Genomic DNA, 72,089 nt, shown 5'->3' on the forward strand with positions numbered 1-72,089 from the left:
CCAGGAAGGACCCTGAGTCACCCAACATGGGCCAAGCAAGAGGACTGGCCAGAGACAACCCAGACACTAATCATATTGCCATAAAACCTGAGATTGTAAGCGATGTGTCAGAGCAGTTCTCCCAGGTCCCCTCACCCTGCTGCTGTCTGCCCAGGCACCCCTTCCCAAAAGAGTCTTTTGATTTGTCAGTACTTGTGTCTTCTGACAATTCATTTCCAAGTGTTAAGACAAAACCCACTCTTGGGCCTTGCAAGGGGATCCCCTTCCTGCAACATATTTGTATTGGTTTCAAACACAACAGTATTACAGTTTCCCTCCAGTTGAGTAATAATGTGAGGTATAAAGAATTCATTATCCAATAAAAGTGCTGACTCTTCTGTATGGTACTGAAACTTTCTTGTTACCTCTTTAATTATAATTTTAATAACATCCAGTAGTTAGCCAAGATCCTCTGTTCAGGCAGGCCCAGAAATGCACTGGGGGAGGGAGTGGTTGGGGGAAGAGAACTTTCCCCACAAATGAATGATGCTCCATGGTTCTGCCCCCTCATCACACGACAACATGCTCTACTGTCACAAGCAAGTTAACGCAACATTTAAGCAACTTTCTGGGCATCCGTGAGACTGAGGGAAGGGCAGGGTCCCTTTCAGGCCACAGGGAAGTGAGAGCAGATTGCTGCCACAGCCTGTGGGCTTGTCCTAACTCACCAGGTTCATTTCACCAGAAAATCAGTCTGGAAGTTGTAAGAGTCAGTTACAGTCCTGGCTCTGCCACTAACCAGCTGAGACAAAGGGCAATTTCCTTTACATCTTGGTGCTTCCACTTCTAATCTGAAAAATGAGAGGCTTGGACCAGATGATCTCGGGACTCCTTTGGCTCCACTTCAAGCCACTAGATGATGCCTCTGTGCAAAAAGGAACCACATCTTCCTTGTTCATCACTTTAACTCCAGCACTGAGTATTTTCCTAAAATACAACAGGTGCTGAACGGGTATTTTTTCCTGAATGACTGAACACAAAATGCTAAGTTCAATGCAAAATATGCTTCTGGTTCATCTAATTCAGGGCAAACACCCCTCTTTTCCCTTGATTAAAATCCCTTTTGTTTTTATCTCAATTTTCTAGATGAGACCCTGAATTACCCTCTTACCAGACTTACTGAGCTGGTACACTGGATATCATTGCCACCTACCAGAGGTAACATAAATCTCTGAACAAAAACTTTTAGAAAAAAAAATCTGTGAACAATCCAATGTGTTAGACTTATCCACTGATGACAATGTAAATGTGTGGAAAAGACTGTTGAGCTAGGCAGTGATGACTTGTGATTAGGTTCAAAAACTAAAGAACCCTTTTGTTTTTAAAAAAAAAAAAAAAAACTGTTACACAGAGGTTCTTACCAAGATAAAAATAGACAGGGCTGGCCCAAGAAAATTGTGAAGGTCCGGCATTTTTTCTGTATTTCCAAAGTCCCTTTTCTAACCCCTTCCCTGAATTCAACAAAAGACTCATCATTTATCATAATTGCAAGTTTAAGCCTTGAATCTCTTATTGTTCAATCAAAGACATCTGTTAAAGGAATTTAAAACAATAGAAAACAGATGAGAGGATATTTGGCAGGAGGGTTCAGTGAAAGGCAGGGCGGTCTTCATACCTCTCACACTACTACCCCTAAAACTGATCTTAAAACCTAAACTTCCTTATGAACTTTTCAGTGGCCAGTTGATTTGGGAGTTGAGGTGGAGTGAAAGGTGGTAGAACACTTAACAAAAGGAGCGGGGAAGTGTCTGGCCTATTCCCATCTTCCTATAACACTTGCCCAGGGTCAGGGTCCAGGAATCTCCCTGAGTCCTCTCCCCTTCCTGAGGCCAGTACAATATAGGATAATATCACTTCCTTCAGAAAGAGTCATGGCTTATTTTTCTCCCAACCTTGCCCCCCAGGAAACTTCAGGTTCTAGGGTTCCTGATCACCCAGGTCTTTGGGACGAATGCATTCAGTCATGTCCAACTTGTTGCAACCCCACGGACTATACAGTCTGCCAGGCTCCTCTGTCTGTGGGATTTTCCAGGCAAGAATACTGGAGTGGGTTTCCATGCCCTCCTCTAGGGGATCTTCCATCCCAGGGACTGAATCTTTGTCTCCTAAGTCTTCTGCTTTGGGAGACAGGTTCTTTACCAGCTGAGCCACCAGGGAACCTTCTGAGACTAACTCTGATCAGTAACTCTGTTTTTCTGAACAAGATCCATGGACTGACCCATAATCTAGGGAAAAAAAGAACAAGTATTTGAAATTAACACTGGAGATGATCCAACAGGACCGAAGCACAGGTACCTTGAAGCATTAGGTTGGGGTATAGAAAAGCCCAGTACTGCCCGGGACTTGAGAAACTTACCAGAGAGTAACATCCAAGATATGAGTGTGAATATATGCATGGCGATGATGGTAACAATGAAAAAGACCATAGCACGAGGGAAAACGATTCATGATGAGACCAATTTTTAGTACTGGTGAACTAAGCAATGAGAGAAGAAACGTTATAATACTCCTGTAAATGCAATCACTGGGATACTAAATGTAAACATACACCCATGAACGTATGGCCAGTTACAGAGCAAATACAGTAGAAATTATATATATCTTAATGTGGTCAAATTTATTGTAGCCTTAATTAAGTAGCAATGTTAAGCTGAACTGTTTATTCTTAGCTTGTCACTCATGACTGTCAGATTGTCTCTAAAGTAATAAAAAAAAAAACAACAGTAGCTAAAAACCTTGATATTATTTGATTTGTCTAATATACCCATATCCCCATGCATGTGCGCTAAGTTACTTCAGTCTTGTCCAACTCTTTGCAGCCCTATGGACTGCAGGCTGCCAGGCTCCTCTGTCCATGGACTTTCCCAGGAAAGAGTACTGGAGTGGGTTGCCATGCCCTCCTCCAGGGGATCTTCCCAGCCCAGTAATCAAACTCAGGTCTCCCCCATTGCAGGTCTTTAGAAGCCTTCAGAATTCACTAAGCTAAGTTGCCTGCTCTGGTCCAATAATGTGGAGATTAATCCTATGTCTGGAGACCTTATCTACTTAGGAGCTCTTTGAATTCATGTACATTTAAGAAGTGTAAGTAATATGTGTATACTGTACATTTTTCTAGTTCTATTTATTATCATAGCTAATGATTCCAGATCATAATTACTGAACCTCAGATTGTGCCAGGCATAGGGCTAGGAGGTACGCATATACCATGTCAGCCAATTTTAAGGACAATACCTGACATGCTTACTATTATTTTCCCCATTTTACATATGACAAAAATAAGGTTCAAAGAGGCTAAGTAACCTGCCCAAGTTCACAAAACATGTAGAAGCTTTACTGTATGAGCCACCAGGGAATCGTAAGAGATTTCAGAGAATAACTAACAAATGCAATGTAATTTTTGCCAAACAGTGGAGAAATGTAGTATCAGTTCTGTATGACCATATGGACTATTACTCCTATAGATAAAATTTAAATCAAGGATTCAAATTTTGAATTCTTGAAACAAAACTAGCAATCCATTAACTTACCCAATGGCAGAATATCTTCAGTGATATATGTGGAAGAAAAATAACTGAAGGTCACTATGCTGCTGCTGCTAAGTCGCTTCAGTCGTGTCCAACTCTGTGCGACCCCATAGACGGCAGCCCACCAGGCTCCCCCATCCCTGGGATTCTCCAGGCAAGAACACTGGAGTGGGTTGCCATTTCCTTCTCCAATGCATGAAAGTGAGAAGTGAAAGTGAAGTCGCTCAGTCATGTCCGACTGTTCACGACCCCATGGACTTCAGCCTACCAGGCTCCTCTGTCCACGGGATTTTCCAGGCAAGAGTACTGGAGTGGGGTGCCATTGCCTTCTCTGGAAGGTCACTATAAACAATTAAAAAATCAAAAAAGCAGTAGTAGTGGTGATAATAATGATGATGAGAGTGTAATTATAGCATGAGGAATTAAGGACAATAAAGAAGAGCTAGTATAAATAAAGTAGGCTTCCCTGGTGGCTCAGATGGTAAAGAATCTGCCTGCAATGCAGGAGATCTGAGTTAGATCCCTAGGTTGGGAAGATCCCCTGAAGAAGGGAATGGCAACCCACTCCAGTATTCTTGCCTGGAAAATTCCATGGATGGAGGAGCCTGGCAGGCTACAATCCATGGGGTCGCAGAGTTGGACACAACTGAGTGACTAACACTTCACTTTTTTCATTATTTTCTTAGATTTTTTTCCAAGTGATTTTGTGGAATGCCCTTCACTTGAGATCTTCCAAGAGAGATTGATAAATGTAAAATACACAGTCATTTCCCAAGAAAAGTAGCTAGAATATTTCACAAGACAGTGAGATCTTACAGGCTATACAAGCACAGGAGTAAACCATGTTCTCTAATGTGTTTCTCAATTTTGGCAAGGATAAAAATGTTCCATGAATGTGATCATCAAAAAGTCATTGTTGATATGAGATCAGAATCCTCTGACTACTGCAACTCTGGTAACAAATCCTCTTCAGGACAAAATCTCAGTTTATAGTAAATGTTTGGTTTATGACTGCTGAGTCCATCCTGACATGAGTTTAGAAGATATTTTTCATATTGGCCTTCAAGCAATGTCATATTCTAATAAGCAAAAGCCAGATCCTGAAGCTCCCCAAAGATTCTCCCCACTTCCCCAGATTCCTGAGTCTATGATGCAATTACTACAACACATTCATTCAATAAACACTGAATTCGTGCTGATGATCTGTCTAGTACTGTGCATTGAGAGGTGCCAGTAAATGAAGATATGGCCCCCTGCTCTAAGAGGAAATTACACATCATGGACTTGGAGACATATGTTACCTATTGTCAACCTTCTCTGGAGTCTGTGGGGCTAGTGGGCCCTCTGAAGCCTCACAGGGTCTTAGCACTAATATTCACAGATGGTAACCACAAATCTCAAATGTCTTTCAGTCACCAGTTCTTCACCCCCAATCCATTTGCAGTGATTCCCACTCTAGTAGGTACAAAGCTACATCATTCATAATTTCCTCCATTAATTTTTCATTTCAAATTGGTTGCTCTACCTAGAAGAACCACTTAACTTTTTCCAGTGGGCTATAGGGCAACTGGTGTTTTTGTGCATTTTTGAGGAGGGAGTAGAAAAAGCAAAATGACACAACTATATCACTGGGCCCCTTTGCTTGTATCCCAGCATCTCAGGATATTGCTCAACCTGTTCACAGCCACTGAGCCCCAAGCAAAGGCCTCCTGTGCTCTTTGCATCTCCGCCTGGGTGCTCTTCCCCCATGACTGTGGCATTCCTTCTTTACTGCCTTCAGGTCACTGCTCAACTGATACCTTATCAGAAATGCCTCTTCTGGGACTTCCCTGGTGGTCCAGGGGCTAAGACTCTGAGCCTAGGTTCCATCCCTAGTCAGAGAGCTAGATCCCACATGCTACAACTAAAACAGCCACATGACGCGATGAAGATCAAAGTGCAGCCCAATTAATTTTAAAAAAATGCCTCCTCTGACTACCCTTTCTAAAAGATTAAGCCTTCTCATCATCCTTGCTCCTCTACCGTAATTTATTTTTTATCAGCTATCGCCACCAAAAAACCCCACAGATATTTATTATCTGTCTCCTCCCACTAGAAGTATCTTCCATGACAATAGAAATTTCACGTGCTTTCTTTCTTCTGCAGATTGCTCAGTTGTTGGCACTTAGGAAACACATAAACATTATATGTTGAGTTAACCACCCTCCCCAAGTGAGTGAAGTCACTCAGTCATGTCCAACTCTTTGCGACCCCATGGACTGTAGCCTACCACGCTCCTCCATACATGAGATTTTCCAGGCAAGAGTACCAGAGAGTACTCCAGAGCATCTTCCCGACCCAGGGATTGAACCCAGGTCTCCCTCATTGTAGGCAGACGCTTTACCATCTGAGCCATCAGGGAAGTCCTCCCAAAGTGTAAGACAAAGCAAGCTGCTTTTAAATTCTAGAAGTTGACTCTGTCCTCCAGATTGTTCAGTATTTTCTTTTTTTCTGCCATCATGCACCTTGTTCCCCAATAGCAGAGCCTCAGAAAAGACTTGGAGAAATCTCATGAAAGGCTAAGATTTGGGCCTTCATGTCCAGGTTCAAGATCAGACTTGTGGTCAAGTCACAGATAGGCATGACGTGACTGTTGATTCCATCACAATCCAAAGTTTGATCATGACTTAGAAATGGGAGAACTACTAAGGGAGTGTCAAGTAGCCAGAATACTCAGTCTCTTTGACCACAACCAATTTTAAAAGTTAAATATTTCATGGAATCTTGGTTCCTCATTCTCAATGACCTAAAGCAAGGGCACAGAGAGGTTAAATGTTTTGCCCAATATGCAGTGTATCAGCAGAAATACTGGGCTTGGAAACCACCAGGTTTCCGTATTTCCTGCTTACCACCCCTCTGAGACAGAGAACTCTTCAGGGGCAAACAGAGTCAGTTTAAGCCCTAATTGTATAAGGCTGGAGGAAGAAATTGTGCAAACACACACAGAGACACCATATACCATAGAATGGATGGAGAGTTTCACTTCCTGAGTTTTCTATAAAGATGGCTGAAATTACAGTTTGAGGGATAGGCACATCTTTTCAGGTCTTGCCAGCATAAAATTACCACCAGGGAGCCCAGAAGGGACTAAACCACTTGCTTTTCAATTTCCTAGTATCCCAAGACAAGCCAGATGATTATACAGTTTTCTGTCCTTCACTTTCCCAAGGAAGAAGTGCCCCCATGACCCTATATGCAAGACAGCAAAAGAGACACAGATGTAAAAAAGAGACTTTTGGACTATGTGAGAGAAGGAGAGGGTGGGATGATTTGAGAGAATAGCATTGAAACATGTATGTTACCATATGTAAAATAGATGGCCGGTGCAAGTTTGATGCATGAGCGGGGCACGCAAAGCCAGTGCTCTGGGACAACGCAGAGGGATGGGGTGGGAAGGGCAGTGGGATGTGGAGTCAGGATGAGGGGACGCATGTGTACCATGGCTGATTCATGTCGATGTATGGCAAAAACCACCACAATATTGTAAAGTAATTAGCCTCCAATTAAAAGAAATAATTTTAAACAACAACAGCAAAAAGAAAGAAAGCTGCTCCACCTAAAATAAAGAAATGATTCCAGGTTACCTTTACAACACTGTGTAGTATTTCTCCTCAAAAAGCAAATTTTAACATTCAACAATCAGAAGAATAAACAACAGATGCAAAATACTTGGACACATGGAGGAACAGTGGACAAGTAACATAATTTGTACCATCTTCTTTTTTTTCTTTCTTTCTTTCATGACTTTGTGAATCCCTTCCTACCAGCTCTTCTCAATAACCTCCCCATCACCCTTTCAGTGTCTCCTAATTTCAATCTGATATACAAATCCAACAACTCAATTCTTTAGTTGGTATTTTTAGGCCTTTTATAGCCAATTAAAATTAGTCCTTCTTACTGTGGTAATTAAGGGCCCTCCCAACCTGATCCCAGTCTATTCTGGTGATCCGCAAGCTTGGGGGCAGGGGGTGGCAGTGGAATATATCTGTAGACATTTAACTACTGTGAGAAGGCTATTTACTGGCATCTGCTGCTAAACATTCTACGATGCCCAAGACAGCCCCCTACAACAAAAAATTATCCAGCCCATGTCAATAGAGCAGAGGTAGGGAGACTCTGCACTATGCTTTCTCTCCACTCCTTTGTTTGTTTGTTTGTTTGTTTGTTTTACAGTCAGCTCTTCAATAGATGACTTACAGTGACCTAGATGGTGGCTCATGGGTTCAAACCCTCCAGCTTTCTGTGATATATAACTACATATAACTATATATATATATATATATTTGGCTTTTTATCTTGCTCCTGGAACCAGGCTCCAAAAACTCTAGGAGTTTTCCAAGTGAAAAGAACGATCAAGCTGTCTCTTGCTGCGTTAGCAAGGTGACTTGGAAAACACTGGAGGATGGGATCTGATTGCCTGGGGATCCAACCTTGCAGTGAGAAGATTAGAAGTTTCAGTTTTTTCCCAGTGACCTGCAGAGACATCAGGGATTGATTGGCTGGAGTTGGAATCAATAGCCAATGGCCAATGACTAAATCAGTCCTGACTGGGTAATGAAGCTTTCATAAAAGCCCAAAATAGGATGGGGTTCAGAGAGCTTCCAAGATGGAGAAAGAGAACACCTCCATGTGCTACCATGCTGGGCCTAAATCCCATAGGACAAAAGATCCTCTGCTTTGGACCTTACTCTATGTATCCCTTCATCTGGCTGTTTTTTCATACCCTTTACTATCCTTTGTAATAAATCAGCAATCTAATGAGTCAAGGGCTTTCCTGAGTTCTGTGGGCCTATTTAGCAAAGCAATCAAACCCAAGGAGGAACTCAGAGGAACTCCTGACTTATAGCTGGTTGGTCAGAAGCACAGGTCACAGCCTGGACTTGCTACCGGCATCTGCAGTGGCAGCAGTCCCGTGGTATTGAGCCCTTAACTTGTGGGCCTAATGCTATCTCTGTTGATAATGTCAACATTGAGTTGAATTGTAGGACCCTCAGCTAGCATCAGAGAATTGCATGGTGGAATTGAGAATCAGAATCTTATCCCCTCTGTGGTCTCTCTCCACCTGGAAAGCTCAGGACTTTCAGTCTGCTGGCAGACTCCTATCTTTTCTCTAAGACCCACCTCCTCCTTCAGAGTTTCCTGGATGGATGTGCTCTTTCCTTTCTAAGTTTGGCGAGTGGGCAATCCTTTGGGCAATCCTTTGGGCAATCCTCTTTCGTGGAATTTACCGCATATAGTCTGGTCTTCCTAGGTGGGTGGCGCCAGTGGTGAAGAGCCTGCCTGCTGATGCAGTAGACGGCAAGTTCTATCCCTGAGTAGGGAAGATCCCCCAGAGGAGGAAATGGCAACCCACTCCAGTATTCTTGCCTGGAGAATCACATGGACAGAGGAGCCTGACAGGCTACAGTCCATGGGACCTCAAAGAGCTGGACATGACTGAACAACTGAGCATATATACACACACCCCATATATAATCTAAAATTATATACTGCAAGCTTCAAGAAAAACCATACTTTTTGAAGACTATATCACCAGTCCTAGGAGATGCCTGGAACAGAGCAAATGCTAAACAACACCTAATCAAGGGAGCAATTGTCTGTGCTCTAAATTCTTCACTCTGATCAGAATGAACGTCTCCAATTCTTCCCTGAATCTTTACATCACCCCTTCCACCTAGAAGATACTTAATAAATAGTCACTAAATGTCTGAATAATTAATAAGTACACATATAGTAGGATATAAATATTAAATGTTCCAAATGCAAAAAATAAATACAATGTATATTAAATAAATGCACAACTGAAATACATGGGTAAAAAATGAAATAGGTTCAGGCTGTATAAATCTAAGCCTAGGCAACTGTTCACTCACCTCAACTTTTAATTATATCAGAAAATTCATGTCACAAGCATGTTCCAATGTCTTACATTTCCTCCTCTTTAAAAAAGTACTGAAATGCGCATTGAAATGTTAATTGCTCATCTGGAGAACACATGAAACAGAAAACACGCAAAGATAGAGTGTGCCATTGGTCAACGGTACCAGAATAGAGACCAATTTCAGTTTTTAGTGACACATTATAAACCTCTTGCAACACAGAGACACTAATGTGTAGAGTAACCGTGACCAAATCATCAAGGTGATAGTTAGGAAGCGAGTGGGAGACAGCATTAAACTTGGGTCCCTGACAACCGACATATCTAACGTGTTGCTATTTATTAGAATTTCCTCATATCCCATATTGGGTGAAGATGGAAAACTAGGGCCCATCATAATTTCCTGTGGATTCCTATTTATTCTTGATGCAGTACTTCATAATCCCTCATCTTTCTTTTCCCCAGGTACACTGATTCCATCCTTTTTACCTTTTCTCATAGGTTCTGTTCTCTGCCGCATAACCATCCTTCTAGGTAATCCTTAATTCTCCCAAACTGTACCAATAGAAACAAACCTAACATTTTATTTAGCACTTATTGTATGTCAGACACCTTCCTAAGCACTTTATCTGCATTATCTCATCTAATTCTTACAAGAACTCTAAAACATATGGGCTATTTTTACCTCCAATTTCACATGAGGAGATTGAGGCTCTGAGAATATGAGGAAATTGCTCAGGGTCACACAGCTTAAATGATTCAGTATTCTTATCAGAGGTGAGTGGTCTTGTCACAATTTTAAGATACCTTTGAATTCATTTGGCTCTTAGTAAATATTTACAGGGAATCAACAATGAGCCAGGCTTTGAAGAAAAAAAAATGGAAAGCAATAGGGACATGAATGTTCCTCTCAGGAAGATTTTAGACTACAGAAAAAGACAGGTATTAATGAAATTAATAAATAAAAATTAATAAATAATTGTATTAATAATTAATACAAATTAACAAACCAAGCTAAGCTGTCAAAAAAAAAAAAGAAGCAGAGCATCAAACCTACCACAAAACAGAGAATGGGCACAAGCATTTCAAAAAGAATAGCCTGTAGAGAGGCCATGGAGGGAAGGAACAAAGCATGGTCAACAAACTCAAAGGGGCAGAAGGAAAGCAGGGCTGTGAAGCTAGAGGGGAGATGGAACTGGTCTCGTTTGGGTTCCTGATAAGCTGCTTTTGGAGACAAACATGGGGTTCGGGTATTTTAATTAATGATTCCAGAGCACTCAGTGAAGAAGGAGGAAAGAGAGAGGGAAGGAAGGAAAGCAATAACGTGAGCCCAGTTCAACCAGGACCTCCAAGAGACGACATACAACATACTTCAGATCTGCCCCACTGCCAGGGAAAAGAGGGGAGCTGAACTATTTATTCTTCACCCCCACTGGTTCAGGGCACTCCTGGCAATCCGACAGCACTGCCTGGGAAAGAGCAAGTCAGGCACAGTTGGTGGGGAGAGGAACAGCCCCAGTGTAGTAAGTGTGCCAAGCAGGGTTAGTATCCACTGCAGGCCCCACTGGACTCCACCCTGTGACCCTGGGGAGCTAGTCAAGGGCCCTGACTGGGGGAGGTGGTAACCTAATCAAATTTGGGTTTGAGGCACTGACTCTGATGTGGAGAACAGGTTGGAGGGAGCCCGGGTGGATGTCATAAGACAGCTAGGACGTTACTGCAGAGGTCCAGGCAGGACTGGCTACTTCATTGGTAAGAATCAGTGCAAAACGACACAGTGAAGCCCTTTGTTCACAAAGAAGGATAAAAGTTCTTTTTAAAATATGAGGGTTTTTATAAAGAGTTCTTTTTAAAATGCAGATGTGAGAGTTGGACCATAAAGAAGGCTGAGCACCGAAGAACTGATGCTTTCGAATTGTGGTGCTGGAGAAGATTCTTGAGAATCCCTTGGACAGCACAGAGATCAAACCAGTCAATCCAAAGGGATATCAACCCTGAATACTCATTGGAAGGATTGATGCTAAAGGTGAAGCTCCAATACTTTGGCCACCTGATGAAAAGAGCTGACGCATTGGAAAAGCCCCTGATGCTGGGAAAGATTGAGGAGAAGAGGACAAGAGAGGATGGGATGGTTAGATGGCATCACCAATTCAATGAACATTAACTTGGGAAAACTTCAGGAGACAGTGAGGGACAAGGAGGCCTGGCATGCTGCAGCCTGTGGGTTCACACTCAGACATGACTTAGCTTCTAAGCAACAACAGAAAATGGTTTTAAAGCTGTTTCCTTTCTTCTGCAGTCCCTCTCTCTCTTAACCTGTGCTGGTGGTTTTCATTTGTTGCCATGTTCCCTTGGGCATGGGGAGAACATGTAGTGACCCTCACAGGCACCTGGGAGTCCTGTCCTGCCATCTCCCAGACTAAAGTGCTAAGCTCCAGCTAGGAGTTGGGGAGTGAGCCAGGTATCTCCCCTGTTCATGGGCCTGCCTCCCAACTCATAGCAAAAGGTGACCTTCAAAAATATGGCACCCTCCATGCCAGGACATGCTAGGTCATGGACTGAGGGTGAGTGGACTCACTCTCACTGAGTCACCTGCCAAATGCACCTTGGCACTGCCAGTCCCGCACAGGAATGAGCACCTCCATTTCCTGTCTCAAGATCTCATATTCAGCCCCAAACCTCCCAAAAGGTCCCCAGCAGAGGCAGAAGGGATGAAGAGACTAGGCAGGGTCTGGGGTGCCAGGGACAGGGGAGCGAGTAGCCAATAATTATTTGAGGATGTAGGGGAGGCAGCAGGAGTTGGGCTTATGTGTGAGCCAAGACTCCAAGCCACCAGCACCTGCCCCACTGTACCATTTGACTTCACTTACAAGATACAAATTCAAACGTAAAATTACAGCTAAGAACTTCAAGATGGCTAACGTTGGGCATTAAAACCTAAGTGAAGGGTCCTTTAGAGTGTGGGTCCCTGTGTAACTGGTCACATGCTTATGAAATTGGCCATGAGCTTAAAGGAGAGGATGTTACTTGGCCTATTGGAGGAGACATGGAGAAATAAACCAAACTGAGAGCTACCTTCAAGATAAATGTAATGGCAGTTGGCGATGTTTTGGTCTGAATGGGTAGAACGGGGCAAGATAGAGAAATAAGGGAGAGAAAATGCAGCTGTGGAGGTCTATATGCCTGGACCTCTCTTCAAGGAAGAATTCAGCTATAAGTGCAGGCAGCTAATAGCCTCCAACTATTGGCACTTTTGGGGCTATTCCTCTGCTTTTGTGCTGAAGCAACACTGATCCCGCAGACAGAGCTCAGTCATGACCGCCCACAGCAGGGATCTGAGGGCCTGCTCCTTTCTGCCCAAGGCAGGACTCCTGCAATGGCCACCTCTTTCCCAGGAGCTCCTTTTTGGGTTTTCCAATCACATCTGCATTGTATTGCTCCGTCCTGCCTCCCCAACTTTTCCTTTCATAGGTGTGGGCTCTGCATTGGTCTCAGGATTCCTTCCCTGCTCAATCCTGTTCCTCCCCCCTTGTATCTTTTACAGGCATTATACCTCCACTCCACAGGCCTCCTGCACTTCTAACTCCATCTCAGTGTCTGCTTCGCAGGGAATTCAGCTCACACAGAGGGTCAAAGACATCTCCTAGTCATCTGTTTTGTGTGTCTGCATGGACCCACTGGGACACTAAGAGACAGCAGGTTTATTGTGCATCAATTCAAACATCATAGAGCACCGTTTTTTTGGCAAGAACTGTGCTCGGTACAGTGGGGGATGTAAATTGATATCTGATAAAATCACCGTTCTTCAAGAAGGCTCTTGTCTAGGTGGGAAAACAAGGCCCATACAAAATGAACAGATGGCTTTTTCGAGCACCCAATAAGAATTCCTTGCAAGAAATTAAAAACCTCCAGATGTGCAGGCAGACTACCCCTCAAAGATGAGACAGCAGTTTCTTCTGCCAACCTAGATATAGTTTCCAGATTGTGTGTGTGTATTAAAGTTGCATAACTTCTCATCTCTCTAAAAAGTTACTGTATTATAAACCACCCAGAAACCCACCTTCACTTCCAGAGAGGTCTAAAACAGACCCCAACCTTATGCCTAAGTGGTTGCCAAGACTGACCTTTCCAACAGGTCCCCAGAGATTGGGTATGAGTCGGGCCTGGGTGGGGGCCTGCAAAACAGGCCAGGTTTCCTCCTCAAAGTCCCATTGCCCTGCTCCACCAGGCCTGGCAGGGCCAATTGGAAAATCAGTTATAAGGACTTGGCCATTTGGTAATTGACATCAAAGGACTGATGCTCCATCTGTCAATTCTCACTTTTATCTGCTTGCTCTTTGGTGCAGACATTTATAAATAGAGGCTTATGGAATTAATCAACTCAAAAGAAGATGATCATTCACTACATCCCTGCCAGGTGTCCTAATGGAACAAAGAGAATTATCAAATCTAATGCCAAGTTTTGCAGTACTTAATTCAGAAAGCAGTACCTGGAATGATCCTCACTTTGGATAGCGCCCTCCCTCCCCCATCCAAACACCACTGCACATTCATCCCCTAACTCATAATTCAATGATAATGGCTCATTCTGCCTCTTGGGGAGGCAGAAGGGATGCTAGAGAAGGAGAATGAGCACTCAGCCATTCTGCACACATGGACCTGATCCAGCCTTCCACATGGGTTCTCTGTTGAGCCATTCTGCACTGGCATTGACATACTTCAAATCATGGATGCTTCTTAGCAATGGTCCTTAATAGTCAAAATGGGCAGATTAAAGCCTTGGATTGCAGCCAGTTTCCTTGTAGGCTATGCATGAACTTACTCACAACAAGAATCTTGAAGGGAAGGAATTTTATTTACCCCCATTCCCAGGCAAATAGGATAAGGTCCAGGAAAAAGGAGAGCTTCTAGTCTCTGGGTCTTCACCCTTAACTGCATCTCCATCTGTCAGATGGAGGAAGACACAGATATATGAGGAGAGCAAGGGGTGGACTGACAATCCCCTGGGGAAATACCTCCTGCAGAGGACTCTAATGAACGTATTGAAATAAAACTGCCAGTCACGGTCACACACAGAATTATTAGAGTCTGCATTTGCAAGGTTATATCATTTTACATCCCCCTGGACTTACTTTTCTCAGCCTAACATGAGGAAACACACATGCGGATTCAAAGTTGCTACGTTATTGTTCCTATGAATTGGCATCAGGTACATCAGTCTGACTCAAGCTGGACCACAGGCACCAGTCAGATCCTGTACATCCAGATTCCGAAGGTGCAAGAGTGCATCCCTGAGAATTCTAGAAACTGTTCTGCTTATTAAACTTTTAAAGAAGTTTCCTAGATCACTTGTACCTCCTTCAAAGTTTGAGAACCATGGAGAGGGATTAGTAAGTGGGTTAAGATGATAATTTGGACGTCTATGAAACTGAAGTATTATAAATTTGCTTCTTCATATCAGCTACATTACACAAGATGCTAGAAATACACCAAAGTCAAAACACATTAGTTTGCAAAATTCCACAGTTTTGGTTAATCAGCCAACACCTCTTCCCACAGGAAGAGCACATTATGCTGTATAAGACTCTCTTTCCAACTCCTCAATCCTCTCCCAACCCCCAGCCCCTACATTTGCATACTTGGACCTTTCCCAAGAGACACAAGAAGAAGAGAATCAGGTCATATGCTAGACAATTCTAAAAGTCACCACAGTTTTTACAGGGAGTCATTGTGCCTGGGCTTCCCACGTGGTGCTAGTTATAAAGAACCCACATGTCAATGCAGGCAAACGTAAGATATATGGATTCGATCCCTGGGTTGGGAAGAGACCCTGGAGGAGGGCACAGCAACCCACTCCACTATTCTTGCCTAGAGAATCCCATGGATAGAGGAGACTGATGGGCTATGGTCCATAGTGTCACGAAGAGTGAGACACAACTGAAGTGGCTTAGCACACATGCATTCTGCCCAGAGGGCTTTGGGCAGGCAGACACTCATACAAGAAGGAGACAAAGTATTGGATGGGGGGACGGTAGGGTCCATCCTGAGCTACCAAGTGCCATCATGTCATCAATCCCTGCCTTTCTTAGTTGAGGAAATTGAAACGCAAAGATGTAATGGGACTTGTGTAGTCACAGAGCAGAGTTCCAGCTGGTCCCTGGGTATCCCAGTCCCAGTCCTGCTCTTTCCACTCCTGTAGGCTGACTGGGCCGCCAGAGCCCTGGGTGCAGTCAGAGGAGTGATGGTGAAGAAGCTCTGCTTGAAGGACTGCAACACGGAACCCAGGACCCCCATTCTTGAGCGTAGGACCCCAGCCCCTCTGTCTGTGTTTTTATCCCTCGCCATGGCTAGTGGCAACAATTACTCTCATGAAATTGCCTTCTAATGCCAAGCTTTGGACAACACTGAACAAAAGGCCAGCCCACAGGGAAAAGTGAATTTCAGAAGTGAACCCCAAACACAAGTACGTAAATGGCATGAGCATGGTGATTGCTGGTGTTTTTAAATGTTTTCTTTCTGACTGGACTACACAGAATTTTGCTTCTTTGAGTTGGTTCAGTCCTGGCTGTAAATAGCATCTGTCAACCATATGCCTCTTTGGATAATCAGGGACAGAGCTCTAGCTGTGTGCATGAGGCTGTGGCAGCTTCCTTGAGGCCTTGGATCTCCACATTTCTGCCCTGCCCTCTCTGGTCACTGTCCATGACTGACGTCAAATGATTCTTGTTGCTTGACAACAGGTGTCCTGCAGAGATCTGGCTTTCTGACACTGAGTTTGGGACCACCCTGAATCATCTGGGGAGGGAACGTGAGAGGGAAGGGACCACCCCTTACCCCAGCTCTGCTGTGGTTAACCAAACCCTCAGCTATTTTTAAGCAAATACCAAAGCCTGCCCCATGTGTCATCACGGCTTTCACACATGCCGCCACCTTTCACAAAGGCGATGAATCTGTGGCACGTTTTCTGGGAAATGCTGTCCATGAGTCCTGCTTCACTGACGCTTATCCTCCAAAGAAGACTGTGTCAGCAGGCATTTTGGAAGCTCACGCACAGTTGGTCTTTCCCGTAAGTGAATAGATACACACACACACACAGATCTACATTTTCAGGCTCTAAACCAAGGATTCTGATAAGTTTCTGTATGCTGGATCAGAAGCTGCTTTTCCTTTGCTCTGTGGTCAGCCCAACTCCTGCGGTCCCTGCTCCAAGATCAGCTCTGGAGCTGTGGAGAAGCTGGGCTTCAAGAGAGAACACCAGAACAGAGACCCAAGACCACTATGTCCTTCCCTGGGTCACTCACAGTTTTGAGATGCTCCGTATTTTTGTTTTGCTTTGGTGTAGAGAAAGCAAAAATTTTATGGCACTGTAAAGAGAAGAGTAAAAAGGGGTTATGGTTACAGGTGCCACCGAGTGAAGTGAAGTGAAAGCCACTCAGTCGTATTCAACTCATTGCGACCCTGTGGATTATATAGTCCATGGAATTCTCCAGGCCAGAATACTGGAGTGGGTAGCCTTTCCCTTCTCCAGGGAATCTTCCCAACCCAGCAATCAAACCCAGAATTCCGCATGGCAGGCAGATTCTTTACCCGCTGAGCCACCACGGAAGCCTCACAGGTGCCACCAAAATGTCCTAAAATTCTGGCATTGGTGTGTTGCTTTTTAAATACCAAGTACATTATCTGCCTTTACTCTGCTGGCTTGAAGGGGACATGCTTGCAGGGTCACCAGTCCTGCCTGGAGGTTACTCTTGGCTCTGGCTGGCTGGCCTGGGGCCTCGACAGATAGCTCCTTCTGTGCTTCCCTCTTGCCTTTAGGGCTTCTTGACATCACATTTACTGAAGCCACGAGACCTGTGATGGTTGAGGTTGAGGATCAGAGGCCTAGGCACAATCCTGAACCCAACACCCAGGGAGGTACCCTCTTCCCAGGTGGTTTGATTCTGTGCTTCCCATATTGTTGCTAGGAATAAAGGACTCTCATATTAGGCCACTCTAACAAGGCCAAGATGACATCCTGTAGGGAGAAATAGGGCCAGAAAGGCCATATTTTGAGAGGCTAAAGTTTCTTTTAGTTTTCTAAGTGTTCTCTCTCACTGCTTTAGGAGGAACACATTTATTTGATTAAAACTATTTATTAAACAAGCATTTCTGTATTTCTTTATATCTACCATGTTCCAGGCACTGTTGAAGGCAACAGAGACAACCTAAATGCCTATCTGGAGCTTACGTTCATGTGTGGAAGAAGGGGGCAGCTGATAAATCATAAATCATCAGATAGTAAAACAAGCAAATAACCCTAAAATAAGAGTCTGTCGTGTGGTCTTGTGTGCAGGATGTGGGTACCAATGACATTTGAGCACTAACTCTGATATGTTTTATTGCACTTCACAAATGCTGTTTTTCACAAAGTGAATGTTTGTAGCAACCCTGAATTCAGCAAGTCTATAGATACCATTTCCCAAGCCCATTACTTTTCAACTAAGGTGGCCACTGTTTTTGTTTTTCTTAAAGACATGATGTTATTACACACTTAATAGACTATAGTATAATATAAACACAACTTTTATATGCCCTAGGAACCCCCAAAATTCGTGTGACTCACTCCAAGCGTCCCAGGTGGCCATTACCCACAGTGGAGGAGTTGTCATCACATGCGCACTTACAGGACCTCACTATAGGGGACCACCAGTGTAATAGCAAAGAAGCAAATGTAGCAGTAAAGAAGTCGGGATATTCGCTTTATTGCAGTGACCTGAAACTGTACGCACAGCACCCGTGAGGTATGCTTATGTACTGAAAAGTCTCCAAACATTACACAAAGGTTAGATGTTGCTTTAAAATTTTTTTCTCTCCATCAAATTAAGACCAAAGTATGTCTCTTGGCTACTAATTTAAATCTTGTTTATATCTTCTATTTCTGGGAAGAAAAAAAAAAAACTGCAAGATTACTATTACATTGCATGCCTACATGCTCAGTCATGGCTGACTCTTTGCAATCCCGTGGACTATAGCCCGCCAGGCTCCTCTGTCCATGGAATTTTCCAGGCAAGAATACTGGAGTGGATAGCCTTTCCCTTCTCCAGGGGATCTTCCTGACCCAGGGATGGAAGCCATGTCTCCTGCCTTTCCTGCATTGGCAGGGGGATTCTTTACCACTGCACCACCTGGGAAGCCCACCTTCTTTACTAATATATTTACTTCTTTACTATTACATTGGTGGTCCCCTAAAGTGAGGTCCTGTGAGTGCACATATGAAGACAACTCCTCCACTGTAGGTAATGGCCACCTGGGATGCTTGGAAACATGGGAATTTTCTTCTTTAATATCGAACATTCCATATCATTAATAATCCATTGTTTAACTCCTATCTGTAACAACATAGGCTCGTCTTTCCAACCATCTTATAAATGAGCACTCTGAGATTGAAAGGATTTTTTAAAAAGGCTACCACCAGGAAAGCTGATTGAATAATCTTCAGTCCTATAAATGTCACCTCAACATTTATCCCACGTAAGAGGAATAGTATTTATCCCCCAAAGCTATAGGGTGACTGAAGCGTGGGTGTGGGGGATCATGATTAGTGTGAGAGGCAGGAAAACATTAAAATACAAGTACCAGGGAGGAAATGACATAGCCTTCCTACCTCTTATCCTCAAGTGCTTTCGAGAGCCTGTCTGGGGCCAGCAGCCCCAGGAAGCCCCAAAGCTGTTGTGCGCCTTTGCCTCTGGGCTGTTATTTTACTGCAGTTCACTAGGGAGATCTTTTCCATCAACCTTATCTCTGTCTTGGCTTTGGGTCAGGTTGAGTCAGACCTGGAACACTTACTTTCACAAAGACCAATCTTTTGTCTAGACACACACGTCTCCTACCCAAGCTCGCTGACCAAGGTCAAGGAAGAGGCAGTATTGCATGCAGGCTGTCTTGGATGAGTGGACATTCCAGGCAGAGGGCTGAGTATAGGGGATGAGGAAAAAGCAGAGGCTAGGAATGGGTTGACAGCACATAGAGTGGGCAACTGAAGGCATTTTGAACTCTGTTTGAATGGGATAAGGGGGCCACTCTGGAATGCCCCTGGAAGGGTTTACAAATCCACACTGGTACTAGTTTCAAAGACCCCAAAGCCGTTGTTCATATTGTTCCCTCTGCCTAGACCACTTTCTGTTCTTCATCTCTACTTCCTTTTCCCCTCACCAAATTTCTAAAGATATCTAATATTTAGTTTTGGCTGTGTCAGTCTTGGTTGCAGCACACGAGGTCTTATTGTGGTGAGCTGGCTTCTCTCAAGCCGTGGCATGGATTCTCTAGTTGCAGCTCATGGACTTAGTTGCTCTGTGGCATGTGGAAGCTTAGTTCCCTGACCAGGGACTGAGCTTGCATCCCTTGCATTGGAAAGTGGATTCTTTCCACTGGGCCACCAGAGAAGTCCCTCCCACTGGACAATTTCTATTCACTCTTCAAGTCTTCTACTAAAAGTAACTCTCTCAGGAAAGCTTTTCCCAGCCCCCTCAGGCTAGGACAGTCACCATTTTATCCTCTCATCACACTCTGCACTTGGCCAGTGTAGTTGTCATCTCAGTACTACAATTATGATGTATCTGTAGCTCTTGGAAAATAACCACCCATATTCATTAGCTGTGAATGTAGTAAATGAGCTTATAATTGACTTAATTATAATTTTTAGGCAGTAGTATTGCACAATAAAAATAATGTGTGTAATTATTCTTGAACTAATGGATCGCTTAACTGGTAAAGAATCCACCTGCAATGCAGGAGATCCCAGTTCAATTCCTGGGTTGGGAAGATCTGCTGGAGAAGGGATAGGCTTCCCACTCCAGTATTCTTGGGCTTCCCTGGTGGCTCAGCTGGTAAACAATCTGCCTGCAATGTGGAAGACCTGGGTTCGATCTCTAGGTTGGCAAGATCTGCTGGAGAAGGGAACAGCTACTCACTCCAGTATTCTTGCCTGGAGAATTCCATGGACTGTATAGTCCATAAGGTCGCAAAGAGTTGGACACAGCTGAGCAACTTTCACTTTCACTGTTCACTTTCAATGATATCTCCCTCACTAGATTGTAAGTTCCTTGAGGGCAGAGACTGTCTGAGACTGCATACTCTTGGATACCTAGTACTTTATGGTCTACCTGACACATAGTTGGAGGTCAAAATATGTGCTGAATAAATAAATGTGTAAATTCATGAGACTGACCATAAGAGGCTTTGGTAGCAAGAGGGAAAGTTCAAGAGGAAAAGCACCCAGAGAATAGCTCACAGCTGTTTAGCCCAGGCAATAATGTCTAAGTATCTCCACTTTTGCTGCCCAAGAGTTCAGTGTGGCTTCTGCCGCCCACATCATGTGGCATCTCTGGACACAGGGCCTTCTTCTTTCTTATGCCACCATTGCCTTTATGAACACAGGGGAAAAGGGAACCTAGAAGCCACTCCCTGCTGTACTGTATGTTTCCCTTCTGAAATCAAAACGTGGTCTTTGGTCATTTCAGAGAAACGTGCAATGCAGTTTACATTTGAAAAACAGCTCATTATTAGAGAAAAAGATTGTCAAGCAGTGAATCAGACAATGGTTTTTCCCATGCTGACTCATCTTCAATATAGCATGTTGCAGCACAAACCATCTCTCTGTGAAGTTCCATTACTCAGCAGATAAGATTGTGCCTATCTCTGTGTAGGTCTGGTCTCCTCAGAGACATGAAAGCTCTATGCAGGTAGGTCTAATGCATACCTTTTGCAACCTCGGGATCTATCACGGTGTCTTGGGCACAGTGTAATCACTGATGTGACAGACAGATACAGCAAGTCAAGAAGGCCTTGAAATGTTCTCCATTAAACAGAAAGTATCTCCCATTAGTCCATCTCACAGGGCCTGAAAAAATGGCTTTCAAGGACTCTCCTCACAATAGCCTGGTATCTTCTTGCCTTCCTCACATGATATGTACCAGCTCACTAAGTCTTCTCTGCCCTGCTCCACCCCCTTCAAGCCTCCCTCTCCCTTCTGACTCTTCAGAGGTGTCTTTGAGGACTACCACCTCCTTCTATACAGGGCCCTCTGCCAGAATTTTCTCAGAGTACATTCTTTTCTTGGTTACAAAGAGTCCCACATGTCCAACATCTTCTCGGGCAATCATCTATACACAGAAATCAAGTCACTTCATGTGTATATTTTCATGAATAGGTGGGCAGAATCAGCTCTCTAGGGATCTTTCACAAGCTCAGTTTACTTAATAGGATCCTACATTATAAGATGCTTTTTTGAGTCTGTTAGTCTAATCAACATTCTTAGTCTGCACACCAATATGAGGCAGCCAAGAGCCTTGAGCATTGGTGACCTTCACTAACATGCTGTTGGTGCTGTGGTGACATCCCTCAGTTTTTAATGTCTTCACTTGATTCCAGCTTAATTTTTCTTGAGTATCTCCATTAATTTTAAGGCCAGGTCTGTGGTGTGTTGGACTGTCAATTATGCTTCCATATAAATAAACAAGCTAAGACGATCTAGGCTGGTAGTCACAACCACTGGAGTTATAGTTCAAAGGTCAAGAAGTATGAAGGGGACCTTAGTGAAAAACCATCTAGTTGGGTAAATATGGGCTAGATCCTATGTATAAACTCCTCTCAGAATACTACTCAGTACAGTGGTTGATGGCCTGCTAGCGGGTACCTTCCTACATAGGAAGAGTGAAAAAGAGTATGAAAAGAAAATATACATGGTGTAAATGGTCTTTGGTAGAAGACGATACCAGCATTGGGGGAGAGAGTTCTCTTTTTCTTCATTCAACATAACTCTTTTTAAAGCCCAAAATGTGTTCAGTGTTATTAAAAAAAATAAACACCCAATGCTGCTCAGCCATCAAATCTGCCCTCAAGTATGATCACACCACACTGAATATTTAGTTGCTGTTGTCCAGTCACTAAATCTCTTTAAGACCCCATGGACTGTCACCCACCAGCCTCCTCTTTCAGTCAAGAATTCTGGAGTGGATTGCCATTGTCTACTCCAGGGGATCTTCTGGACCCAGACATCGAACTCATGTCTCCAGTGTCTCTTGCATTGGCAGGCAGATTCTTTACCACTGAGCCACCTGGGAAGCAAATGGTCTAAGGGAATTGCTAAAGCTGCTCTAATCTGACCTCCTGCCTCCAGAAAACATTGTGCTGTCATTTCTCCTATCCCTCAAGTAAGGAATATCCAAAGAGAACAGGGGGGGCTCTCAGATAGGTAACCTGTTATGTACCTTCCATAGTGTTCACCACATCAGCAGTGATGGGCCCTGCCCTTCATCCTTGTTCTGTGTGCCGCAGCCCTGCCCCATCCAGCTAATCAAGCCCGTGTGGTAGTGGGCTTGCATGAGTCAACAGCCTCCTTATTGACCCCTGGCATGGATGAATATACAAAGGAAAGGCCTTAGGGTGTGATGTAACCATGAGCTTGCTTCCCTGTCTTCCGCATGTCCAGGAAGAATTCTGTCCCCTACCTTGGTTGACCATGCAACTTCATATGCCAAGTCTCAACATCTTCTCTTCATTCACATGAGCTACTACAGAGCGATGGACTAGCCAGGTCACAATCCACAGAGCAACAAGTAGAGAAACCAGGAGGGAGGCAAGGAAGAGCAAGCAAAACACCTCTCATGCCCTTAAATGTCAGACACTGGGCTGGCCACTTCATAAATATGACTACATTGAATCTTCAGAAGGATCTCAAGGAGGTTTTTGTTTTTGTTTTGTTTTGTTTTTTTCTGCATTTTGCACATGAGAAAATTGAGATGTAGAGAAATCAAGTAACTTTTCCAAGTTTACAAAAGAGAATGTGAGTGAGAATTTTAGCCTGAGTCCTTCTGATACCAAAGTCTTCGTTTTTCCCCCTGAAACATTCCTGAGAAAATGGGACTTTTAACCTGTGTTCCAAACTCAAGAGGCTTGGGAAAGAACCAAATTGAAGCAGCATGCTGGTTGTTGACCCAAAACTCCCAAACATCCTGACTGGCCACCAATACGTCACAAATTTCTAGGTTCCAGAAACTAATTTTAAAGTTCAAAAGAGAAAATCACCTTAAAAATGCACTAGTGATACAAAAGCAAAATAAAAATTAAATCTCTTTTTCAAAAGCATTTTCTTTAGTATAGAGTGAGCACGTTTGTGTATGCAAGAGAGAGAGAGAATATTGAGAAGGACTTTAAAATGTCAACATTCTCGGTAGTGTTGGGAACCCAAACACAACAGTCTTAGGTCATTGCCTGAGAACTAGAAAAGTAAGCCGACTAGACAATAACCATAAACATGGCCCCTTTTAAAACTGATGTTGCTAGTGTCCCTGGGAGAATACAAAACATAAAATCAAACAAAAACTATGGTTTGGCAATAATTCTGACTTTTAAGAGGATTAAATAAACAAGAGTTTCGGTCAGAGAAAGCAATGGTCATGTTCAGAGTTTCAGGATCAGTCAAAAACAGTTTGAGATATTTTAGCAGGATTCAGGGAGGTCTGAAAGCTTGAAAATTAGGTAAGAAAAGATAGTTTGATTTGCCCCAGTGGACTCCATAGGAGTGTGAACTTTAAAAAATAAGTCAGCATTCCTCTTTACTGGTAGAAAAAAATAAGGCAAATTATCAGATCTAGGTAGCCAGGGCATTGGGATAAGAGTTTTGTGCATGTTTCCATTCCCCAAGTCTCTACTTGGAAGATGCCACTGGTTAGCCTCCTGTGTGGATAGGGCAGGTCCCTGCTGTGTGGGCTGACCCTCCTCGTTCGCATCACAGAGTGTCTCACTAAGGCCTGGGACTCAAGGCCACAGAGGGGCCGTTGAGAAGCCGTCCAAAGGCAACTTCTGTTCCCTCATGGACTTGGCAAGCTCTGAGGGTCACATCTCAGCTTGACCTAAAGGCTACAGCTTCCTCCATGAACTTTCATTCCCCTTTCCCTGACTCCCTCCAACCACAGGCCAAAAACAGCCCAGTTCAGTCTCCTACATCAAAGAATTCCTTTTACTGAAAGCAGCCCAGCTCCTCTACCATATATGGCTTGGGAGAGGAAAGGTGGGAAGGAAAGCACCTCAAATGTGTGCTGTGCTGGCTTTGAAAGGTGCCCTGTTTGTAGAGGGGGTTATCTTGTGTTCACATGCTCTGTTTTCTCTGGTCTGAAGCAGGAGTTTGATGAGGTGATACTGAATCCCTTCGCTAGCAGAGAGCAATGTTCCTCTAAGGGGACCTGTGACAAAATTGAATTTAAAAAAAGAACACACACACACACATGCTCCCAAAACATATCTGAAAGAAGAGGTATGCCCTGCAGAGTTCCAACCAATTGGGATGGATTGAGGGGACATAGGGTTGCATGTTTTCTCATTTCATGTAGAAGTAAAACAACCGGGAAAACACCCATGATGGTTATTCTATATTAGGATCCATGTCTATGCAAACAGTGGGAAATGAGACATCAAGCCAAAACCCATAAGCCCCCTTTTCCCAGGAAACGCCTGGATACATCTCCCATTTTTCCTCCTTTCAACCTATAGGAAATGAACACATAGAAAGTATTCAGTGAAGACTTGTTGAATTTAAAGGAACTGAAATCAAAGTGTGGGCACACATTGCCAAGAGGAAAATAAACATCTCATTCCTCATTCCAAAACCGCAGAGACACTGTACTGCAAAAATACCTCAGAAAGCACGTCCATAAATCCCCCCATATTATGGCATGGGTCTCCGGTTTTGCTAAATTCTCAGTGGGTGTGCCACTTTCCTGTCAGGATTTGCTAAATACAAATGAAAGCAGAAAAATGCCCAACCATCTCTGGTTCTTCCCTTGTGGGGAAAAGGGCCAAAAAAAAAATCCTTGAGTTCTCACTTTGGAAGGCATATGTTAAAAGTGTGACCCTGAATGCAAAGAGAGCGCACAAATCTTCAAACGCTCTCTCAGGCTCCACATCTTCCACAGAGCTGCTGGAAGTAAGATTTAAAACTTTTAAGTGTCATTCTATAAGAAGTAAAGAAACTTATAATTCAGATTTTGTTGTCCTAAGTAAGCCTACTTTCCTCCAAAATATTTCCACAACACCCAGGAGCCAAGACTCTTAGTACAAGCTTCGGCCCTTCCCTTGCTGGTATTAGCAAGTGTCTGTAGCAAAGGGCCTTCATGGGGAGTTTGCCTGTTGGTAGACATTGCTCCTAATTTAACAGCAAAATCATTCAAAGGGAATAGTTTTAAAAGTCTCTAAGTCAAAGGTCAGCAAACTCTGTCCACCAGCCTCATCCAGGCTGCCTCATGTTTTTGTAAATAAAGTTTCTCAGCACAGGGCCCTGGCCATGCCCCTGCATCTGTTTTCACTCTGCAATGGTTTCAGAGTTGAACAGTTTCAACAGAGACCCTACTGGCCCAGCAAAGCCTCAAACATTTACTATCTGGCCATTTCCAGTAATAGTTTGCCAACCTTGGCCCAAACCTGTTTCTCACAACTTACTTTCAAACAATGGTCTCTGATCATTTATCGAAACCTGATATATCTCTTGCCAGAGAAGAATTGCACTTAAAATTACAACTGCTTTTTATAGAAACAGAACACTTGATTTTTATATGCAAGGAAAGAGATTATTACCAATTCTCAAATCAATATACAGTACACAGTTTCAAAAGGCAGCTCAAAATTTGTGCTCAAAATGGAAGGTGACTCTCTCCCGCCTACAGGTGCTCTGTTGGGTGAGCCTTAGAGGAGGCTCAGAAGTAGAGAACGCTGATGGAAAGACTGTCATCATAGAGTGCAAAAAAGGTCCTGGGGCACAGATATGGACAAGTATGTGGGGAGCCCCCTCAGTGCAGCAGTATAAAGACAGACTCCTGCCTTTACTGAGTCCTGCTCACAAAAAAGGTGCTGCCTCGCCAATAAGTCAGCATCAGCCCACGTCCAAGGCCAGTTTCATAAGGATCAGGCTCAACTGCTGGAACAGAGCTCAGAGACTGAGCATAAGCTGGGCTGATACAGAAGCCTCTCAGAGTCTGAGACCCAGGCTCCTTCTCTCTCACTGTCCTGGCATCTCCACTCTGCAGTCCCCCTTTATAAGACCCGAGATGCACCCAGCCCGTCCACATTCAGTTCCATGGGATGGAGGGTGGGGGAGGGAAGGAGACGTCTGAAGCCAGACAAATGCAGCTTGGCTGCATTTTATTCTGGGCAGTCGGGGGCCCAGATACAGCTCGAGGCTTTCTAGTGATTGAAGGATGAGAATCAGGAGACACTAGCATTTTCTACAGTGAAGAAACACTGCCTCCGGATGGGTAAGTCTAACAAATGTCATGAAGGCAGCTGTCAATTTACAGAGGTAATAAATTATCTAAAAGGGAAAAAGAAGCACCATCATATTTGGAGAAAATACCTTACAAAGAAGAGAATGGGGCCTGATAATAAATATCCCCAAACTTCTACCCCGATAAAGTTTGTCTCAAGATTCATATAGTTCTAGGCTGATTTCAGACCAAAGGACATGACCTTACCACTAAAATCCAGGCTATATCTGGTGAGGGGCGCCAGCAATCATGTGTCATCCTGCTCTGAGTCTGTAACACAGAAGTGCCAACGCAAGTCAGAACAACCAGGATTCTCACTTCCAAAGCCATCAAACAGGGCAAGAGCATGGCTACCACCTCCGCCAGAATTCTGAGAGACTGTCCACCCAGTAATTGGAAAACAACAGGAAAGAGGTGGGCAGACATGCTCCCCCCACACCTAGTATACAGCCAGCCTGCCCCAGATGAAAGAGAGAAAGCAAAAAATGAATGTTGACACCTGTGATGAAGAAAAGGGCACAGGCTGATTCCACATTTCATTTACTTCAGGCCTCCTCCAAGCCGCTGCTTGTCATTTTGAAGGTTTACTTGTCAAGATGTACACAGGCAGTGCTTAAGCCATACCAAAAAGGAAGAACATTAAAAACAATCCAAAAAATGAAGATCATCTTTGCCAAAGGGAGTTGCTCTGTCATTTGTGGCAAAAGGCACTGGTGCGGCTGGTGCCATCCAAGTAGAAAAGAGAAAGCAAACAATCTGATTTAAAAATGGGCAGAGGAACTGAATGGACATTTCTCTGAAAAAGACATGCAGATGGCAACAGGTACATGAAAAGTTTTCAACATCACTGATTATCGTGCTGTGCTAAGTTGCTTCGGTCACATCCAGCTCTTTGTGGCCCTATGGACTGTAGCCTGCCAGGCTCCTCTGTCCATGGGAATTCTCTAGGCAAGAATAGTGAAGTGGGTTGCCATTCCCTTCTCCAGGGGATCTTCCCTACCCAAGGATCAAACCTGCATCTCTTATGTCTCCTGCACTGAAACTAAATAGACATTTCTCTGAAGAAGACATACAGATGGCCCACAGGTACAGGAAAATGTGCTCAACATCACTAATCATCAGGAAAATGCAAGTCAAAATCACAAGCAGCTATCACCTTACACCTGTTAGAGTGACTATTATCAAAAAGATAAGAGATAGCAAGTGTTGGTGAGGATGTAGAGAAAAGGGAAGTGTTATGCACTGTTGGTAGGAAAGTAAATTGGTGCAGCCACTATGGAAAACAGAAGGGAGGGTCCTCAAAAATTTTTAAATAGAACTACTATATGATCCAGCAATTCCACTCCTGGGTATTTATCTAAAGGAAACAAAAGCATTAACTTAAAAGATATCTACATAACAATGTTCATTGCAGCATTGTTTATAATAGTTAATACATGAAATTAACCTAGGTAGCATATATATATATGTGTGTGTGTGCATAAATATGATATATATGAATATTATTTAGCTATAAAAAGGAAGAAAGTCTTGCCATTTGTGACCACATAGATGGACTTTGAGAATGTTATGCTAAGTAAAAAATTCAGACAGAGAAAGATACATACTGTATAATCTCACTTATAGGCGGAATCTATAAAAACAAAATTCAGGGAGGTATGAATTGGGAGACTTGGATTTTCATATATACACTACTGATATTATGTATAGAATAGATAATTAACAAGAACCTTCTATATAGCACAGGGAACTATACCCAATGCTCTGTGGTGACTCAAAGGGGAAGAAGATTTTAAAAAGAGGGAATATACATATGACTGATTCACTTTGCTGTACAGTAGAAACTCACACAACATTGTAGAGCAACTGTGAGTGAGTGAGTGAAGTCACTCATTCATGTCCAACTCTTTGTGACCCCATGGACACCAGGCTCCTCCATCCATGGGATTTTCTAGGCAAGAGTACTGGAGTGTGTTGCCATCTCCTTCTCCAGGGAATCTTCCCAATCCAAGGATCGAACCCAGGTCTCCTGCATTGTAGTCAGACAATTTATTGGAGGATAGTCTGAGCCACAACTATCCTCCAATAAAAATCTTTAAAAAATAGAAATAAAATAAAAAATCATGACTCACAGAAACAGAGAAAAGGGTATGTGGGAGGGGAGAAACGGGTGAAGGTGGTCAAAAGGTACACACTTTCAGTTATAAGGTAAACAAGTCCTGGGGATGTAACATACAGCCTGGTGACTAGAGCTAACAATAATGTATATTTGATAGTTGCTTCAGAGAGTAAATCTTAAGACTTTTCATTATAAGAAAAAATATTTGTAACTATGTGAGGTAATGGATGTTTACAAATTTTGTGAATGTTTCACTACATGTGCATATAGCAAATTCTTATGTTGTACATCTTAATTAATGTTATATGTCAATTATATCAATAAAACTGGAAAAAAGGAATATAAAAATATAAATAAAGGTAATATAGATTTCAAAAAAGAGAAAGAAAAATTTGTTATCCACCTTTTCCCACTAACAGGGAAGAGCCCACTCTCAGACCTTCCTAAGAGGAGGCTCCTGCAGGTGGGGAAAGAAGGAAGGTTCACTTAAGGGCTCCACTTCCTGGGGGGCATGTGCACCCTGTCTCGCTGGCCTCCCAAGCAGCTGCTGTACACTCAGAGATGGGAGATCAGCGCTATGATTTTCAGTGCTCGATGTCCCCAGCAGCACTCATCAGCTGCTAATCCCGGAGGAAAGACGGTGCAACAAGCGATGGACCGCATCCATCTACCACGACAGCACAGAAGCCAGAGCCGCGGCCAGCCCTTGACTACATCCTGGAGTCTGCTCTTCATTCTCACCCAGCTTTCCTTTTAGCACCTACTGCCTTATTTTTTGCATCCCCGCTGAGGAATCCCCAGACTGTTTATCAAGCCCTTCAACCCACGCTGCCTGCACCAGCGCTTGTCTCGGTCTAGACTTCCCTCCAGATCTCCTGCTGCTAAAATGCATTCACTGTGCCTTTCATTTTACTGCGAGAAAAGGGTCAGTGTTAGAAAGGAGCTGATACAACACTTCCCCAAAGAACTCAAAGAGGAAATCAAATCACAGTTGTAGCATTTTTAGGAAGAAAAAAAACAATATTGAAAAACTACATATCAAAATGCACAGTGTGCAGTCAAAATTTATTCAAAGGAAAAACTGGCTTTAGAAATGTCTTAAATATTAAACAAGAAAGAATGAAAATAATCTGAACAGAAAATGGAAGAAAATATTAATAAACATGACTTTAGGAAAGAGAAAAGGAATACAAGTATGGCTAAGAAACTAATATTATAAGGGAATATTCATATAACCTATGCTAATACATGTTAGAGTGTCAGTGTATTAGAAAATTTTCTAGAATATTTAAGTGGAAAAAAAAGACCCATCAAGACATATTCAGCTAATATGCCAATTGAAATTGGAAAGATAAAAAGAACACCATTTTAAAAATCACCACCCCAGGTGGTATATAATTCCTGAGTTTTCTGGATTGTTTCAGAGAATTTGAAAGCTGGAAAACTTTCTAATTAATTTTATGAAGTTGGTAGAAATGTGATATCTGAAACCTGACAAAGTCAACAGAGACATACACACATATATTATATAAATATTAATATCTTGTATGATACACAGAGGTCATAAATATAGTGTGTCATATGATCTAGCTAAGTATTAAGAGAATAATTCAAAATGGACAAGTAAGTTTTATTGCAAGAATACAAAAATCATTCCATATTAGAAACTGTATAATTCACTAAGAGACCAAAGGAAAACAGATGACCATCTCGACAGATGACTAAAGGACATTTGACGAAATGTAACTTTCATTTCTTCATTTTAAAAAGTCATAGTGAAGTTGGAAAAAAATTTTTTCACTACAATGATAATGATTATATCTGTTGATAATCAATAATCAGCTTCACACATAAGACTCAAATAGTAGAGGTACTCCCCTCAAGGTCAGGAAAAAGACAATGATGCCTGCTATCACCACCATCATTTTACATTGTTATAGAAGCTCTGGTCTATATAACCAGACAAAGAACTGTTGTAAAATGAGATATTAATATTATAAAGAAGGAGATAAAACATTCTTAGCAAATGATGTGATTATTTATTTGCAAAATTCACCATACTTAATTGAGAGACCATTAGAACCCATTAGATTCCCTGAAGGTGATCAGTTATAAGACAGAACAAATGCTATAGCACCTCAACATGAAACAGAAAAATTCATGAAAGGTAGTAATAAACTGAGAATAAATGCATCAAGAATAAACTAAGAATAAATCTAAGATTAAAAAAAAGAAACTGTAAATTCCTGAAGGAAATAAGAAGAGTCTTGAATACATACACAAATATGCAATATTCATAGATGGAAAAATAATGCCAATTATTTATAAGCTGATCTATAAATATTATGGGGCTTCCCAGGTGGTGCAGTAGTAAAGAATCTGCCCATCAGTGCAGGAGATCCCAGAGACATGAGTTTTATCCCTGGGTCAGAAAGATCTCCTAGAGTAGGAAATGGTAACCTGCTCCAGTATTGTTGCCTGGAAAATTCCATGGACAGAGAAGCCTGGTGGGCCACAGTCCGTGAGGTTGCAGAGTCAGACACAACTGAGTGACTAAGTGCACACATACATAAATATTACACAATTCCATCCAAGCTTTCTCTTGTCATTATTGTTTTGAAATGTTCTTTGCTGCTATTGCTATTGTTGTTGAAATTTTTTAATGAATATAAAGTTCACTTGAAAAAATAAACGTGGTAACTAAAAAATTATTAAAGAAGTGTAAGGATGGAGGACTTATACATTGTATAACCTGCAATTGTAATATTAAAACAATTAGTATGCTGCTAATGATAATGTTGGTGGAGGGTGCAAGGTGCACAAAGTTGTTTAAGATATTGTTATTCTCAAGGAGATCCCATTCTTTTTAGGGAACTAGACATAAAAATGAATAAGTCTGTTAAAGCATAATACCAATTGTACCAAAAAAACATTAAGACAAAGTACTCTAATAATGCAGGAAGGGATTTCCTCCTCTCCTTTTGGGAGGCTGGGAAGCCCTGCGAAAGCAGAAGCTGGTCTATGTTTGGGGCTCACTGGTGGTAAAGGGTGGCAGTCCAAGAACTGGAGAGATCCAAGCGAGGTCCAAGAACAGATTGCTTTGAAAAAAGAGCAGTAGATACTGAAGGCTCTGCAGCTAGAATGGGACTCTATACCCAAATCTGAATATCTTTGGGAGGCAGGGGTTTAGAGGGTTAAAAGGTATTTTTAAGTAAATCTGGATTCCTGCGTTTCACGCTCAGAAGTTATAATATGCTTTGCGGTTGATTCAGGGTCACAACCAGTGTTTAAAGTCACTCTTTTAGGCTATAGGTAGCTATGAAAACAAAGATGTTATACCATTCTGGCCGTGTTTCAGAAAAATTCCTCTGGCAGTTGGATGGAGGTGGACTGGAAGAGAAAGACACTGGAAACAGTAGACGAAACTAATTCTCAGAGATGAAACATACTTGCCCTAAGCTGGCATCACAGGCTAATGGCAGAGCCATAGGTCTCCAACTCCCAATTCAGCACCCTCCACCCCACATCACAGGGTGAGATGGAATGTCTAAATGATGGCAAACAGTGTCTAAGCTATGTCATTTCCCGAAGGCAACTCTGCCTGTGGACCTGAGAAGACACCCTGACCACCTCTCACTGTAAAATAATCCTTGTAAACACTTGAGCTGGTTGAACATTTCCTATAAAGAGAGCAAGTAATGAGCAGTACAGAGAAGTTCAGCAAGAAGACTCTTGGAGATCCTCATTTTACAAAGCAGGTTGCACAAAAGAGAATTCTTCAAAGTGATGTGAGGAATTTATCTGTGTTCATAGAGCACATCCGCAAGATGGATATGAATCTCTCAATCTGCTTTTCTCTTCCTTCATCCAGGAAGCTTGGGTTATTCAAGTCAAAGAGTATATGGGTGGGTGTGTGCACACACACATATCCTGTGCACCTTTTAGATTCCTGATGTCATTAGAAAAGTGCTTGAGAAATCCAACAGACTGGCTCTCCAGCCTACACCCACAAATGATGACGGAGCTAGGATCTCTCCAAAATCTATTGTATACAGTATTCTATTTCATACTAGTTATGCAGGACCTAAGGGGGATTTCACAATGTTAGGAAGACAGTATCTTTTCCCTTGTTTTTTAATTTCTATCAGGTGAGTCAGGAATATTGCCCTGTAAAGAAATTATTTCTTTGCTGATTAACTTGACATTCAGTTTTCTTGTCTAAACCCAAGATTATGACCTGAACAGTTAATATCATTGCTTTGGAAGGGCAGAGGAAAAAAAAGATGCAAACAGGGAATGGAAAGAGGGAAGAAGAGAGGGGATAACAGCCTGCTGCTTTTGATTTATCTTGTTTAATGTTCAATATGTAAGAACTAAATATATCCCAAAATGATGGTGATAGCAACCAAGAAAGAGTCAGAGAAGATATAAGGATAGTCATCCCAAGGTAACCCTAGACCGAGACCCACATTCAATCCTCCATGCTCAGACTTTCATTTCAGTGAGCTAATGAACGATTCTACTATGAGGATGTACAGTAAGTGCCAACCTGGGCCTAGGAAAATACATGAAACACCCCTTGGATGGCCATCGCTTGGAGTCTGGATCTATAATATGACAGCCAGATATCCATAAGAACTTTAAAATGTGAAAACATAGTGGACAAGGCATTCTGAGACTGTGGAGGTCAAAGTCAATAATATTTAGCAACATGGGAAAATAAACGTAGGAAAAAATCAAACTCGATTAAGGCTCGGGTTACCCCATTCTACCTAGTGGGAGTCCTCAATATTCCTCACTCTTAGTGCTCTCTAGGCCAGAAATGATCAGTTATTCTTCTGCATTCAGCCAGTCATATACATGATCCAATCGGGATGATTTTAGTACAATTAATGTAGTTAAGGGAAAACTGACTTTATAATGTTCATCCATTTTTAAAACATCTCATAAGGTCATCACTAGTCATATCTGTGCACAGTTTTCACCTTTCCTCTCAGTCTCTGCACATTTGGATTCACCTTGACTCTCTCCAGAATCACTGCCTGCTCTTCAACATTTCCTCTTGATGCGGTGTTATGTAAACGGGCAGAAAGAGACATCTAGGTCCAAATTCTGCCTCTACCTCAGATAAGTTACTTAACTGCTCAATGCCTCAGTTTCCTCCTTATAAAATAAGAACAACTACCAGATATGATTGTTTGTCAAAGATCAAACGAGATCCTCCATGTGAAGCACTTTTATGCCCGGCATCTGGTAAGAGCTTTAAATATAATATCAATGTTGTCAAATTCTAATGAATAAAAGAATCACCTAGAGCTTGTTGAAATGCAGATTCCTAAGAACCAAACATAAACCCTCTGATTCCATAGGCACAATAAGAGGCCCAGGAATCTTCTTTTAGAGAAACTAGATCAGATAGTACAAAGAGTCTATAGACCACATCCTGAAAAACTCTCCTACAGTGTCACTCCCTGCACAAACTAATGTAAGGGCAACAGGTAGGCAGATCAGCTCTCAGAAGCGGAGACCTCCAAAGCATCCTAAACTACCATGATTAAGGAAGACAGATTACAACATCAAGAGAATAGCTGAAGAGATAACAAAACAGCCCAGGAATCTCTGAAATCTTTCCTCCAAAGCCGTCAGTGACAGCCAGGGAAAGGGTGCCAATTTCATCCTCTTGTCTCTTTATATTTAGTGAAGTTATTTTGTTCTGTTGCTACCAGTTACCAGGAGCCCAGCTTAATCCCAATCTGCCCATTCTGTTGACATTTCATGTCTCAGTGGAGAGGACATTTACTGTTTTCCCAGTGATCTCTGTGCCAAGAACAGAGCCCTCATTCCTGGCTTCAGATGCGCGTTCCTGCAGGAGCATCAGACTCCACAAAGACAGACCCTGCTGCTGAGACCCTCCAGAAACTGGGAAGCTTGTTTCCAGTTTCCTTCACTGAGGCTTGTGATTTCTCTCACGAATTAGAGGGCTGTGCCAAGAGCTTTATGCTTGGAGAGGCCCCCAGTTCTGGAGCCCTAACCTAAAGGGGTCAAGAAAGACCTGCCAGAAAAAACTCAGGGACAGCAATTCACAATGGTGGTACAGAAGGGTGGGTTCCAATAAGCAGGAACCAAGAAGCCGGGGAAGTGGCATGGCCTGTAAACAGCTCCCAGTGAGGACTACAAGGTCCCTCTGTCGTCCCTCACACACTCCTCAGCAACCTGGAAATATGCAGCCTCCAGGGGAGCTCAAAGGGTAGTGAATGATTCACATTCCTGCTGCCCTCTGCTCTTTGCTGTGGGATAAACAGCCCCAAACTCAGCTTCCTGGCAGAATGTGATCTGTCCTGTCCAATTTCTTCAGTAGTTGTATAAGCAGCCGAGACACCCTGCAAGCTGACCCTGTCTCTGCCTCACCTGCAAAGGTGGCCTAGAGATAGCCCTTCATATCCTCACGGCGTTTGGTTAGTCCAGTTGTCAACCAAAGTGAATCATGAAATATCTCACCAAAGCACCTTAAACCACACAAATGGAGAAAGAGAGCAAGAGAAAAAAATGGGAGAACTGAAGGGTTTTTTTAATGTTACCCTCCTTTTGTTGATCCATATATTTATATAGACTTCAGTTCAGTTCAGTTCAGTCACTCAGTCGTGTCCGACTCTTTGCGACCCCATGAATCGCAGCACACCAGGCCTCCCTGTCCATCATCAACTCCCGGAGTTCACTCAGACTCACGTCCATTGAGTCCGTGATGCCATCCAGCCATCTCATCCTCTGTCGTCCCCTTCTCCTCCTGCCCCCAATCCCTCCCAGCATCAGAGTCTTTTCCAATGAGTTAACTCTTCGCATGAGGTGGCCAAAGGACTGGAGTTTCAGCTTTAGCATCAGTCCTTCCAAAGAAATCCCAGGGCTGATCACCTTCAGAATGGACTGGTTGGATCTCCTTGCAGTCCAAGGGACTCTCAAGAGTCTCCTCCAACACCACAATTCAAAAGCATCAATTCTTCAGCGCTCAGCCTTCTTCACAGTCCAACTCTCACATCCATACATGACCACAGGAAAAACCATAGCCTTGACTAGACGGACCTTAGTTGGCAAAGTAATGTCTCTGCTTTTGAATATGCTATCTATGTTGGTCATAACTTTGCATCCAAAGAGTAAGCTAGTACTTAATAAGAAAGAGTATTTCTTTATTTTAAAAAATCACTGTTAAAGAATGAGGCACAATGATTACGAACTTAGAATTATGCATTCTAAAATATGCTACTTACCAGTTAAGTATTTTGGAGCAAATTATTTAAATATCTTAAGCCACTGTTTTCTTATCTGTAGAATGAAGACAATATTAATACCTATCAACAGGGTTATTTGGAGGAGAGCATAGCAACCCCCTCCAATATTCTTGCCTGGAGAATCTCCATGGACAGAGGAGCCTGGTGGGCTACAATCCATGAGGGTGCAAAGAGTCAGACATGACTGAGCTACTAAGCACAGCACAGCACAATAGGGCTATTGGAAGGGGTAAATGATACAGTCTCTATAAAGTACTTACATAATAAGTACTCAATTAATTGCACTGATGTTATCTGTGGTAGCATGCCCCTTTATATATGAACACACACCTGTCCAGTTGACATTCACAGACCTGCAGTCCTAAAGTAGGATGACTTGTCTGGTAAACCTACTCCCCACTCACACACACACACACACACACATACATATGCACACTTGCTTAGCTGAGTCTCCTGCCATTATGGTACTTGTGGGTAAAAGGGGTAAATAGGACAGTATGGGGATTGATACAGTCCATGATGTTGGCCTAATTTAGCACCTCTTGCATCAAGCCGCAGGTAAGCAGATACTGTGAGCTGTAGTTATCTAGGATCAATGGCTGTAGAGATGGGTCCTATAACCCTATAGTTCTGGAAATAAGAATATAAAATTCCCCTTCTAGAGATAAGAATGTTCCCAAGACTTTTTAGTGATTAGTGACTTTATCAATGAGACATTACATGCACACACACACACACACCAGAAGCAGGAAGGTTAACAGAAATATTGGAGAGGCTCTTCCAACCTACCCAACTCACTGGGAAGTCAGCTACACAACACTCTTCTTGCCTAAGGAGGAATTCTTCCATCACTCTCCATTGGGTAACACTTGACAATCACTCTCACTGTGAACAACTGTAACTGATAAGAGAGTGTTGGAATGAAAACATATATATAACTTATCAGACTTTAAAGAAAACTGAAAATAAAATTGCTCTCTTCTTTCTTTTCTAACACACACACACTTGTTCTGTTTCACTGACTTTTGCATCACTCCAGTGTCTTTGACAGCTTCCTTCTCAAGAAGAATCTGAGGCCCCAGGAAATCTTTTTCTGTTCACAACCAAGTCAGGTCTTGTACTCCTGTTTTCCTTCTGCTTCTCTCCTGTGCAGTCCCCTATCTGTGGGGTTCTTTTATGTCCACTGGGCTCCTTTGTGGTTTCTGTTGAGCACTGCAGCTGCCTCCCTGGAAGACAACTTCCTCCAAGCTTGGCCAGAACCAATAGGTTGATATCCTTGAAGTTCCCAAATCATGTCCACTGAGGCCCTCAGTCCACTGACACCACACCCAAGTGGGATATATATCTCTTGTGGACTTGCCTTGCCCAGTTGGATACCAACACAGTCCTGCTGTGCAAGGATATGGTACAGAGAGTTTCATGAAGGACTCAATTTTCACCCTCTTTCCCATTCCCCTAGGACACAGACAGTACTCCATGAAAAGCTGGGCCAGAAAAAAGTCACATATAATACAAATCATTCATAAATCTCCTTCTCCCCTCTGATGGCCAATGGACTGAATCTCTTACCAGATCAAGTGTATCCAGTTGACTCTTTTTGGGGGGGGGGGGGGGGGGAGGGGATGAGTTTTCTCTTGGGAGGCTCATCAGGCATTTATGCAATAGCATTTCTGCCCTACCAGGAGTCCCAGCATGTCTCTGAGAGTACCCTAAGGTCAAGCTGAAACCTTCTCAACTACTAAGATAAAAGTAATATTTTTCAGCTCTCCTGCTTCTCATATGATTTCTAGAGCTCTGAATCTGAACTTCACCCGTGAGAAAAAAAAAAAAGAGAGATCCCTGATACTCATTATCCCCAAAACCCATCATTTTAAAGGCGTCAATGAACAAATGAAAGGCTGAGAATTTGAAATATGCTTTCTCAACCAAATGTTGAATCTAAAGCAGCCTTGATATCAAACTATATTGCCTTTGATCTCCCCATCCCACCTTTTTGTATCTTACTATTCACCCTGCCCTTGGCTCTCTGCCAACTGGATGGGCACTGCCCTGGCTTCCCTTCTGTTCTTACCCAGCAGTGGCTTAGTCTTAAAATTTCCTGCTGATAAACACATTTCAAAATGTATCTGTGAGACTTCTCTGGCAGTCCAGTGGCTAAGAATCTGTGCTTCCAAGGCAGGGGGCCCAGCCAGGTTCAATTCTTGGTCTGGGAACTGAAATCACATATGCCCTGTGGCTCAGTGAAAAAGTAAAAAAAAAAAAAAAATTAATGTATCTGTCTTGAGTTCAACTCCCACAGGCCCTGAACCCCTAAACTAGCTAGTTAATCTCTCACTATAAGGGTGGAATGACAAACTGACCCTCTCAGGTTTCACAGTTACCACTAAAGAGAGTGTTTGAGAAGCAACAGCTTAACCTGAAGGCCCTGGGGGAGTGGTGTGGAACAGGAGTGTGGGTGATGGGAAAGCAACACCAGGAATACTGGGCCTCTCCCTCTTGCCCACCACCCTCCAGTGTTTGCAGAGCCTGTCCTATTTTTACTGGGATCTCTCCCTTCTTATCTCTTATCTCCAGCAGAAGGTAAACAAAATAATCTTTCAACCTAATAAAATCTAATAACCTCTTAACAGAAGATAAACAAAATAATCACCAAAACAAACATTGCATCATTTGCTTTCACTTTTGGTGGTTTTTTCCATTAGTCCTCATTTATCCATTGTTTTTGACCCTTGTCATTTTTCCTACACCAGCCACAACTTGAATGAACTCTTCAGAGTCCCAAGCAGTGGATCTTTACCCCTGTTTTTCCCCATGTCTCTGATACTTTCACTCTGATAATCATTATTAAAATAGGAAAATTTTTAGCTCTGATTTCTGGGACCTTCTGTGTAAGCAGATCTGCAAGTATGTGGGAGATCAAAGCCCTTGGGTGAATCAACATAAACATATGCTCCAAAGAGGAGATATAAACTTCCTTTTCCTTAAACCCCAGAGCCAGAGTTCTCTTCCCTTCACTTGACAGAATCCATTCTGCATGTCAGAGAAGGTTTCCTGAGCCTTTCAGAGGTAGGCTTATGTCAGCATCATCTCTCATTAGTGAGCCCAGCATTACAGTTGGAAGAAAGTACTCATTTTCAACAATTATAGTTGATTTACAATGTTGTGTTAGTTTCTGGTGTAGGAAGAGCTCATTTTTGAGATGACAACATACAGAGACAGAAAAAGGAGACTTGATTTTATAGTAATGAGATAACCCTCACTAACGTATTTCCTTTCCATTTTTCTGCAACTGAAAGTGCATGTACTTCAACAAAAAAAGTAATAAAGCACTTCTCAACAAGTCTTACCCAATGGAATTAACCAGAAAACTTCTTTCTTTTCACTCCCCTTTTTCAAGAAACTATATAAAAAAACAGTGTTTGATTTCTGCGAAACATTCATGAATTCCTCATATGGGGATGGTAGTGAGGAGTTCTAAGCTTTTAGGCTATAATAAGGTCTGGGTGACTCCTTCTTAGCCTTTTGATCATTTATCACATGACTTGCTCACAGTCCACAAAGGTCATGTTACAGCCAAGTTAGAATTTTCTTTAAGGTCCCTAAATTTCTCAGTAAGATTAGGACAGAAAACTTTAATTTGCACCTCTGGCCAATACTTTCCTTTTACCCCATAGTCTTCATCTCTTTTCTCCAACATATTAGCATAGATTCAGTTTCTCTATGAACCAGAAAATGCTAAATAAATTGCTTCAGTGTCTGAAGCAATATAAACGCTGATGGATGTCTCAAGTGTAGGAGGTCTGGAGCTGGAGTGGTTCTCCACAAAGCCAGAAACACAAGTCCTTTCTACCTTATTGCCCCTCTGAGCATAACCTTAGCCTGGTGATCCAAGATGGTGGCTGGGACACTTGAGGTGGTGGGAAGGATGAAGGAAAGGGCACCCATACTGTCCCTGAAGAAGTTTCTCAGAAGCTGCTACACAACATTTCAGTTTATACCCCAGTGAACAGAACTTAGTAATATGGCCATACCTAGATGCCAGGGAGTAAGATTGCCATTCTGAAAACAGTATAAACAGGTAAAAGTCAGAGGTTCTATCTCCATGGGAAAAGGAGGTCACTAGCAAACCCATTTGTGTTACCAATTATTATAATATTCAAATCACAAAAAATTTCCAATTAAGAGATGAATCTGGCTGAAATGCTGGCACTAAATCAGAAGACTCAGTGATAGATTCTAGGGTGAGAAAGAGAGGGAGGCTGAAACAGGACAATAAAATTGGAGGAGGTGGCCTTTGAACATGAGGGAAGGAAAGAAGCTGCTAATAAATTTAAGAATTATTTAGAACCTACAAGATATCAAACCCTAAAGCCATAGAAATTAAAAGTTGATCACACTGTAGAAAAAGACAAATAAATCCATGGAACAGATCAGAGTCTAGAAACAGTGCTGTATATACATGGAGGAAGAATGGATTATTCAGTAGTTTGAAGACAAGGGGCTAACTTTTTAGGAAAAAACAGATCACCTTCTCTTATAACCTGGCTATTCTAGAAACACTACATGAAGGAAGGCTCTCTTGCTACTGTTTTTTGAAAATGCAATTCCATAAGTGAAAGAATAGGGCAAAGAAGTGATAAAACGAAGGGTGGGGAACCAGCATGAGGGGATGGGCTACTGGGCCTCTTCTGCGTCATGAAGAGACACGGCCTATCACTCATCCATGCAGGATGTCCACAGACACACTACCTAAAACAGTGCCTCTGAACTGTTTGCTGGGAGAACAAAAAGAGTATTCATCTGCCGATTTCCTTCTGTCTCCTATCTTCCACCAGCCACAGTGCTCACTGACACCCCATCTTATGCTGTGTACATTAGATACCACAGTTTCCACCGAATAGTTTCCAAATAACATGTTTCTATAAGCAGAGCAGCGAGTTGTTTTCAAAACATATTTCTTTAGGGATTCATAATGGAGTTTGATTGGCAGCTTTAGAAAAATAGAATCGTTTACATTCAATTTCCCTTTAATAGCTACGGCTCACCAGCCAAAGGCAGTGAGAGATGTTAGAATTCACATCAAATGCTAAAGGACCCATCCCTTTGCCTTTACTATTATGAAAGGGAGCCAGTAAATATCTTCTGGGTACTCATTTCCTCATCCCAGAAGTTGAGGAAAGCAGAGAGGACAAAGGAGCTTTCCATCCCCCAGGGCAGGATCACTCCCACCTTCCACTGAGAAATCCAATTTCAGATCAGTAATATCCATCACTCAATGCTTATTGAACAAGAAGTTCCAGGCACCAGACACTGCTGAATTTCTATGATATTCTAAATTCAACTGGGCTAGCCTTGCCCGTTTTTCAATATTGGTCATGACTGACAAGAGGGAAAATAGTTGCACAAGCCAGAAATATGAAAATAATTGAGCACTTCTGAAAGTTATTAGTTTGGATTTGATTTCTATTTGAGGCAAAAAGTCAAAAATCTCAAGTAAAGTTTTACTTGACCTATGCTGTTGATGCTTTTGAACTGTGGTGTTGGATAAGACTCTTGAGAGTCCCATGGACTGCAAGGTGATCTAACCAGTCAGTCCTAAAGGAAATCAATCCTGAATATTCATTGGAAGAACTGATGCTGAAGCTGAAGCTCTAATACTTTGGCCACCTGATGTGAAGAGCCTACTCATTGGAAAAGACCTTGATGCTGGGAGCGATTGAAGGCAGGAGGAGAAGGGGATGACAGTGGATGAGATGGTTGGATGGCATCACCAACTCAATGGATGTGAGTCTGAGCAAACTCTGGGAGATAATGAAGAACAGAGAAGCCTGATGTGTTGCAGTCCATGGGGTCACAAAAGTTGGACACAACTGAGCAAGTGAACAACAAATGCATCATACTTAATAGACCCAAAATCAAAATAACAATGGCCAAGAAGAGTTCCCTTTAGGTCTTCATCCACTAGAACAGGAGCTCAAAGCAGCAGAGATTTGTGCCCATTTTGTTCACTGAATTATCCCAAGTCCTAGGAACAGTGCCTGCTACATAGCAAGTGTTCACAAAACAACACAATAAACAAAAGAGACTTGTGGGAGAATGTACATTTCTCATCTCAGTTGGACCTCTACTGAACAAAACAACAAATTTCGTGCATACTGCTCTTTTTTATATCTACTTTTTTGTGAGTTTGAACCTGGTATCCCAGCACAATTCTCCATTTCAAGAAACAAGGAGAAATCCACCGAATTGAGCAAAGTGTTTCTGATGTCTCCTAGTCTTTGATTTATTAAAATTTGGAAACACAGCTCATGATTTGGAAACACAGCTCCTTTACATGAAGGTTTTAAGTTTGTCTTTACATTTTAAATAGGCCAAGTTTAAGAACAAACAAATTTACATTTCTTAAACCAGCAAAGAAACTAATGGCTGACTAATTTGGACTAAAAAAATGGAAATCTATTGTGTGAACAAAACTTGGTAGCCTACAAAATTAAGGGGAAAATTAAATAATGAGATTGAGAAAGAAAGGGAATTAAGGCAGTTCTGGTCATTCATTATAAGGAACAGAATTAAGGAACAGAATTGTTGGGTATGTTTGTCTGGGGAGAATCAGCTACAATGGTCATACTGTTCAATGCTTAAATCCCAGGGAGAAAGGTTAAGAAAGTGTACGGCCCCTTAAGAGATTTCCAACAATACTGTGTCGAAGAGGAAATGCAAGTCTCAAAGCAGGGGACTATTATCAACATCCTGGGGAATGGACCCTGAACAAGCAAAAACCAACATTCCTTATAACAGCTTTCACTAACCTAGTGACTTCTCCCCATATATGACCTACAGTTGAAAACTGAATCTCACCATGAACTTTTTTCTACCCAAATAAAAAACACAACTGCCCTCCATGGAGCTAAACTCCAATAACACGTCCAAATGGCAACCGAGAAAGTCTTGAGGAGGTCAAAAAGATGAAAACAGTCCATGCTGCAAAATTGATACACAACTTCTCGAGAGTAGTGTTGCACCCATGAAGTGCCCCCTGCCCTGTGAAATGGAAGAGTTCTGAAATATAACACCAAAGCATCCTACTTAAATAGCTGGAACCTTTAAGAATGGAGTTGACAAAAGCAAATTCATCTATTTCCCTGCTACGGACTTTAACTGGTACTTAGTGTCAGTTTGGACTTTTGAAAATATAGAAAGTTCTTGTTTAATATGGTGCACAGAACTATAAAAATGACTTTGCAGGTTGACCATGCAAAATGATCTGAATAATCAATAGGAAAAATTAAAATTATTCCACAGCTTATAAAAAAGCTTTGTCAACGCTTAAAGCCTTCTTTACTATTGGTTATAAGCAGTATAGGAAATGAAAAGATAGTAAAATGAATATTTACTTAGTATACCATAATTTAAAACTCAGAATCATTGAGTATTAAAATATTTTATTTCTTTGACAAATAACATATAATATCCCTTATACATGGAATCTAAAAATAAGACATAAATGAACATATCTATGAAACAGAAACAGACTTACAAACAAAGAGAACGGACTTGTGGCTGCCAGTGGGGTGGGAAGGATTAGGAATTTGGGATTAGCGGAGGCTATCTAATGTATATACTAATGATGGATAAACAATAAGATCCTGCTGTAAAGCATAGGCAACTATATCAGTAAACTGTGATAAACCACAAGAATATGAAAAAGAAAATGTATGTATATATACATATGTGTGTGTATATCTGAATCACTTTGCTATACAGGAGAAACTAACACAATGTTATAAATCAGCTGTACTTCAACTAAAAAATTAAAATATTTTATTTCTTTGTAAAAACAAACTCCACATGAGATTGAACCGAGTTTGACTTTTTTCTCTCATAGCATAACTACAGAGTGAGTTTTTCCTTTCTCTGCCTTGACAAATTGTCCTAATTTTTTCTAAATTTGGGTCAGCTTCCAACATTTTATCCTTCGTGCTTTCAATATTATGAAATATTTCCAAGAGTTCCTTTAACGTGAACATTTTTTTTTTGCTGGCGTCACTTCCTCTGGAACATCTTGATCCTTTTCTTCTCACACACTCTCCTCCTTTTTAAGTTATCTTCACTAAGTTCCTCTGACTGCATTTCTAGAGTACCTTAGTGGCACAATCAACTCCTCAGTCAGTGACTGCTTTTTTAACTCTGTTTACCTTTGATTTGAATTTCACTTCCAGCATTATCCAGTTTTGTTCTTTGCTGCATTTTTTATCTTTGTTGGCCAGTTTCCTCTTTGAAAAGTGAAGTCGCTCAGTCGTGTCTGACTCTTTGCGACCCCGTGGACTGTAGCCTACCAGGCTTCTCTGTCCATGGGATTCTCTAGGCAAGAATACTGGAGTGGGTTACCATTTCCTTCTCCAGGGGATCTTCCCGACCCAGGGGTCAAACCCGGCTCTCCCGCATCAGAGGCAGACGCTTTAACCTCTGAGCCACCAGGGAAGCCCAGTTTCCTCTTTAACTACCCATTTTTGTAAAATTTTGCTTGCTGGGTAAGTGACAAGGAGCCAACATGATTGGTTGCCTTATAACGTACATCTAGGCTGAAGAGGTAGCAGTGAAGTTTGTTCTTTATGCAATTCTTCATAGTTACTATACCATGGTTACTGAAACATGAACTGAAACGGAGCACTAGTGTAATTTAAGGAAACCATGGTAACTGAAATCCATACATGTCAGAACTATACAAAGTGAGGACTGTCTGTGTTACAAAATATTCTGCTAAAAGTCATTAAGCAGGTCCTGAAATTTCTTAGCTTTGTTTTCATATTTGGAGTGAATTCCTAGATAGGAAACCAAATATCATATCTTATCAGTATTTGCTTATAATGGCTGAGTGGCTTATATTTGACAACTGAATTGGAATTATCTAACAAATCTTATTGTTGACTTTCTGCCAAATACAAGTTCGAATTTGATATGTTGATTTCTCTTTTCTCTGATGAAAAAAGCTAATCTTTTGTTTATATGTATAAGATTAAAACCAACTATTTTCGGTTGGTTTTAGAAACACTATTCTCACGTTTTGAAACCCAACTCAACTGCTGCATCCTCCATGAGCCTCTCCTGGACTCACATGGCAGGTGAGCCCCCATGACAACTGATCCCAATCTGTGTCTTGGCTTTCCGCACACCACTCTCTCTCGGGGGCAGACAGGAGCCCTTGAAGGACAAAGATTTATTCTTGTTCATCTTTATATCCTTCATAGCCAGCACAGTACCCAGTCCACATCATATGCACAAGTGTTTCTTGAATAAAGAAAAATCTCAAACTTAAAAAAAAAAATCCCTTTTTTTTAGAAAACAAAAGAATGCCTCCTAGTATGGGATTCTAACTAAGAGAAAGGCCCTGAAGAAATAAGCTGGAGATCCAGTTTGAATTCCTAGCATTTGCATTCAGGAGCGCAAGAACCCCATTCCAGATTCTGGAGGGCACCTTGTGTGCGGTGGTCAGATGGGCCTAGGGAAGCCCCAAAGAGGAGGTAACTCAAAACAACCTCTTATCTGCATAGGACCTCTGCTGACACACTGACTTTGGTGTTTGGACCTTTCAAATCTATAATGGGTACACATGGGGTGAGACAGTTATGAAAAAACAAAAATACAGGTCACATGGTTCAGTGTATAAATCCAAGGAAAATGTTTTTTATATGAAGTGGAGACAAGCATCTGTCTGGCTCATCTTGCAAAGTACAGAATGTTCCATGTGGACTAATCAAACTTTATAGGCCTACTATGCATCCTTGTACATTTCCTAATAATCTGTCCCTCCCAGAGATATTGCTCACTAGAAACTTGTCCCTGACTAAAGAGCCAGTGTTTTCTGTAATGCATGGAATAAAATGGAAATACCACAGGGTCCATTTGACTTACTGAGGAGCAAGCAGGAAAACAACATCCATACATTCCACATTAGGCCCTTTCTCTCACAAACACACACACACAGAGACATAAATCAGAGACAAAGGCAAGAAAGGATTTGGCTCATACAAAAAAATGAAATAATGCTATTTGCAGCAATGTAGATGGACCTAGAGATTATCATACTAAGTGAAGTAAGTCAGAAAGAGAAAGACAAATACCATATGATATTACTTATATGTGGAATCTAAAATATGACACAAATGATGAACTTATTTACAAATGAGAAACAGACTCACAGACAGAGAACAGACTTACAGTTACCAAAAAGGGGAAGCAGGGTGAGGGAATAATAAATTTAAAACATGGGATTAACAAATAAAATCACTATATGTAAAATAAACAACAAGAACCTGCTGTATAGCACAGGGAACTGTATTTGTATCTTAATAACCATAATAGAAAAAATAGAAAAATATATATGCATGTATGTATAACCGAATCACTTTACATGAGAAACTAACACAACATTATAAATTAACTATACTTTAATAAAAAGCTGTCTAAAAAGTAAAGTGTATCGATTAAAAAAAAAAGGATTTGGCCAAATTGTGGGTCAAAGTACACAAAACTCCTTTCATTACATTGATTCATTTATCTGAAGATTCCCACAAATATTTAATAACATTCATCTGACAAAAGGGATTGTTGCTGCCATTTTACAGGGGGAAAAAAAGAGGAGACTCTTGATCTAATTGCACAATGGAACAAAGAAGAGAAACAGCTCTGCTAAACCTGAACATGGACTACAATATAAAGGCTGTAAGAGAATCACGAAAGGCTGCCCTTGATCTTAAAGGATGTGTTGGAACTCGTCAGACAGTCAAGGAGTGTGTCCGTGTGTGTCTGCAGACATGCAGGCAGGTACGTGGAGATCTAGAGATGTGGGAGAGAAGACAGACATTTTCTGTACCCCACACCAAGGGTACAGCCTCAGCAAAGGCACAGAGATGGCTGTGCACGTCTTGTTGTTGCCAGCCAAAGTGTGAGATGATGAGTGAGCAGCAGGATTCACAGCTGGACAAAGCCAACTGAAAAGCCTCAAAGCACCAACACAAGAATCAAGTCTAGATTTCACTGTATGTACAGTACAACATGTGTCTCCAGATTTTCAAGGAGAAGTTATGCTAAGACCTTGGTTCTTATTTGAAAGAATGCCTTTCTGCAGCAAACAAAAATGTCCTTTGGAGTTTCTTGCTATTGCTGTTGTTGTCAGTGGTGGTGGTAATGCTGGTGGTTTAGCTTGGGGTTTTTTGTTTGTTATTTCTGGCAGAAGCTGTGCTTCTGCCTTGCCCTGCTGGCCCTACACTCATAGACTTAGCCACTCTGCTCACACATGCAAACCCAGAAGGACAACCTGGTAGAAAAGCAAGAATGTATCAATGGAAATCACTTGATACTGGAACCTTAACAGTATGTTCCACCCAATGGTTCTTATGGATTGAGCCAAAAAGATCTGTGACCCATCTACACCACCAATTTCCACTTACTAAGGGAAAGATCTCAATGATGGAGAAAAGGTAAAGAGAAGCATGAAAAAATCAAAATGGTAATAATATCTCAGTTACACTAAGGTGAAACATTTAACAAACATACATCCATAAAATTTTAAATATACTCATTATGGAAGAAGAGCAGCAATTGAAAACTAAAACAAATCACTTCAAACCCTCACTGATAAAGCACTGATAACAAGGCATCCTTTCCAAAAGCTGTGGAAATTTCAGCTCTTTGTGGGTAAGTCCAGTGGGAGTTTTGCAAAATGTCAAATATTCCATGGCAACAAAAATTCTTATATAATAGTGTTTTGAAGGAAATACCAGTAGCCCTTCATAGCATGATTATTATTTTATTTGCAAAGTAGACCTGAGACAAAGGTAAAAACCAAAGCATTCTTGGTATATAATGCTTGCCTGCAAGTTCAAAAGAAAGGAATTACATCTCTGTGTTAACCCATCAGGAGGATTGGCCCAAACTTGAACGCAGCTTTAAAAATCTGCCAAGGCAAAAGCATCTGACAACAGTCTCCCATAGACCACACAACAGGACTTCTGTCCTCAAGGCTCTGAAAATTTCAGGGCAGTGTGACTACCTCTCAACACTTGGACTTCAGACCTGAGATGGGAAGGCCTTGAACTGATGGTCAGGGTACTCATTCTAAATCCTGCTCTTTTGGGACTCTCTATGGTTTTCCTCTAGCATCTTCCTCAAGAGATGGGCTTTGCTCCACAAGTCTGTTGCTCTGAACTCACCAGGCACAACGTGAAGGTGTGAGTGGAAAACAGTCACCAAGAATCCTTAATGAGAAATGTGATGCTCAAACAGCCTTAAGAAACAAACTGATGCCTTTCTTTCTACACAAGCAAAGACTGAGGCTCCTCAGAATCTTAAAAGGACTGCCTATTTTCTTGGTGATCATTTCAGTTGAGGGTGGAATCTGTTACACTATCTGATCATCAATCCCAAACAATATCTGATTTTTTTTCTACGTATTTTTAAACCAACTGCTTTTAATGAAAAGTTCATCTAGATAGAAACTGCAATTCATTATGCTACAGCCATGGAGAGAACACAAAAATAACCAGGAATGAAGACTGGGCTTCCTGAGAGACAGACAGAACAATGAACAACAATGTCAGTGCTGATGATAAAAAACACCAGCTACACATTTTTAGGCTCACTTCCAAGCTGTTAATTATTGCTACACCCATCCTCATGGTCTCAAAACCAAATCTGGAGCTTCTGAGAATTGATTCATGCCACTTCCCATATGGGCTGGATGTGGCTGGGGCTCTGTGAACAGGATGGTGTGTAAGAGTATGGGCTCTGAATCCAAATGGCCTAGGTTTACATTCTTCTCTCACTGTGTGATCAAATCCAAGGTATTTAACCCGTCTGTGCCTCATCTACATTCTTAATATCTAAAATAAAAATACACACCTGGGGTTCATGTGAGGATGAAACGTAAGGTGAATGTTTAAAAGTTTTCAAACACAGCTGCCATGTAGTAAGTGCTGGTTATACACTAATGAACGTGATGATAGTAATGGCCACACACTGGAAAAGGTCCCTGTCACCAAGTACCGCTACCTCATTAGCCTTTTCAGACCCAACCCACAGAAACAGGATGTACATAGGCAAATGAAGATGTGGGATCACTCAGACCACTACACTGTGCAGTTCAGCACAAAATCAATGAGGGTTGTCATTCTTTTCTAACTTTGTTGCCTTCTACCAAACAAAGAAGACTTAGAGACACAAGTGGGGGTCAGAAAGCACCATACCCCATCATGGTGTGCTCGTGTGCTTTCTCTCTCTTCGTCTCATGACCCACTCACTTGATTCGCCATTCCTGTATCTCTACCTAATGGCTTCCCCCCACAAAAATGGAGGTTTCCAAACTGTAGCTCTCAAGCTTGATCAGGAGAGAGATGGAGGTTTCTTTCTGCTCATGCTTTGCCAAACCCAAAGGCAAAAAAGTAGATCTTGATCCAGGGGTTGGCAGGATAGCAGGCACTCATTCCTGCCCAGCTTCCCACTGAAAAGAGTCACAGTGAGCTGCTCACCAGTTACCTAAGATGCACGCTACCACACTCTAATGGGAACTGCATTTTTTCTGGAGACACTCCTCACCACCATCTGCCATCTCATACCAGGAAAGGATGTACTTCCTGTGAATGTGGCTTTGACCTTGAACTACTCCTCATGAATATTAGTTAATGATGGCTCCCCCAACCCTTTCATAGGGTGGGTGGGTGTGTGTGTGTATAGGTGAGGCAACCTCATCTCTGATCTCCACAATGTTTCATCCAAGAGGAAGAAATGGTGACTCAGAGAAGGTAAGTAACTAGCACAAGATCACAAAGCCTGTTGTAACCCAAGTAAGCTTAAAGTTAAACCCTCTGTTTTCTCCACAATAACATGCTGCTTCCCCTGCATGACATTTGAGAGTAAAAGCAGAGCCCATCAACTATTACAAAGCCATTTATTAATAAAATCTGCTGCCTGATTTCCCTAGAGAGTTAATTCCCTTTACAGACACAGACTTTACTCACTGAATTGCCAACAAAGAAGAAAGACATGGAGAAGGGTCCAAGTTTTGGAAGCCTCCCAGCAGCTTTTCAAATCTCTTAGCCAAACACAATGAGCCCTGACTTGCATTGTTCTACCCAACAAGGGAATGCCAAAGTGTTTGTCCCTAACTTCATTATGAGAAGACCAATTTGTCCTCCTAAACACATCTGTCATTTCCTGAGGTTTATCTCTATTTCTAGTTTTCAGTGTCAGACTTTAGGGCTTCTGCACCCTGAAAACGGCCATGTTCTTCCCACTGCCTGTCCACACCAAGAGTTTGGCTAAAGCCAATAGAATATGCAGTAGCGAGAGGAATGTCCCCTTGTGACCTCAAGCTCCCTTCTTGGCTCAGAAATAAGCTGTGCTCCAGCCAGGAGATACTTTCTTTTCTTTTTCTTTGCTTTTATAAATTTATTTTCAAGTTTGAATACAGTAAAAATCAGTTATTTTTGGCTTACGGCTCACTAAGTTTTGACAGAGTTGTGTAACCACTGAAATCAGGATACAAGGCCATTCCTTTGCAAAAAATCCCTGGTGATGCCCACTGGTTGTCAGATCCTCCTTTCACTCTTAACCCCTGGCAATGCCAGCTATCCTCTGCCCCTGCAACTTTACCTGTTCCAGATAAATGGAGCCATACACTATGGAGCCTTTTGAGTCTGGCTTCTTTAACCTAGCACAAAGCAGTAGAGATTAGGCCAAGGCTTTTTTATATGAATAGTTTACCTTTTTTATTACTGAGTTTACATTTTACATTTTATTACTGAGTTTACTAGTTTACATTTTCAGGTCGTTGTGAATAAATCTTCTCTTACATAATTTACAAATTTGCATACAGGTTTAATATAAACCTGTTTTCACTTCTCTGGTGCAAATACCTAAGTGTGCAATTGATAGCCATATAGTAAATGTATGTTCAATTTTATAAGAAATTGCCAAACTACTTTCTGAAGGGTTACATAATTTTTACATCTCTGTCAACAATGTATAAGAGTTCCAGTTGCTCCACATCTTCACCAGTGCTTGGTTTTGTCAGGATTTTTCTCTCTCTCTCTCCCCCTCCCCCCATCTCCCTCCTTCTCTCTTTCTCCTCTCCCAATAGGCCAATCATGAAACTACTTATACAAAGATACTCTTGTGGAAAAGGTGAGGCTCCATGAACCTACATAGGCAGTCATAGGCTTGGATAGCCCAAAGCAGTTCACAGGGTCAGGAATAGCAGAGTTATCTATATGGCCTCAGTCAAAAAAACCAGGACCCACGGGTTATACAATTCAAAAAGAGTTGCAATTTGAAACTCTCACAACATACGAAGTTAGGGATATTGCCTTATACATTTATTCACATAATACCATGCTTTATTCTTAACATACAACTAAACAAATGCATTCACTTTGCTTTATGAGCTTTCATATATTCCACAGAGCATGTGGGCAGCCCCACTCATAAGGACTGTGTAAATGGACAACTTCACTGCAGAGATGGCCGAAAGCCTTAGGCACACTCCATGAATAGTTGGAGCCAAGGTAGAAAGGCTCAGAATGTACAAACTCCAAAATGATGGTAACATGTTTTAAGAAAGTCATAAACCTATGAGCATCTTATGGCATTTCTGGGCCCTACTGCTAGAAAAGTGAGAAAATAATATAAAAAGAATCCTTGAAGTCTGTCTATGACCTTACAGTGGTCTATGATCTTAAGTGGTTAAGAACCACTGTCCAAAAATACCCATGGTTTTTACAGGCAGGAGGTCATTTCTATCAACATCCTCCTCTTCTGAGCTGAAGAAAGGAACCCAAGAATTGGTTACTAGTGAAACCATGGAGGAACAACAGCTGCATGGCCCTATCAATTGTATTAATTTTCTAGGGCTGCCACAGCAAGATACTACAGACTAAATAGCTTAAACAATAGAAAGTTATTTTCTTACAATTCTAGAAGCTTAAAGTCCAAGGTCAAGATTTTGGCAGAATTGGTTTCTTCTAAAGAAAGAAAGATGGCTTACATATGGCCATCTTTCTCCACTGTCTTCACAGAGTCTACCCTCTGTGAATTCATGAAACTTTCACACATTTTAAACACATGTATCATATTACAGTTACTACAGAAATCTCAGAATACATTTATGCATCACTAATTTGAAATTAACCACAGCTACTAAACCCGCTGCCATATAATGCATTAAAGAAGAGGCACATATATTGCTATATTACATTTTTAAACTATATTTCAATAAAAAAGTATTCTCCTTTGCAATCGTACAAACTTTAAGTTTTTAAAAACTATTTTTTTCTGTGAAGGGTACTTTAGGCTTCTCCAACTGCTAAAGGGTCCACAGCATAATTACAGCAATACATGGATATGGATTTATTTACCTCCAACCCTCACCACTGGGCCACTTAATCTTCACTGGTAGGGTCAGATCTATCCCAAACTCTCAGTTCAAACATGCTCGAAAGAGAAAATGAGAAGGTCAAGAATTCATCAGTTCGGTACAAGTTGACCTTGTTGCAAGTTCTGTTTTTCCCTTGAATTATGTATTTCCTGTGACTACAGGCAGACCTCAGAGACATTGAGGGTTAAGTTTCAGACTAACACAATAAAGTGAACATCACAATAAAGCAAGTCACACAAAAACTTTGGTTTCCTGAAAGAGGAGAGTGAAAAAGTTGGATCACAGCTCAACATTCAGAAAACTAAGATCATGGCATCTGGTCCCATCACTTCATGGGAAATAGATGGGGAAACAGTGGAAACAGTGTCAGACTTTATTTTGGGGGGCTCCAAAATCACTGCAGATGGTGATTTCAGCCATTAAATTAAAAGACACTTATTCCTTGGAAGGAAAGTTATGACCAACCTAGATAACATATTGAAAAGCAGAGATATTACTTTGCCAACAAAGGTCCATCTAGTCAAGGCTATGGTTTTTCCAGTGGTCATGTATGGATGTGACAGAGTTGGACTGTGAAGAAAGCTGAGCACCGAAGAATTGATGTTTTTGAACTGTGGTGTTGGAGAAGACTCTTGAGAGTCCCTTGGACTGCAAGGAGATCCAACCAGTCCATTGTAAAGGAGATCAGTCCTGGGTGTTCTTTGGAAGGACTGATGCTAAAGCTGAAACTCCAGTACTTTGGCCACCTCATGCGAAGAGGTGACTCATTGGAAAAGACTCTGATGCTGGGAGGGATTGGGGGCAGGAGGCGAAGGGGATGACAGAGGATGAGATGGCTGGATGGCATCACCGACTCGATGGACATGAGTTTGGGTGAACTCTGGGAGTTGGTGATGGACAGGGAGGCCTGGCATGCTACAATTCATGGGGTGGCAAAGAGTCAGACATGACTGAGCGACTGAACTGAACTGTATTGAGGAATGGCTTTAAGTCACCAGCTTCATTAAGCCTAACAAGAGAGTCAGCCAGTCCTTTGATGTTTTGAAGTCAGACATCAACTTCTCCTCTCTACCTGTGAAAGTCCTAGATGACATCTCCTTCCAACAGAAGGCTCTTCTGTCTACATTGAAAATCTGTTCCTTAGTGTAGCCACCTTCATTCGTTATATTAGCTAGATCTGGATAACCTGTTGCGGCTTCTACATCAGCATTTGCTGTTTCACTCTGTACTTTTGTGTTATGGAGATGACTTCTTTCTTTAAACCCCATGAATCAACACCTGCCTGTTTCTATTTTCCTTCTGCGGCATCCTCACCTGTCTCAGCCTTCACAGAATTGAAGAGAGTTAGGGCTTTGCTCTGGACTAGGCTTTGGCTTAAGAGAATGTTGCAGCTGACTTCATCTTCTATACAGACCACTACAAATTTCTCAGTGTCAGCAATAAGGCTGTTTTACTTTATTATTCATATGCTCACTGTAGCAGCACTTTTAATTTCCTTCAAAAACTTTTCCTTTGCATTCACAGCTTGCCTGACTGCTTGGTTCAGAAGGCCTCATTTTTGGCCTATACTAGCTTCCAACATGCCTTCCTCGCTAAGCTTAGACGTTTATAGATTTGATTCAAAGCAAGTGATATGCATTTCTTCCTTTCATTTGAACACTAAGTAGCCACTATAGTGTTGTTAATTGACCTAATTTCAATATTGTTGTGTTTCAGGAAATAGAGAGGCTCAAGAAGCGGGAAAGGCCAGTCAGTGAGCAGTCAGAACACACACATTTACCATTAAGTTCATTGTGTTATATGTGTTTTGCAACACCTCAAAAACAGTTAACAATAGTCACATCAAAGATCATGGACCACAGATCACCATAACAAATAGAATAATAATGAAAAAGTATGAAATATTGCAAAATGTGACACAGAGACATACAGTGAGAAAATGCTGAGAAAACTGGTACCAACAGACTGGCTCGATGCAGGGTTGCCACAAACCTTCAGTTTGTGCAAAATGCATTATCTGCGAAGCACAATGAAGTGAAGCACAATAAGATGAGGTGTGCCTGTAGACTGCTGCCTGGGCCCACAGTTTTTTTGAGACTGAAACCCAGAAACCTCGCACCCCAATCATTGTACCTATCACAAAACATGTAAAAGGTCTCCTGTAAACTGTAATAATAGCCAATGTTTCTAGCTTAATGAATTGAGAGACTAGTGTTCTGCTCATATTTTCTTCAATAGAAAGCTCTGAGGTTGAATGGCTGCCAGGAGACGGTTCATGAGGCACCATGGGTTAGATTATGAAATGACAGCCAAATTTCCTGTGTGAAATTTCCGTCTCCTTTACATCAGGAAGGTGTTTCTTACTGACCACGTTCACAAGGAGCACTGGTCCTTATCAGGTTTAGTGCTAGACTCCCAAAGGAATCGAAGTTGTGTGAAGGAGAAGTTCTAATGCACTGCTATGTCTTCCTTCTCCAAGAGTATCTGAGGGATAGATTAGTGTAATTAATGTAATTAATGTAATTCCTAGAAGCAAGGCTGGGAAGAGCTGCAAAATGACCTCAAAACTTCTAAAAACTGCTAATATGGGTCTGCAGAATTAAGGCAAAGAAAATGACAATCATAATAAAGTAGAAAGGGAAAATAACTTAGTTACCACAGAAACATCTGGAACTTAAAACAATGGAAGAAGCTGTCCACTGAGGAAAAGTTCTTATTTTCCATAGATAGAGACTTTCTGCTGAAGAACCACCAGTTCTGAAGTTGTTCTTAATGATAAAAGACTAAGACTTTCTCAATAGCATTTTAGTAAATCTTTGAAGGAACTGAAGAAAATTCAGGAATGGGATAAAGCTAAAAGGAGAGAAGTTAGGTGTCATGTTCATGACCAGATTTGTTCAATTCACAAAGAAGCCTTCTCAGACTTTCAGTCCTCTCTGGCACTCTCTCCAAGAGCAACACTGCTGCTGGATTAACCTCTTGGAGTATGGAAACTTAAGCAGATGTGTTTTGGTTTTACTTATTTCACCTAAAAAAAAAAAAATCACATTTGGCTCCAATAGAGGTAACTACAAGTTTCTTTCCTGTAGAGTTTATACAGATTTTAAGACAAAGAGTCATGCTACCAAGTAAAATCTGGGCTATTGCACAGGTGCTTGGCTCATTTCTACAGGCAGGCTAGAATTAGGAAGTAAAGAATCTGAACATATCACACTCCATGTTCACGGGTGTATATGGGGTCCTGCTTTCACCCCCATTTCCTCAGGAACTCTGATCCTGCAAATAAACCATTTCTAAATTCACCTTTAAGCAATGTTTTCTTTATTTAATTTGTTTTATTTTATGTATTTATTTGATTTGGCTGCATCTCACAGCATGTGGAATCTTAGTTCTCCAACCAGGAATTGAATACACACCGCCTGCAACGGAAGCAGAGTTCTAACCACTGGACTGTTAGACCAAGCCCCACCGAAATGAAATTCAGGCCCTCAAAGGTACATTTCCTTAGTTTCCATCTTCTCCACACACAGAGGCCACTTACATGGAAAACAAATCGCTTCCCCTAGAGACAGTCCCTTTTGTTTTGTCCCAAGTGCCACATTAGTGAATAAGCCTGCAATGTAGGATAGTAATCGCAGTGAATTATAGTAATGAATGAACCCTTCACCCTAAAGGGTGTCCAGGAAATAAATATGAATGCACTCCTGAAACACATATGTATAGGAGTCCATTATGCAATAACTTGCCAATCGTAGAATGTATTTTAAGAACTAATCAGGTATCTGTGGTCCTCTTGAAATCTGTGATCTGGAGCCCAACCAATTTCTAAAACGCCCCAGTGATTTAGAGCTATGGTTCTTAAATTTAGCTGTATATCAGAATCATTTAGAAAGAATTTTTTTTTAATCACAGTTCCCTGAACACAGCCTAGATCAAATAAACCAGAATATGTGGGGGTCTGGGCATCACAGATAACAGCCAAAAATAATCTCCCCTGGTTACAGATTCCCAGGGCTGAATGCTTTAAGGTCTGGAGAGTCCTTGTCTGGGCCACACATTTTAGGTGAAGCCCAAATCACACAACAGGCGGATGGAGAGAAGGAGGCGAATCTGCCTGCTGAGGATGAAAAGACACCTGAGGGTTTAGTATTTATCCTCCACAATTGGTTCAGGATACTAACCAAGGTCACACCATGGCACCTTTTTTCCCATTCAGTGTTGCCCTTAATACGCATTGTTGCCCAATTTCACACATATAAGCATATACATGTAGAGACAGAAGCTAATTATTTGCCCCCGTGCCACTGCCCTGGAATAGTCCTATCCAAGACATAAACCTGCTTAGATTCAAGCTAACCAGATAACTTTAAAAGAAATCATTCCTCAAACGACAAGTCTTATATTTGGCATGCTTTCAAATTGCTTGAGCAATTAAAAAGTAAGCAAAACTAACCTAGACTCCCTTCCCTTCGTGAGCTGAAAATAGCTCAAAGTATTTTTCAAGAATGAAGGATGAAGCACCAACCCACATAAACTGCTGACTGGTGTCTGTGGCTGATTTGCACAGCCATTTAGAACACTAGATGAATGAGGGTCAGGTCCTAATCTCATTTTTGTTCTGTTTTGAGGCCTCGGATTTTGTACTAATCCCTAGCTACTGGTTCAGCAAAGATAAGATACTCCCTTCATGACCAAGTGAGCCAACACATGCCCAGCCCTCTAGAACATACAGTTAAGTCATTAAAGACACTAGCTGAGGACCTAAAATGCAAGGGGAATTGCCCAGGTAAATAAATCCTTGTTCTTTCAAAGTATATATAAATACGAGGATAAAGCTGAGAGTAAGAATCCATGATCTGGAGGAGGGGGAGGTGAGGACAGGAAAAATTACATTTTTCAGTCACCAATACCAGCTTGTGTAATCCTCTTTTCCCTTTTTTTTAAATAGTAGAAAATTTCCCTCGGGACTTCCCTGGTGGTTCAGTTGTTCAGAGTCCAAAGCAGGGGACGCAGGTTCAATTCCTGGTTGGGGAGCTAAGATTCCATGGGCATTGCCAGCCAAAAAACTAAAAGGTAAAACAGAAGCAATATTGTAACAAGTTCAACAAAGACTTTGAAAAATGGTCCACATTTTTAAAAAAAAGTGCCCCCTTATGAGGTTAATTCTTCCACAGGTGGTCTGGGACCTCCCCTCTCCCTCTCAACCCAATTCCCCCCATCAGTTAGCCCTCTCACAGCTTAACTTCTCCCCAGGTGCTCCTTCTGGGTAATATCTAGATTCTCTCAAGTCTCCCCTAACTAGAAAAAATAAGCAGAAAGAACAAAGAAAAGGAGAAGTAAATCTGCTCTCTTCCCTGTGCCCTTCTAACGACTGCCCCAGCTTCCCAGCCTCACATCCTCATCTACCTGTTCACCTCCCCCCAGCCCACTGAATCTGGCTTCCCTCAGCACTCTTCCCTCATTGCCAAGATAAACCACCACCACCACCCCTTTTGTAGAACCCAAAGGAAACTTTCAGTCTCTACCTCTTTCCCTTGACCCCCAGCTTGCACTAGACACATTTGACCACTACCTGCCTGACACCTTCCCTTCCCCACCCTCTTGCCTTCCACTTCCCCATCCTCCTCCCGCTTCTCTGGCTTCTCATTCCTGTCTCCTTTGGCTGTTTCTCTGCCCTTGCCCATCTGACCTGTTATGTTCCTCAGAGACCTGCCCTTGCTCTGCTTCTCACCCTACTCCTTCTTAATAGGTGAATCTTCGTGGCTTAAATGACCACCTATTTGTTGATAAACTTCCAAATCCATATTTACAGGCTTGATATTTCTGCAGAGTTTCAGATCTGAATAGCCCTCTGCGTACTCAACATCTACCTTTGAGGGACTTCCCTGGTGGTTCAGTGGTTTGGACTCAGTGTTTCTGTTGCAGGGGGCAAGGGTTTGATTCCTGGTCAGGGAACTAAGATCCCACAAGCCAAGTGGCAAAAAAAAAAAAAATATATATATATATATATATATATATGAAAGAGAGAATCAATATAACATCTCCCCTTGATCTCAGAGATATTTCAAGCTCAATACATCCAATTATATACAACGCAATTCACTCTCTCCCCTAAACCTGCTCTTCTTCTGCTCCCTGGGCCAGTCAACAGCAGCACCATACAACTGGTTGCTTAAGTTAAAAAACTTAGCATCTTCCCTGTTCCTTCTTTTCTTCAGTCTGTCCATCCAATAAATTACTAAGTCCTGTTGACCAGAGGAGCCTGGCAGGCTACCATCTATAGGGTTGCCAAGAATCCTACACGACCGAAGTGACTTAGCACACACAAGCATGCATTGATTCTATCTGCTAAATAATCTTTTCAGTCTATTAGTCCTTTCTCTTTCTACTGCCAAAGTTGAGGCCACTATCCCCTCTTAAACTGATCACAGCAACAAATCCCAAATATCCTCACAGCTTCCAGACTTACACCCTTCCAACCTATATTCTTTGTTGTCACCAGATTGATCCTTCTAAGATGAAATGCTGACCTCCCTCCCCCATTACAAGCATTAAAAATCCTTAGTACATTCCCCAGTACATCAGAATAGAATCCAAATTCTCCACAATGGCTTCATGTCCTAGGAGATTTGGTGATCTGGCCTTGCCTCCCCTCTATAGCCTCATCTCATGGCCACAATTCATGGACTATAATCTCCCTAAAAAGCAATTTTCTTTATCATGTCCATCATTGTATTCCCAGCCTTTCAACAGTGCCTGGAATATAGCAAATTATTAATAGATATTTTGCTTAATCACTTTGCTAATAATTAAAGTTTAACATATTAAAGCTAAAAGAAATGACAAGTCAAATTTGCAGTTTCTTCCCGGCAGGAGTTATCAGTATATTGCCTGGGGCTCTATTGCATAATTATGAGGCATCAGGCCCTTCACTAAATATGCTAAGGAGCTGGTGACCACTATTTAGCAAGGAGGCTTCATAATGAAAGGGACTGTATCTTTTTTCACTATGCCAAAGAAGACCCATCATAAATGCTATTTAGACACAACATATGCTGCAATGAGAGGGAAGTATTCCAAGAAATGGAAAAAAATATTTCCCAGATATCTCAAACTGAGTTCAGAATTTCTGTCTTCAGATCTTAGACAACAGTGAGAGAGGTAGAAGCAATTGGTCATCCTTAATTGTACCTGCTACCAGTTAATGGCTGAAAGGAAAAGTCTAAGATTGCTCCTGTGAATATCAGCACGGAACCCAGTTCAGATATTTCTAGACAGTATGGAGGTTTGGGGAATAACTCACAGACATGTAGTCTTGGACCAACCTCAGAAGCAAATTGTCTATCAATAGTAATGTAGAAATTTCCAAGGAATGTGTGCGTGCATATGTGCATGTGGTGTGTGTAAGTGTGCATGTAAGAATGTATGAGTATGTGTATGTGATTTACTGAAGATCAAAAAGTGAGCTGAGATTCCTGACATATCCAATTGGCTTATAGCCACTCCCATCTCTACACTAGGACCATCACCACACACACACACATCACATATTTATTTATATTAGGTTGGCCAAAAAATTAGTTCAGATTTTTTGTATGCTTTGGCAAAACCCAAACAAAGTTTTGGCCAACCCAATGCAAAACTTACTGAGTCCATTTATTTCCTTAACTCTTTGGTTTTCCAGAGAAGGCAACAGCAACCCACTCCAGTACTCTTGCCTGGAAAATCCCATGGACAGAGGAGCCTGGTGGGCTGCTGTCTATGGGGTCGCACAGAGTCGGACACGACTGAAGCAACTTAGCAGCAGCAGCAGCAGCAGCAGTAGCTTTGGTTTTCATTGTATCTAATCCTCACAACGGAGAAGGCATTGGCACCCCACTCCAGTCCTGTTGCCTGGAAAATCCCATGGATGGAGGAGCCTGGTAGGCTGCAGTCCATGGGGTCTCTAAGAGTCGGACACGACTGAGCGACTTCACTTTCACTTTTCACTTTCATGCATTGGAGAAGGACATGGCAACCCACTCCAGTGTTCTTGCCTGGAGAATCCCAGGGAAGGGGAGCCTGGTAGACTGCCGTCCATGTGGTCGCACAGAGTTGGACACGACTGAAGCGACTTAGCAGCAGCAGCAGCAGCAATCCTCACAACAGCCCTGCAAGTTTGATGCTTTTTTCTCCATTTTACAGACATTTAAGCTGAGCACCTGAAGATCTAAGATCCTTCAACAAGTTAAAAAAATAAAAAAGAAAGAAATCAGAATCTGAACCTTGGTCCATCCAATTCCAAAGCCAGCCACCCTGTCATCAACACTTTCCTCCCTTGAATTGTCACTCTCCTTGTACTGGTTACAAGAAATGCCAGTGGGAGTGGCACTGCTTTACAATAAACCACCCTAATAAAAATGCTTCAGTGATTATTTTTGAGATGTCAAATTGAAAATGTACAGATTTCCCAGGACAAACAACCTGCCAAGTTTGATTGCACAATCAAAGGGCTGCAAGAAACCAAGGAAGCCAAATGTGTGTTGGAAAGACTACAGATGCCATTTGGGAATGCTCAGCACTTCGAACTTTCAGGCTGAGACAGCCTCACTTCCACCGGAACCACAGCCTTATAAGGCTAAACCAAGGCCAATGACTTCCTCAGCTGAATCAACCTGACACATACCGCCTGTTCTCTTAGCTCACTGGGATTCCACTGGCGGAGCATCAGCCCCGTCATGGAAAAAACACCATCGCCGGGAGGGCTGAGTGAACTGGATCACAAACACCCACCTTGTCATAAAGCTGCTATGAGACTTGCAGTGGGAAGATGGAGGAGGCAACAAGCTGGGGTCAGGAGTGGAGATATTTAGGCTCCCAAGAGAAATTAGTCACAAGTCATTCCTTCATCTCCACTTACAGCCATTTTGGGGAGCAACAAACTCTAAAAGGATGAAAAACAAAGTCCGCCTCCCACCCACATCCAGCATGTGCTCTGAAGATCACAGGAAGGCTCCTCTTCATTTGTTCTGGGGCACACAGGCTGCCTGTGAACAGCTGTGCCTTCCGATGGACAAATTAGACAGTCAGTGTTCCAGAAAAATAGTGGGCTCTGGGGAATTAAATCAGCCATTCATTTGATTCTTTTCCATTAGACCTAGTCTCATTGTACCAAAACTCTAGGAAAATAAAAGGAACTTAGCAGAAATCAGCTCCACAAATATTCACAAGGAGAACTGCCTGGTTCTGAGAAGCCACCTCGACCAGAGGTTGGGAAATAATGAAAAGGTTTGAGGCTTCAAAGTTGAGCACATGAGCATGCTTCCAAAAATGGAAAACTAGTGCCATCGCCAAGTAACTTCCCTTCCAGTTATCATTGCTCTCTACAAATTATGGAAAATATTTGTCTGAGATGTTATTTCAACTTCTCTCATTCTCAGTAAGTATAGTAGGACTATCATGAAGCATCTGTTCATCATTTCCCCCCAGAAGTAAACTGTTGATCTTGAAATGTCAGGTGCTAGGGAAAGGATGAGGAAATTTTCAGAAGAAACCCAAAGGTCCTTCTAAGGGGAAAGACACTGCAAGTCCATGTCTATGAGATTCTGCTTAGTGGAACATCATCAGGGTGGACTTTGGTGACCACCTCCCAAACCAAAGCCCAGGACAAGAAAAGGCTACCAGCCCCTTTAAGAGGAAGCATCATGGTAGAAAGATATGGGACCAGTGGGCAGACTTATACACCAAGATTCATCTCTGAGACAGAGTAGTGCTTCTGGGTCTTTAAGGCTGTAACCATCAGAACTAGTACTGACCCAGCCCCATTGAGCAGAAGCTTGTGTCCTAGGGAAGACAGACATAGGGGAATCAAAAAGACGTGGACCAGCTTTTGAGTGACTCATTCTTGGGTCAGGAAATACTGGAGAATCACTGTTGCCAGGGTTGCTGCTAGAATAAGTGCTACCCTCCATTATCATGCCTGTGTATCCACTTAATTTGCATTTTCCTGAGTGAGAGGCCTGATACCAGCTCTCCCACCTGGCAGCCTGGTACCACACTGCAAAGCTACCAGCTTAAGGGGTGGTTATAGCACCATCTAGCCTCACGGAGTACAGCAGCCATGAGAACGTGTCTTGCAAACCTTCTCCTACCAGGGATGGAATCGACCCAGGGCCTCGACTACTACACTTTTAAGTCTCTTGCTGTGTTCGCACCATGAGTCCTCTTTCTGAGAACTGCTCCCTGCCACTGATGAGGACTCCATTCTGGGTGACAGCATACCCTTTTGTTGGTTAACTTGGGCACGAGAACTTCCCAGGTGCCTCCTTAGACTACAGAGCAGTGTAGCCAGCTTCTACCTATCCTTCTCTCCTGATCCCTTTCACTGACTCGGTCACATTGTGACCTGACTGCTAACGCCAGCTTTTCCCTCCCTAAGTCCTTTCACACAAGCAGTCCCCCCAGGAAAATCTTTACAACGTGTAACACTATCTTGGCGTCTGCTTCTCAAGTACCCTAACATAAAAAGAAACATTTGAATTGTGTCTACAGGAACAAAGTGGAAGAGGCAAGGATTATTGCTCGGATGTAAATTAAAATAGCACCCTGAATATAAAACACCCTGAAGCACCTGAAGACTCGTTGAGGTTATCATAAGCATGGAAGCCAGGGATCACTATAGATAGGTTCAAATTGATCAATTGTATTTGTGACTTTATTTGTAGGCAACACTTTAAATAAATATCTGCTATGCAAGTTTAGGCACAAAGGAAAGCATTAAAGCAAAAGGCTGTTCCCTACTCTAGTAACAGAAGGGAAAGCAAGAAGAGATGACATGTACCAGGAAGCAGGCCAAGGTTGTTTGGCCATGGTGACCTCCCAAATGAGCACTCCTAATATCCCATTGTAACCTGCAAGCACAGCCTGGATTCCATGTGTGGAGAGTTAAGGAATTTCTTCAGATCCCATTTATTGAATCCAACACCATCAAAGCCTAATAACACTCGCTAAATGATAACACATAGTCACCAGCCCTGGGACCCTCCATGTTCTGTCATCCAGAAGTAAAATGATAGCCCTCCCCAGAGAAGAGCCTTCTACCCAGTGCCAATTCACATGTAATTGATAGCTGGAACTTCAATCCATCAAGCTCTCATTCTGTACCAGTCATTGCACAAAGCATTTTACATTCAGTCATCTCATCCAGCCGTTTATTCATTCAACACATCTGTCAAGCACCTACCCTGTGCCATCATTCCTCCAGGAGAGAACAAGACTAAAAAGTCCCAGCCCTCATAAAACTACTGCTCTAGTGAGAAAGACAGAAATAATTTTCAAAAAGAAAGCAAACATAGACATATGTTTCAAGTAATGATGAATACTATAAAGACAACTAAAGCAGAGTAAGGTGCCAGGAAGTTATAGATAGAGGGGTAGAGTGCATTTTACAAGGAGTAGCAAGGAAACTCATGTACGGAAGCAATATAATGGCAGAGATCTACAAGAACTGGGAGAGCTAGTGGGTAATCAAGCTATCAGTGAACAGTCCCCTTAATCTCCTTTAATCCACACCTCAAATGTGTGAAGTAGATGGTGTGCATGCATGCTAAGTCGTTTCAGTCATGTCCAACTCTTTGCAACCCCATGGACTATAGCCCACCAGGCTCCTGTGTCCATGGGATTCTCCAGGCAAGAGTACTAGAGTGGGTTGCTGTGCCCTCCTCCAGGGGATCTTCCCAACCCAGGGATTGATCCCACGTCTGTTATATCTCCTGCATTGGCAGGCAGGTTCTTAACCACTAGCACCACTGGGGAAGCCCCAAAGTAGAAGGCATTATCCCCCTATTAGGCAAGAACCTTAGAGAGGTTACATACTCAAGTAAATTTCATTCTAAAGCCAGTGTTAGCATTACACCTCAGCCATTAAAGTGGACTCTAAAATATTCCCACTTATGTTCTAAAGTCAAAGAGAAAGCCCAGGCTTTATGCATAGCCTTTTTCTGCTGACACACTTGTTGGGTTACAGAGAAGATACTTATGAGATGACAAAGAGCTGGCTGTGCTTGGGAAGTTCCTAGCCCAGTGCTCTCCATCACTCACACTCACACACACTCACACACTCACACACACACACACACACACAGTCTGCCGATCTGCAGCAACACCAGGGCATCCTTGGAAGCATCGTAAGGTTTCTCTGCCTCTACCTAGCAGAAGGCTGGCACTGCCTGGAGACCTTAAAGCCTGATCAGTGGACACTCAGTGGGACCAGAACCACAAGGAAACTGGCCAGGTCCTGTTTCCTCACAAAAGTGTTCACTACACACATGAACAAGGAAATGTTTGCATCGAGCAAATGGTAGAGTATTGCTTGAGCTGAAACATGGAATTTTATGATGTTATCAGCATCATGTGTGAAATGACAGTCTTATCAAAGCTTATAATAGAAAGATGTGTCATCAATCGCTGCCGCAGTCATAAGAGATGAACACAAAGTTAACCACCCAGAACTCTGTTCCACAAACTTTTTCTTCAACAGCCCTTGACACATAGTAAGTCCTCAAAATGGAAGCTATTATTATTATATTCATTAAACATCATCATTATTATAGCTCTTTATCCGATCCCACAGTCCTGGCAGCTGGGAAAGGGGGTGATAACAAGGACCCAGAGAAGCTGTACTTCCCCACGAGGGTTCACCAGCCAGGGTGGAGGTCCCTGTGGGAGATTCTAAAATCAGCCTTCAGCAGGGAAAATGATGACTCAATAAACTCATAGATATTTATGTCACTCCTGCTTTAAAGAACATCTTTTCTCCTGGGTAATAACTGAGTTCCATAAATAGATTCTAAACTCCTACCCATTCACCAAAAATAAACTTGGAGGACTTTCACAACATGGCAGTATGACACACCATTAGCTCTACTGGGTCAGTTGATTTTTGCCTTCTTCCCAACACCTGCTTTATTGGAATCCCAATCTAACCCAGAGGTCCATGTAATAATAAAAGATCCAAGCCTATGCATTCATGGTTTCCTGAGCCCTGAATAACCAGGATTCTCTTCCTGTGTTACCAATAAACTGTGGCGATTAGGGGCTTTTTATTTTGTTTTTTCATGAACAGACACTCTTTTACCACCTTCATTTCTGGCACATGACCTAAAAATCTGTTTCACTGAGTTTTTTAATAACAACCTGGGTGTCTCTAGGGTGTTGTCTATGGGGTGATTAACATTTTTACGTAAATCTTCTAAGCTGAGGGCTAACATAACCCCAAGGACAGGGATCCTCTTCAGTCCATATAGAAGTCCACATAACATCATCCTTAATAAAACATAACTACAATTGCTTTGACAGTTTGTAATTTAGCTCAACATGTTTTGGAAGTAATATTTATGCACATTTATTTTCGTTCAACCTATGGGACAACTGTTGATGTACAAGTTGGGGTTCACATCTGATAAAGACTGTACATAAAAAGTATACCTTGGAAACTTCATTCTCTTCTTGATTCTCTGGTGCTCATAGTCAACTGAATAATCAAGTTCTACGCCTGAGAAACATTGTGCATTACCTCATGTAAGTGTGGGCACTTTGAGAATGGAAACTGTCTTTGAACTCTCAGTCTCTCTGTAGCCAAAGAAATCTGGTAAGCCCTAAGAAAAATGTGAGGGAGCTGCAACAGACTTCCTGCAAACAGATCTGCTCTTCTTGGTTTCCCAGGCATGGGTTTTGATAGAATGCATCTTCTTAGGTATGCCCCTCCTTAGGTTTGATAAGGGCTAACAGAGAGGCCAGGCACTGATCAGAACCTCCTATAGTTTAAGAGCTGGACTACATCTAATGAATAAAGTAGTGATTTATCAGGCCAGATATAACAAACTATTTTCAGAATGTGCTTCATTGCAGTTTTACTCCTTTTTGTGGAAAAAAAAAATACGAACTGGACATGCAGGAATTAACCTGTGAACCAGAGCCAGGAGAAGAAATTTGCATAAAACAGCCAGTCAGTCAGTAAGACCTCAAGATCCTTTTTTCTTTGTGGTCTCCTGCCATTCTTATTAACTCAGACTATGGTGTTTCATGCCCTTTTTCCTCCTGACTCTAATGTCTGCTGTCTCTGACCTTGGCTTAGAAATCTCTGTTAGAGTTGTAATCTCTCGTGGTTGCATGCACGCTTAAGTTGCTCAGTCGTGTCCAGCTCTTTGAGACCCATGGACAGTAGGCCACCAGTCTCCTCTGTCAGTGGGATTCTCCAGGCAAGAATACTGGAATGGATGTCCGTTTCCTTTTCCAGGGAATCTTCTGGACCCAGGAATCAAACCCAGGTCTCCTGCATTGCAGCTGGCCTCCTGCATCCCAGGCAGATTCTTCATCATCTGAGCCACCACGGAAGCCCCAATCTCTCATGGTTGGAAGGTAAATAAAGATGATGCAGTTCAAGCCTCTACCACTTCCCCCATCACCCTTCCAGGGGAGGAAATCTCCCTTCAATATCTTTGAGCAATGGTCACAGACCCTCCATGATGGAGACTGCTGATTATTAGGAATGTCTTCCTTGGATTGGGTCAATTTCCACTCTCTGAAAATTTCATCCTTTTATGTTCATCCTGCCTTCTCTTCGCTTTTCTACACACCTCACACTTCCACTGTCGGGACACATGCTCTGAATTCTTCCCAAGGGCCCACTGCTGTGTGGAGTCTGCAGATGTACAAGGCTCTGAGTGTACATCTTGGGTGCTCTCAAGTGTCAATATCTTAAATAATGCCCATGACAAGGGGTGATTCTGGTTATGGTCTTGAAGCATGGTGAGACTGTTTTGTGACTGAGACAATATCACTTTGTCTATTTATCCACAGCTCAGAAAAGGAGTGAGAGCATACAAGCTGAGTTTCAACACTAACTGGTGTTGGGAAATGTAATGAATTCCCATCTTTTTCACAAGAATTCCTATGAAGCAAGCTCACCCCCATGTATTGATGGCTGTTTACAAGGCTGATGATAAACGATAATTTCATGAGAATAATATACTTTTTAAAGGGAAGTAACAATTAATAGTTTAAAAAAAATGTATAGCAAGTTTTATGCAGAGGAAGTTCACTGTGTCTCTTTTATCATTTCAATTATGTAGACAGAGAAATGTTTGTTCTTAAGAGCTTTCCAGAATATCACCTTAGTTCCTGGTCTCTTTTGCCACTTCCAGGTATATTTCCTGGCTGTGCTGAGATGTGAAAGTAAGGAAGCAGGATATGAGAGAGTCACTGCCCAGAGAATAAAGCAACCTAGATGCTAATCGCAGCTCTGCTATTAATGCTGGAAGATGAGATTAACTAGTCATTTTGAGCATTAGTTTTCCAACTTATAAAAGGAGGAGCCAGGTTTAGATAATCAGCTTTGTTGCATACCAGTGAGAAATGTGTTTGGAACACGTCACTATTAAAACACTGCTAATATTTCTGGGAGGGCCCACTGAGACCCCACAGGGGAGCCAGCATAGCTCTGCCCACTGGATGGTGGATGAGGAGTCCGGGAACCCCTGCTCCAAAGCAAGGACTCTCAGCTCAGAGGCACTACTACACCTGGCTGGAGGGAAGAAGCCATCCTCGCTTCTTGATAAGGCCTATTATTCAAAGCAAATGGCACACATCTGCAGCAACATGGAGGGACCTAGAGATAATCACACTAAGTGGAATAAGTCAGAAAGAGAAAGACAAGCACCATATGATATCACTTACATGTGGAATCTAAAGCATGATACAAATGAACTTACAAAACAGACACAGAATCAGGACATAAAAAACAAACTGGTTACTAAGAAGGAAAGGGGTGGGGAGGGATACACTGGGAGTTTGGGATTAGCAGATACAAGCTACCATACATAAAATAGAAAACAACAAGGGCCTATTCTATAGCACAGAAAAATATATTCAATAACCTGTAATAAACCACATGAAAAAATATATTCTATATATAACTGAATCACTTTGCTATACACCAGAAATGAAAATATTGTAAATCAACTGTCAGTCAGTTCAGTTCAGTCGCTCAGTCATGTCCGAATCTTTGCGACCCCATGAATCGCAGCACGCCAGACCTCCCTGTCCATCACCAACTCCTGGAGTTCACTCAGACTCACGTCCATCGAGTCGGTGATGCCATCCAGCCATCTCATCCTCTGTTGTCCCCTTCTCCTCCTGCCCCCAATCCCTCCCAGCATCAGAGTCTTTTCCAATGAGTCAACTCTTCACATGAGGTGGCCAAAGTACTGGAGTTTCAACTTTAGCACCATTCCTTCCAAAGGAATCCCAGGGTTGATCTTCTTCAGAATGGACTGGTTGGATCTCCTTGCAGTCCAAGGGACTCTCAAGAGTCTTCTCCAACACCACAGTTCAAAAGCATCAATTCTTCGGCACTCAGCTTTCTTCACAGTCCAACTCTCACATCCATACATGACCACAGGAAAAACCATAGCCTTGACTAGACGGACCTTAGTCAGCAAAGTAATGTCTCTGCTTTTGAATATACTATTGAGGTTGGTCATAACTTCTCTTCCAAGGAGTAAGTGTCTTAATTTCATGGCTGCAGTCACCATCTGCAGTGATTTTGGAGCCCCAGAAATAAAGTCTGACACTGTTTCCCCATCTATTTCCCATGAAGTGATGGGACCAGATGCCATGATCTTCGTTTTCTGAATGTTGAGCTTTAAGCCAACTTTTTCACTCTCCTCTTTCACTTTCATCAAGAGGCTTTTTAGCTCCTCTTCACCTTCTGCCATAATAGTGGTGTCATCTGCATATCTGAGGTTATTGATATTTCTCCTGGCAATCTTGATTCCAGCTTGTGTTTCTTCCAGTCCAGCGTTTCTCATGATGTACACTGCATAGAAGTTAAATAAGCAGGGTGACAATATACAGCCTTGACGTACTCCTTTTCCTATTTGGAACCTGTCTGTTGTTCCATGTCCAGTTCTAACTGTTGCTTCCTGACCTGCATCCAGATTTCTCAAGAGGCAGGTCAGGTGGTTTGGTATTCCTATCTCTTTCAGAATTTTCCACAGTTTATTGTGATCCACACAGTCAAAGGCTTTGGCATTGTCAATCAAGCAGAAATAGATGTTTTTCTGGAACTCTCTTGCTTTTTCCATGATCCAGCAGATGTTGGCAATTTGATCTCTGGTTCCTCTGCCTTTTCTAAAACCGGCTTGAACATCAGGAAGTTCACAGTTCACGTATTGCTGAAGCCTGGCTTGGAGAATTTTGAGCATTACTTTACTAGCATGTGAGATGAGTGCAATTGTGCGGTAGTTTGAGCATTCTTTGGCATTGCCTTTCTTTGGAATTGGAGTGAAAACTGACCTTTTCCAGTCCTGTGGCCACTGCTGAGTTTTCCAAATTTCTTGGCATATCGAGTGCAGCACTTTCACAGCATCATCTTTCAGGATTTGAAATAGCTCAAGTGGAATTCCATCACCTCCACTAGCTTTGTTCGTAGTGATGCTTTCTAAGGCCCACTTGACTTCACATTCCAAGATGTCTGGCTCTAGATTAGTGATCACATCATCATGATTATCTGGGTCGTGAAGATATTTTTTGTACAGTTCTTCCGTGTATTCTTGCCACCTCTTCTTAATATCTTCTGCTTCTGTTAGGTCCATACCATTTCTGTCCTTTATCGAGCCCATCTTGGCATGAAATGTTCCCTTGGTATCTCTAATTTTCTTGAAGAGATCTCTAGTCTTTCCCATTCTGCTGTTTTCCTCTATTTCTTTGCATTGATCACTGAGGAAGGCTTTCTTATCTCTTCTTGCTATTCTTTGGAACTCTGCATTCAGATGGGTATATCTTTCCTTTTCTCCTTTGCTTTTCGTCTCTCCTCTTTTCACAGCTATTTGTAAGGCCTCCCCAGACAGCCATTTTGCTTTTTTGCATTTCTTTTCCATGGGGATGGTCTTGATCCCTGTCTCCTGTACAATGTCACAAACCTCATTCCATAGTTCATCAGGCACTCTATCTATCAGATCTGCTGCTGCTGCTAAGTCGCTTCAGTCGTGTCCGACTCTGTGCAACCCCATGGATGGCAGCCCACCAGGCTCCCCTGTCCCTGGGATTCTCAAGGCAAGAGTACTGGAGTGGGGTGCCATTGCCTTCTCCAGATCTAGGCACTGATTATACAGTGGAAATGAAATCAACTGTACATCAGTTTTAAAAAATCAGATAGCTCATGTAGGCATTCTATTCCTATACCTTCTCCACCCTTCAAGTACTCTGCAAATATTAAAGGCTTTTTCTTACACTTCTCAGATGGTACTCAGATATGGTAATCAACTCATGTGGACACTAAATCAGGAACATTAACCCAAAACTACTTTTTACTGCTTCTCATATTAAAAAATAATTTTGTTATCCTTAACATGTGACATATATACATTTCTTGTTAAGATATAGGTAGGAAAAATGAAAACATTCCTTTAACCACCATTCAGAGATAATCAGATTGTGTCCACTATTTCAGATTATATATATACATACTTTTATTAAAGTAGGCAACACCAGTAATGTCTTGTGACCTACTTTTTCACTTGATAAGATGTCATGGACATTTTTCCATTCTCTCATATAGTCTTCCACAGTTCAACATTCTATTATATGAATTAGCCACTGTGGTTTTAACTAATTCTATGCTGCTGGACATTGAGGCTGCTTTTCTGGAGGCTGCTCTTGGACTGGTCAGAGCACCTTGCCATGGGTCTTGGTAGCTTTTCACATTATGATTGCTGATGCCAAGTATTAGAAAAAGGGGTTGTACCTTTAGTGATTGCCTGGTTCAGCCCCTCTCTTTTTGCACAGATGACACTGTAGTTCAAAGAAGGTAAGGAATGAAACCAAGGGAATACATCTTACAGATGGAAATGCCAAACTAAAATCCAGATCACATCTAATCATAGCCAGTACTTTCCTACTTCTTTTTTAAAAAAATTTTATTGGAGTACAGTTGCTTTACCATGTTGTAAAGCATGGTTTCTTTCTGTATGGCAAAGTGAATCAGCTATACATACACATATATCCCTTCTTTTGGGGGTTTCCTTCAATTTAGGTCATCATCATCACTACTTCTTACATAAATATATCCTTCAATATTATCCATTTCTATTTAACTCTAAACTCTCTTTGAAACTTCTAACTATAAAAGCCAGAGTAGACATTAAGAACCTTAATTTCTTTAAACAAGTCCTTTGATTTCTGGTTTTCCTGACAGACTGACTCCTTCCTACACTGTTAGTGGGGAGACTTTGGGGAAGACAAAAGTCTTCCTTAATAAAGGAGGCTAGGTATCCAACATAACTGTGGGGTGGGAAATTAGGATTCCAGGCCCATTTGTCTGCTTTTTATAGTTGTTCTCTTCGGGGATGGTTACCATTGCAAAGTATTAATTGCTCAGTTGTGTCTGACTGTTTGCAACCTCATAGACTGTGGCCTGTCAGGCTCCTCTGTCCATGGAATCTAAG

Source organism: Budorcas taxicolor, chromosome 10 (assembly GCF_023091745.1).
Source record: "Budorcas taxicolor isolate Tak-1 chromosome 10, Takin1.1, whole genome shotgun sequence".
NCBI lineage: Eukaryota > Metazoa > Chordata > Mammalia > Artiodactyla > Bovidae > Budorcas > Budorcas taxicolor.